Here is a 70,117-nt window from a genome sequence, read left to right as displayed (position 1 = left end):
CTGGGGAAAGGCAGGCAGAGAATTCCCTGCTAGCACCTTCTCTGTGCCTGGGAAGCAGAAGTGTTCACATTGCTTCGCAGAATCGCTTTTGTGCAGAAAACAGTAACACTTGTTCAGAACGAAAGAAAGCACAGGTCTCCAGATTTTACGTTGTCCTGGAGAGCTTGCAGAGCACTGGGGAAAGGCAGGCAGAGAATTCCCTGCTAGCACCTTCTCTGTGCCTGTTCACATTGCTTCGCAGAATCGCTTTTGTGCAGAAAACAGTCACACTTGTTCAGAACGAAAGAAAGCACAGAGCCCCAGATTTTATGTTCTCCTGGAGAGCTTGCAGAGCACTGGGGAAAGGCAGGCAGAGAATTCCCTGCTAGCACCTTCTCTGTGCCTGGGAAGCAGAAGTGTTCACATTGCTTCGCAGAATCGCTTTTGTGCAGAAAACAGTAACACTTGTTCAGAACGAAAGAAAGCACAGAGCCCCAGATTTGCTGTTGTCCTGGAGAGCTTGCAGAGCACTGGGGAAAGGCAGGCAGAGAATTCCCTGCTAGCACCTTCTCTGTGCCTGGGAAGCAGAAGTGTTCACATTGCTTCGCAGAATCGCTTTTGTGCAGAAAACAGTAACACTTGTTCAGAACGAAAGAAAGCACAGAGCCCCAGATTTTATGTTGTCCTGGAGAGCTTGCAGAGCACTGGGGAAAAGCAGGCAGAGAATTCCCTGCTAGCACCTTCTCTGTGCCTGGGAAGCAGAAGTGTTCACATTGCTTCGCAGAATCGCTTTTGTGCAGAAAACAGTAACACTTGTTCAGAACGAAAGAAAGCACAGAGCCCCAGATTTTATGTTGTCCTGGAGAGCTTGCAGAGCACTGGGGAAAGGCAGGCAGAGAATTCCCTGCTAGCACCTTCTCTGTGCCTGTTCACATTGCTTCGTAAAATCGCTTTTTTGCAGAAAACAGTAACACTTGTTCAGAATGAAAGAAAGCACAGAGCCCCAGATTCTATGTTGTCCTGGAGAGCTTGCAGAGCACTGGGGAAAGGCAGGCAGAGAATTCCCTGCTAGCACCTTCTCTGTGCCTGGGAAGCAGAAGTGTTCACATTGCTTCGCAGAATCGCTTTTGTGCAGAAAACATTAACACTTGCTCAGAACGAAAGAAAGCACAGAGCCCCAGATTTTATGCTGTCCTGGAGAGCTTGCAGAGCACTGGGGAAAGCCAGGCAGAGAATTCCCTGCTAGCACCTTCTCTATGCCTGGGAAGCAGAAGTGTTCACATTGCTTCGCAGAATCGCTTTTGTGCAGAAAACAGTAACACTTGTTCAGAACGAAAGAAAGCACAGAGCCCCAGATTTTATGTTGTCCTGGAGAGCTTGCAGAGCACTGGGGAAAGGCAGGCAGAGAATTCCCTGCTAGCACCTTCTCTGTGCCTGGGAAGCAGAAGTCTTCACATTGCTTCGCAGAATCGCTTTTGTGCAGACAACACTAACACTTGTTCAGAAGGAAAGAAAGCACAGAGCCCCAGATTTTATGTTGTCCTGGAGAGCTTGCAGAGCACTGGGGAAAGGCAGGCAGAGAATTCCCTGCTAGCACCTTCTCTGTGCCTGTTCACATTATTTCGCAAAATCGCTTTTGTGCAGAAAACAGTAACACTTGTTCAGAATGAAAGAAAGCACAGAGCCCCAGATTTTATGTTGTCCTGGAGAGCTTGCAGAGCACTGGGGAAAGGCAGGGAGAGAATTCCCTGCTAGCACCTTCTCTGTGCCTGGGAAGCAGAAGTGTTCACATTGCTTCGCAGAATTGCTTTTGTGCAGAAAACAATAACACTTGTTCAGAAAAAAAGAAAGCGCAGAGCCCCAGATTCTATGTTGTCCTGGAGAGCTTGCAGAGCACTGGGGAAAGGCAGGCAGAGAATTCCCTGCTAGCACCTTCTCTGTGCCTGTTCACATTGCTTCGCCGAATCGCTTTTGTGCAGAAAACAGTAACACTTGTTCAGAACGAAAGAAAGCACAGAGCCCCAGATTTTATGTTGTCCTGCAGAGCGTGCAGAGCACTGGGGAAAGGCAGGCAGAGAATTCCCTGCTAGCACCTTCTCTGTGCCTGTTCACATTGCTTCGCAGAATCGCTTCTGTGCAGAAAACACTAACATTGTTCAGAACGAAAGAAAGCACAGAGCCCCAGATTTTATGCTGTCCTGGAGAGCTTGCAGAGCACTGGGGAAAGGCAGGCAGAGAATTCCCTGCTAGCACCTTCTCTGTGCCTGTTCACATTACTTCGCAGAATCGCTTTTGTGCAGAAAACAGTAACACTTGTTCAGAACGAAAGAAAGCACAGAGCCCCAGATTTTATGTTCTCCTGGAGAGCTTGCAGAGCACTGGGGAAAAGCAGGCAGAGAATTCCCTGCTAGCACCTTCTCTGTGCCTGGGAAACAGAAGTGTTCACATTGCTTCGCAGAATCGCTTTTGTGCAGAAAACAGTAACACTTGTTCAGAACGAAAGAAAGCACAGAGCCCCAGATATTATGTTGTCCTGGAGAGCTTGCAGAGCACTGGGGAAAGGCAGGCAGAGAATTCCCTGCTAGCACCTTCTCTGTGCCTGTTCACATTGCTTCGCAGAATCGCTTTTGTGCAGAAAACAGTAACACTTGTTCAGAACGAAAGAAAGCACAGAGCCCCAGATTTTATGTTGTCCTGGAGAGCTTGCAGAGCACTGGGGAAAAGCAGGCAGAGAATTCCCTGCTAGCACCTTCTCTGTGCCTGGGAAGCAGAAGTGTTCACATTGCTTGGCAGAATCGCTTTTGTGCAGAAAACAGTAACACTTGTTCAGAACGAAAGAAAGCACAGAGCCCCAGATTTTATGTTGTCCTGGAGAGCTTGCAGAGCACTGGGGAAAGGCAGGCAGAGAATTCCCTGCTAGCACCTTCTCTGTGCCTGGGAAGCAGAAGTGTTCCCATTGCTTCGCAGAATCGCTTTTGTGCAGAAAATATTAACACTTGTTCAGAACAAAAGAAAGCACAGAGCCCCAGATTTGCTGTTGTCCTGGAGAGCTTGCAGAGCACTGGGGAAAGGCAGGAAGAGAATTCCCTGCTAGCACCTTCTCTGTGCCTGTTCACATTGCTTTGCAGAATCGCTTTTGTGCAGAAAACAGTAACACTTGTTCAGAACGAAAGAAAGCACAGAGCCCCAGATTTTATGTTGTCCTGGAGAGCTTGCAGAGCACTGGGGAAAGGCAGGCAGAGAATTCCCTGCTAGCACCTTCTCTGTGCCTGGGAAGCAGAAGTGTTCACATTGCTTCGCAGAATCGCTTTTGTGCAGAAAACAGTAACACTTGTTCAGAACGAAAGAAAGCACAGAGCCCCAGATTTTATGTTGTCCTGGAGAGCTTGCAGAGCACTGGGGAAAGGCAGGCAGAGAATTCCCTGCTAGCACCTTCTCTGTGCCTGTTCACATTGCTTCGCAGAATCGCTTTTGTGCAGAAAACAGTAACACTTGTTCAGAACGAAAGAAAGCACAGAGCCCCAGATTTTATGTTGTCCTGGAGAGCTTGCAGAGCACTGGGGAAAGGCAGGCAGAGAATTCCCTGCTAGCACCTTCTCTGTGCCTGGGAAGCAGAAGTGTTCACATTGATTCTCAGAATCGCTTTTGTGCAGAAAACAGTAACACTTGTTCAGAACAAAAGAAAGCACAGAGCCCCAGATTTTATGCTGTCCTGGAGAGCTTGCAGAGCACTGGGGAAAGGCAGGCAGAGAATTCCCTGCTAGCACCTTCTCTGTGCCTGTTCACATTACTTCGCAGAATCGCTTTTCTGCAGAAAACAGTAACACTTGTTCAGAACGAAAGAAAGCACAGAGCCCCAGATTTTATGTTGTCCTGGAGAGCTTGCAGAGCACTGGGGAAAGGCAGGTAGAGAATTCCCTGCTAGCACCTTCTCTGTGCCTGGGAAGCAGAAGAGTTCACATTGCTTCGCAGAATCGCTTTTGTGCAGAAAACAGTAACACTTGTTCAGAACGAAAGAAAGCACAGAGCCCCAGATTTGCTGTTGTCCTGGAGAGCTTGCAGAGCACTGGGGAAAGGCAGGCAGAGAATTCCCTGCTAGCACCTTCTCTGTGCCTGGGAAGCAGAAGTGTTCACATTGCTTCGCAGAATCGCTTTTGTGCAGAAAACACTAACACTTGTTCAGAACGAAAGTAAACACAGAGCCCCAGATTTTATGTTGTCCTGGAGAGCTTGCAGAGCACTGGGGAAAAGCAGGCAGAGAATTCCCTGCTAGCACCTTCTCTGTGCCTGGGAAGCAGAAGTGTTCACATTGCTTCGCAGAATCGCTTTTGTGCAGAAAACAGTAACACTTGTTCAGAACGAAAGAAAGCACAGAGCCCCAGATTTTATGTTGTCCTGGAGAGCTTGCAGAGCACTGGGGAAAGGCAGGCAGAGAATTCCCTGCTAGCACCTTCTCTGTGCCTGGGAAGCAGAAGTGTTCACATTGATTCTCAGAATCGCTTTTGTGCAGAAAACAGTAACACTTGTTCAGAACAAAAGAAAGCACAGAGCCCCAGATTTTATGCTGTCCTGGAGAGCTTGCAGAGCACTGGGGAAAGGCAGGCAGAGAATTCCCTGCTAGCACCTTCTCTGTGCCTGTTCACATTACTTCGCAGAATCGCTTTTCTGCAGAAAACAGTAACACTTGTTCAGAACGAAAGAAAGCACAGAGCCCCAGATTTTATGTTGTCCTGGAGAGCTTGCAGAGCACTGGGGAAAGGCAGGTAGAGAATTCCCTGCTAGCACCTTCTCTGTGCCTGGGAAGCAGAAGAGTTCACATTGCTTCGCAGAATCGCTTTTGTGCAGAAAACAGTAACACTTGTTCAGAACGAAAGAAAGCACAGAGCCCCAGATTTGCTGTTGTCCTGGAGAGCTTGCAGAGCACTGGGGAAAGGCAGGCAGAGAATTCCCTGCTAGCACCTTCTCTGTGCCTGGGAAGCAGAAGTGTTCACATTGCTTCGCAGAATCGCTTTTGTGCAGAAAACACTAACACTTGTTCAGAACGAAAGTAAACACAGAGCCCCAGATTTTATGTTGTCCTGGAGAGCTTGCAGAGCACTGGGGAAAAGCAGGCAGAGAATTCCCTGCTAGCACCTTCTCTGTGCCTGGGAAGCAGAAGTGTTCACATTGCTTCGCAGAATCGCTTTTGTGCAGAAAACAGTAACACTTGTTCAGAACGAAAGAAAGCACAGAGCCCCAGATTTTATGTTGTCCTGGAGAGCTTGCAGAGCACTGGGGAAAGGCAGGCAGAGAATTCCCTGCTAGCACCTTCTCTGTGCCTGGGAAGCAGAAGTGTTCACATTGCTTCGCAGAATCGCTTTTGTGCAGAAAACAGTAACACCTGTTCAGAACGAAAGAAAGCGCAGAGCCCCAGATTTTATGTTGTCCTGGAGAGCTTGCAGAGCACTGGGGAAAGGCAGGCAGAGAATTCCCTGCTAGCACCTTCTCTGTGCCTGTTCACATTGCTTCGCAGAATCGCTTTTGTGCAGAAAACACTAACATTGTTCAGAACGAAAGAAAGCACAGAGCCCCAGATTTTATGTTGTCGTGCAAAGCTTGCAGAGCACTGGGGAAAGGCAGGCAGAGAATTCCCTGCTAGCACCTTCTCTGTGCCTGTTCACATTGCTTCGCAGAACCGCTTCTGTGCAGAAAACACTAACATTGTTCAGAACGAAAGAAAGCACAGAGCCCCAGATTTTATGTTGTCCTGGAGAGCTTGCAGAGCACTGGGGAAAGGCAGGCAGAGAATTCCCTGCTAGCACCTTCTCTGTGCCTGTTCACATTGCTTCGCAGAATCGCTTCTGTGCAGAAAACACTAACATTGTTCAGAACGAAAGAAAGCACAGAGCCCCAGATTTTATGTTGTCCTGGAGAGCTTGCAGAGCACTGGGGAAAGGCAGGCAGAGAATTCCCTGCTAGCACCTTCTCTGTGCCTGTTCACATTGCTTCGCAGAATCGCTTCTGTGCAGAAAACACTAACATTGTTCAGAACGAAAGAAAGCACAGAGCCCCAGATTTTATGTTGTCCTGGAGAGCTTGCAGAGCACTGGGGAAAGGCAGGCAGAGAATTCCCTGCTAGCACCTTCTCTGTGCCTGGGAAGCAGAAGTCTTCACATTGCTTCGCAGAATCGCTTTTGTGCAGAAAACAGTAACACTTGTTCAGAATGAAAGAAAGCACAGAGCCCCAGATTTTATGTTGTCCTGGAGAGCTTGCAGAGCACTGGGGAAAGGCAGGCAGAGAATTCCCTGCTAGCACCTTCTCTGTGCCTGGGAAGCAGAAGTGTTCACATTGCTTCGCAGAATCGCTTTTGTGCATAAAACAGTAACACTTGTTCAGAACGAAAGAAAGCACAGAGCCCCAGATTTTATGCTGTCCTGGAGAGCTTGCAGAGCACTGGGGAAAGGCAGGCAGAGAATTCCCTGCTAGCACCTTCTCTGTGCCTGTTCACATTACTTCGCAGAATCGCTTTTCTGCAGAAAACAGTAACACTTGTTCAGAACGAAAGAAAGCACAGAGCCCCAGATTCTATGTTGTCCTGGAGAGCTTGCAGAGCACTGGGGAAAGGCAGGCAGAGAATTCCCTGCTAGCACCTTCTCTGTGCCTGTTCACATTGCTTCGCCGAATCGCTTTTGTGCAGAAAACAGTAACACCTGTTCAGAACGAAAGAAAGCGCAGAGCCCCAGATTTTATGTTGTCCTGGAGAGCTTGCAGAGCACTGGGGAAAGGCAGGCAGAGAATTCCCTGCTAGCACCTTCTCTGTGCCTGTTCACATTGCTTCGCCGAATCGCTTTTGTGCAGAAAACAGTAACACCTGTTCAGAACGAAAGAAAGCACAGAGCCCCAGATTTTATGTTGTCCTGGAGAGCTTGCAGAGCACTGGGGAAAGGCAGGCAGAGAATTCCCTGCTAGCACCTTCTCTGTGCCTGTTCACATTGCTTCGCAGAATCGCTTCTGTGAGGAAAACACTAACATTGTTCAGAACGAAAGAAAGCACAGAGCCCCAGATTTTATGTTGTCCTGGAGAGCTTGCAGAGCACTGGGGAAAGGCAGGCAGAGAATTCCCTGCTAGCACCTTCTCTGTGCCTGGGAAGCAGAAGTGTTCACATTGCTTCGCAGAATCGCTTTTGTGCAGAAAACAATAACACTTGTTCAGAAAAAAAGAAAGCGCAGAGCCCCAGATTCTATGTTGTCCTGGAGAGCTTGCAGAGCACTGGGGAAAGGCAGGCAGAGAATTCCCTGCTAGCACCTTCTCTGTGCCTGTTCACATTGCTTCGCAGAATCGCTTTTGTGCAGAAAACAGTAACACCTGTTCAGAACGAAAGAAAGCACAGAGCCCCAGATTTTATGTTGTCCTGGAGAGCTTGCAGAGCACTGGGGAAAGGCAGGCAGAGAATTCCCTGCTAGCACCTTCTCTGTGCCTGGGAAGCAGAAGTGTTCACATTCCTTCGCAGAATCGATTTTGTGCAGAAAACAGTAACACTTGTTCAGAACGAAAGAAAGCACAGAGCCCCAGATTCTATGTTGTCCTGGAGAGCTTGCAGAGCACTGGGGAAAGGCAGGCAGAGAATTCCCTGCTAGCACCTTCTCTGTGCCTGGGAAGCATAAGTGTTCACATTGGTTCGCAGAATCGCTTTTGTGCAGAAAACAATAACACTTGTTCAGAACAAAAGAAAGCACAGAGCCCCAGATTCTATGTTGTCCTGGAGAGCTTGCAGAGCACTGGGGAAAGGCAGGCAGAGAATTCCCTGCTAGCACCTTCTCTGTGCCTGTTCACATTTCTTCGCAGAATCGCTTTTGTGCAGAAAAGAATAACACTTGTTCAGAACAAAAGAAAGCACAGAGCCCCAGATTCTATGTTGTCCTGGAGAGCTTGCAGAGCACTGGGGAAAGGCAGGCAGAGAATTCCCTGCTAGCACCTTCTCTGTGCCTGTTCACATTTCTTCGCAGAATCGCTTTTGTGCAGAAAACACTAACACTTGTTCAGAACGAAAGAAAGCACAGAGCCCCAGATTTTATGTTGTCCTGGAGAGCTTGCAGAGCACTGGGGAAAGGCAGGCAGAGAATTCCCTGCTAGCACCTTCTCTGTGCCTGGGAAGCAGAACTGTTCACATTGCTTGGCAGAATCGCTTTTGTGCAGAAAACAGTAACACTTGTTCAGAACGAAAGAAAGCACAGAGCCCCAGATTTTATGTTGTCCTGGAGAGCTTGCAGAGCACTGGGGAAAAGCAGGCAGAGAATTCCCTGCTAGCACCTTCTCTGTGCCTGTTCACATTGCTTGGCAGAATCGCTTTTGTGCAGAAAACAGTAACACTTGTTCAGAACGAAAGAAAGCACAGAGCCCCAGATTTTATGTTGTCCTGGAGAGCTTGCAGAGCACTGGGGAAAGGCAGGCAGAGAATTCCCTGCTAGCACCTTCTCTGTGCCTGGGAGGCAGAAGTGTTCACATTGCTTGGCAGAATCGCTTCTGTGCAGAAAACAGTAACACTTGTTCAGAACGAAAGAAAGCACAGAGCCCCAGATTTTATTTTGTCCTGGAGAGCTTGCAGTGCACTGGAGAAAAACAGGCAGGGAATTCCCTGCTAGCACCTTCTCTGTGCCTGTTCACATTGCTTCGCAGAATCGCTTTTGTGCAGAAAACAGTAACACTTGTTCAGAACGAAAGAAAGCACAGAGCCCCAGATTCTATGTTGTCCTGGAGAGCTTGCAGAGCACTGCGGAAAAGCAGGCAGAGAATTCCCTGCTAGCACCTTCTCTGTGCCTGTTCACATTGCTTCGCAGAAGTGCTTTTGTGCAGAAAACAGTAACACTTGTTCAGACGAAAGAAAGCACAGAGCCCCAGATTTTATGTTGTCCTGGAGAGCTTGCAGTGCACTGGAGAAAAACAGGCAGGGAATTCCCTGCTAGCACCTTCTCTGTGCCTGTTCACATTGCTTCGCAGAATCGCTTTTGTGCAGAAAAGAGTAACACTTGTTCAGAACGAAAGAAAGCACAGAGCCCCAGATTTTATGTTGTCCTGGAGAGCTTGCAGAGCACTGGGGAAAGGCAGGCAGAGAATTCCCTGCTAGCACCTTCTCTGTGCCTGGGAAGCAGAAGTGTTCACATTGCTTCGCAGAATCGCTTTTGTGCAGAAAACACTAACACTTGTTCAGAAGGAAAGAAAGCACAGAGCCCCAGATTTTATGTTGTCCTGGAGAGCTTGCAGAGCACTGGGGAAAGGCAGGCAGAGAATTCCCTGCTAGCACCTTCTCTGCGCCTGGGAAGCAGAAGTGTTCACATTGCTTCGCAGAATCGCTTTTGTGCAGAAAACAGTAACACTTGTTCAGAACGAAAGAAAGCACAGAGCCCCAGATTTGCTGTTGTCCTGGAGAGCTTGCAGAGCACTGGGGAAAAGCAGGCAGAGAATTCCCTGCTAGCACCTTTTCTGTGCCTGTTCACATTGCATGGCAGAATCGCTTTTGTGCAGAAAACACTAGCACTTGTTCCGAACAAAAGAAAGCACAGAGCCCCAGATTCTATGTTGTCCTGGAGAGCTTGCAGAGCACTGGGGAAAAGCAGGCAGACAATTCCCTGCTAGCACCTTCTCTGTGCCTGTTAACATTGCTTCGCAGAATCGCTTTTGTTCAGAAAACAGTAACACTTGTTCAGAACGAAATAAAGCACAGAGCCCCAGATTTGCTGTTGTCCTGGAGAGCTTGCAGAGCACTGGGGAAAGGCAGGCAGAGAATTCCCTGCTAGCACCTTCTCTGTGCCTGGGAAGCAGAAGTGTTCACATTGCTTCGCAGAATCGCTTTTGTGCAGAAAACATTAACACTTGCTCAGAACGAAAGAAAGCACAGAGCCCCAGATTTTATGCTGTCCTGGAGAGCTTGCAGAGCACTGGGGAAAGCCAGGCAGAGAATTCCCTGCTAGCACCTTCTCTGTGCCTGGGAAGCAGAAGTGTTCACATTGCTTCGCAGAATCGCTTTTGTGCAGAAAACAGTAACACTTGTTCAGAACGAAAGAAAGCACAGAGCCCCAGATTTTATGTTGTCCTGGAGAGCTTGCAGAGCACTGGGGAAAGGCAGGCAGAGAATTCCCTGCTAGCACCTTCTCTGTGCCTGGGAAGCAGAAGTGTTCACATTGCTTCGCAGAATCGCTTTTGTGCAGAAAACAGTAACACTTGTTCAGAACGAAAGAAAGCACAGGTCTCCAGATTTTACGTTGTCCTGGAGAGCTTGCAGAGCACTGGGGAAAGGCAGGCAGAGAATTCCCTGCTAGCACCTTCTCTGTGCCTGTTCACATTGCTTCGCAGAATCGCTTTTGTGCAGAAAACAGTAACACTTGTTCAGAATGAAAGAAAGCACAGAGCCCCAGATTTTATGTTGTCCTGGAGAGCTTGCAGAGCACTGGGGAAAGGCAGGGAGAGAATTCCCTGCTAGCACCTTCTCTGTGCCTGGGAAGCAGAAGTGTTCACATTGCTTCGCAGAATCGCTTTTGTGCAGAAAACAGTAACACTTGTTCAGAACGAAAGAAAGCACAGAGCCCCAGATTTTATGTTGTCCTGGAGAGCTTGCAGAGCACTGGGGAAAGGCAGGCAGAGAATTCCCTGCTAGCACCTTCTCTGTGCCTGGGAAGCAGAAGTGTTCACATTGCTTCGCAGAATCGCTTTTGTGCAGAAAACAGTCACACTTGTTCAGAACGAAAGAAAGCACAGAGCCCCAGATTTTATGTTGTCCTGGAGAGCTTGCAGAGCACTGGGGAAAGGCAGGCAGAGAATTCCCTGCTAGCACCTTCTCTGTGCCTGTTCACATTGCTTCGCAAAATCGCTTTTGTGCAGAAAACAGTAACACTTGTTCAGAATGAAAGAAAGCACAGAGCCCCAGATTTTATGTTGTCCTGGAGAGCTTGCAGAGCACTGGGGAAAGGCAGGGAGAGAATTCCCTGCTAGCACCTTCTCTGTGCCTGGGAAGCAGAAGTGTTCACATTGCTTCGCAGAATCGCTTTTGTGCAGAAAACAGTAACACTTGTTCAGAACGAAAGAAAGCACAGAGCCCCAGATTTTATGCTGTCCTGGAGAGCTTGCAGAGCACTGGGGAAAGGCAGGCAGAGAATTCCCTGCTAGCACCTTCTCTGTGCCTGTTCACATTACTTCGCAGAATCGCTTTTCTGCAGAAAACAGTAACACTTGTTCAGAACGAAAGAAAGCACAGAGCCCCAGATTTTATGCTGTCCTGGAGAGCTTGCAGAGCACTGGGGAAAGGCAGGCAGAGAATTCCCTGCTAGCACCTTCTCTGTGCCTGTTCACATTGCTTCGCAGAATCGCTTCTGTGCAGAAAACACTAACATTGTTCAGAACGAAAGAAAGCACAGAGCCCCAGATTTTATGCTGTCCTGGAGAGCTTGCAGAGCACTGGGGAAAGGCAGGCAGAGAATTCCCTGCTAGCACCTTCTCTGTGCCTGTTCACATTACTTCGCAGAATCGCTTTTCTGCAGAAAACAGTAACACTTGTTCAGAACGAAACAAAGCACAGAGCCCCAGATTTTATGTTGTCCTGGAGAGCTTGCAGAGCACTGGGGAAAGGCAGGCAGAGAATTCCCTGCTAGCACCTTCTCTGTGCCTGGGAAGCAGAAGTGTTCACATTGCTTCGCAGAATCGCTTTTGTGCAGAAAACAGTAACACTTGTTCAGAACGAAAGAAAGCACAGAGCCCCAGATTTTATGTTGTCCTGGAGAGCTTGCAGAGCACTGGGGAAAGGCAGGCAGAGAATTCCCTGCTAGCACCTTCTCTGTGCCTGTTAACATTGCTTCGCAAAATCGCTTTTGTGCAGAAAACAGTAACACTTGTTCAGAACGAAAGAAAGCACAGAGCCCCAGATTTTATGCTGTCCTGGAGAGCTTGCAGAGCACTGGGGAAAGGCAGGCAGAGAATTCCCTGCTAGCACCTTCTCTGTGCCTGTTCACATTACTTCGCAGAATCGCTTTTCTGCAGAAAACAGTAACACTTGTTCAGAACGAAAGAAAGCACAGAGCCCCAGATTTTATGCTGTCCTGGAGAGCTTGCAGAGCACTGGGGAAAGGCAGGCAGAGAATTCCCTCCTAGCACCCTCTCTGTGCCTGGGAAGCAGAAGTGTTCACATTGCTTCGCAGAATTGCTTTTGTGCAGAAAACACTAACACTTGTTCAGAAGGAAAGAAAGCACAGAGCCCCAGATTTGCTGTTGTCCTGGAGAGCTTGCAGAGCACTGGGGAAAAGCAGGCAGAGAATTCCCTGCTAGCACCTTCTCTGTGCCTGTTCACATTGCTTCACCTAATCGCTTTAGTGCAGAAGACAGTAACACTTGTTCAGAACGAAAGAAAGCACAGAGCCCCAGATTTTATGTTGTCCTGGAGAGCTTGCAGAGCACTGGGGAAAGGCAGGCAGAGAATTCCCTGCTAGCACCTTCTCTGTGCCTGTTCACATTGCTTCGCAGAATCGCTTCTGTGCAGAAAACACTAACATTGTTCAGAACGAAAGAAAGCACAGAGCCCCAGATTTTATGTTGTCCTGGAGAGCTTGCAGAGCACTGGGGAAAGGCAGGCAGAGAATTCCCTGCTAGCACCTTCTCTGTGTCTGGGAAGCAGAAGTCTTCACATTGCTTCGCAGAATTGCTTTTGTGCAGAAAACAATAACACTTGTTCAGAAAAAAAGAAAGCGCAGAGCCCCAGATTCTATGTTGTCCTGGAGAGCTTGCAGAGCACTGGGGAAAGGCAGGCAGAGAATTCCCTGCTAGCACCTTCTCTGTGCCTGTTCACATTGCTTCGCCGAATCGCTTTTGTGCAGAAAACAGTAACACTTGTTCAGAACGAAAGAAAGCACAGAGCCCCAGATTTTATGTTGTCCTGCAGAGCGTGCAGAGCACTGGGGAAAGGCAGGCAGAGAATTCCCTGCTAGCACCTTCTCTGTGCCTGTTCACATTGATTCTCAGAATCGCTTCTGTGCAGAAAACACTAACATTGTTCAGAACGAAAGAAAGCACAGAGCCCCAGATTTTATGTTGTCCTGGAGAGCTTGCAGAGCACTGGGGAAAGGCAGGCAGAGAATTCCCTGCTAGCACCTTCTCTGTGCCTGTTCACATTACTTCGCAGAATCGCTTTTCTGCAGAAAACAGTAACACTTGTTCAGAACGAAAGAAAGCACAGAGCCCCAGATTTTATGTTGTCCTGGAGAGCTTGCAGAGCACTGGGGAAAAGCAGGCAGAGAATTCCCTGCTAGCACCTTCTCTGTGCCTGGGAAACAGAAGTGTTCACATTGCTTCGCAGAATCGCTTTTGTGCAGAAAACAGTAACACTTGTTCAGAACGAAAGAAAGCACAGAGCCCCAGATTTTATGTTGTCCTGGAGAGCTTGCAGAGCACTGGGGAAAGGCAGGCAGAGAATTCCCTGCTAGCACCTTCTCTGTGCCTGTTCACATTGCTTCGCAGAATCGCTTTTGTGCAGAAAACAGTAACACTTGTTCAGAACGAAAGAAAGCACAGAGCCCCAGATTTTATGTTGTCCTGGAGAGCTTGCAGAGCACTGGGGAAAAGCAGGCAGAGAATTCCCTCCTAGCACCTTCTCTGTGCCTGGGAAACAGAAGTGTTCACATTGCTTCGCAGAATCGCTTTTGTGCAGAAAACAGTAACACTTGTTCAGAACGAAAGAAAGCACAGAGCCCCAGATTTTATGTTGTCCTGGAGAGCTTGCAGAGCACTGGGGAAAGGCAGGCAGAGAATTCCCTGCTAGCACCTTCTCTGTGCCTGGGAAGCACAAGTGTTCCCATTGCTTCGCAGAATCGCTTTTGTGCAGAAAACAATAACACTTGTTCAGAAGGAAAGAAGGCACAGAGCCCCAGATTTTATGTTGTCCTGGAGAGCTTGCAGAGCACTGGGGAAAGGCAGGCAGAGAATTCCCTGCTAGCACCTTCTCTGTGCCTGTGAAGCAGAAGTCTTCACATTGCTTCGCAGAATCGCTTTTGTGCAGAAAACAATAACACTTGTTCAGAAAAAAAGAAAGCGCAGAGCCCCAGATTCTATGTTGTCCTGGAGAGCTTGCAGAGCACTGGGGAAAGGCAGGCAGAGAATTCCCTGCTAGCACCTTCTCTGTGCCTGTTCACATTGCTTCGCAGAATCGCTTTTGTGCAGAAAACACTAACACTTGTTCAGAACGAAAGAAAGCACAGAGCCCCAGATTTTATGTTGTCCTGGAGAGCTTGCAGAGCACTGGGGAAAGGCAGGCAGAGAATTCCCTGCTAGCACCTTCTCTGTGCCTGGGAAGCAGAAGTGTTCACATTGCTTCGCAGAATCGCTTTTGTGCAGAAAACAGTAACACTTGTTCAGAACGAAAGAAAGCACAGAGCCCCAGATTTTATGTTGTCCTGGAGAGCTTGCAGAGCACTGGGGAAAGGCAGGCAGAGAATTCCCTGCTAGCACCTTCTCTGTGCCTGTTCACATTGCTTCGCAGAATCGCTTTTGTGCAGAAAACAGTAACACTTGTTCAGAACGAAAAAAGCACAGAGCCCCAGATTTTATGTTGTCCTGGAGAGCTTGCAGAGCACTGGGGAAAAGCAGGCAGAGAATTCCCTGCTAGCACCTTCTCTGTGCCTGGGAAGCAGAAGTGTTCACATTGCTTCGCAGAATCGCTTTTGTGCAGAAAACAGTCACACTTGTTCAGAACGAAAGAAAGCACAGAGCCCCGGATTTGCTCATGTGCTGGAGAGCTTGCAGAGCACTGGGGAAAGGCAGGCAGAGAATTCCCTGCTAGCACCTTCTCTGTGCCTGTTCACATTGCTTCGCAGAATCGCTTTTGTGCAGAAAACAGTAACACTTGTTCAGAACGAAAGAAAGCACAGAGCCCCAGATTTTATGTTGTCCTGGAGAGCTTGCAGAGCACTGGGGAAAGGCAGGCAGAGAATTCCCTGCTAGCACCTTCTCTGTGCCTGGGAAGCAGAAGTGTTCACATTGCTTCGCAGAATCGCTTTTGTGCAGAAAACATTAACACTTGCTCAGAACGAAAGAAAGCACAGAGCCCCAGATTTTATGCTGTCCTGGAGAGCTTGCAGAGCACTGGGGAAAGCCAGGCAGAGAATTCCCTGCTAGCACCTTCTCTATGCCTGGGAAGCAGAAGTGTTCACATTGCTTCGCAGAATCGCTTTTGTGCAGAAAACAGTAACACTTGTTCAGAACGAAAGAAAGCACAGAGCCCCAGATTTTATGTTGTCCTGGAGAGCTTGCAGAGCACTGGGGAAAGGCAGGCAGAGAATTCCCTGCTAGCACCTTCTCTGTGCCTGGGAAGCAGAAGTGTTCACATTGCTTCGCAGAATCGCTTTTGTGCAGACAACACTAACACTTGTTCAGAAGGAAAGAAAGCACAGAGCCCCAGATTTTATGTTGTCCTGGAGAGCTTGCAGAGCACTGGGGAAAGGCAGGCAGAGAATTCCCTGCTAGCACCTTCTCTGTGCCTGTTCACATTATTTCGCAAAATCGCTTTTGTGCAGAAAACAGTAACACTTGTTCAGAATGAAAGAAAGCACAGAGCCCCAGATTTTATGTTGTCCTGGAGAGCTTGCAGAGCACTGGGGAAAGGCAGGGAGAGAATTCCCTGCTAGCACCTTCTCTGTGCCTGGGAAGCAGAAGTGTTCACATTGCTTCGCAGAATTGCTTTTGTGCAGAAAACAATAACACTTGTTCAGAAAAAAAGAAAGCGCAGAGCCCCAGATTCTATGTTGTCCTGGAGAGCTTGCAGAGCACTGGGGAAAGGCAGGCAGAGAATTCCCTGCTAGCACCTTCTCTGTGCCTGTTCACATTGCTTCGCCGAATCGCTTTTGTGCAGAAAACAGTAACACTTGTTCAGAACGAAAGAAAGCACAGAGCCCCAGATTTTATGTTGTCCTGCAGAGCGTGCAGAGCACTGGGGAAAGGCAGGCAGAGAATTCCCTGCTAGCACCTTCTCTGTGCCTGTTCACATTGCTTCACCTAATCGCTTTAGTGCAGAAGACAGTAACACTTGTTCAGAACGAAAGAAAGCACAGAGCCCCAGATTTTATGTTGTCCTGGAGAGCTTGCAGAGCACTGGGGAAAGGCAGGCAGAGAATTCCCTGCTAGCACCTTCTCTGTGCCTGTTCACATTGCTTCGCAGAATCGCTTCTGTGCAGAAAACACTAACATTGTACAGAACGAAAGAAAGCACAGAGCCCCAGATTTTATGCTGTCCTGGAGAGCTTGCAGAGCACTGGGGAAAGGCAGGCAGAGAATTCCCTGCTAGCACCTTCTCTGTGCCTGTTCACATTACTTCGCAGAATCGCTTTTCTGCAGAAAACAGTAACACTTGTTCAGAACGAAAGAAAGCACAGAGCCCCAGATTTTATATTCTCCTGGAGAGCTTGCAGAGCACTGGGGAAAAGCAGGCAGAGAATTCCCTGCTAGCACCTTCTCTGTGCCTGGGAAACAGAAGTGTTCACATTGCTTCGCAGAATCGCTTTTGTGCAGACAACACTAACACCTGTTCAGAACAAAAGAAAGCACAGAGCCCCAGATTTTATGTTGTCCTGGAGAGCTTGCAGAGCACTGGGGAAAGGCAGGCAGAGAATTCCCTGCTAGCACCTTCTCTGTGCCTGTTCACATTACTTCGCAGAATCGCTTTTCTGCAGAAAACAGTAACACTTGTTCAGAACGAAAGAAAGCACAGAGCCCCAGATTTTATGTTGTCCTGGAGAGCTTGCAGAGCACTGGGGAAAGGCAGGTAGAGAATTCCCTGCTAGCACCTTCTCTGTGCCTGGGAAGCAGAAGAGTTCACATTGCTTCGCAGAATCGCTTTTGTGCAGAAAACAGTAACACTTGTTCAGAACGAAAGAAAGCACAGAGCCCCAGATTTGCTGTTGTCCTGGAGAGCTTGCAGAGCACTGGGGAAAGGCAGGCAGAGAATTCCCTGCTAGCACCTTCTCTGTGCCTGGGAAACAGAAGTGTTCACATTGCTTCGCAGAATCGCTTTTGTGCAGAAAACAGTAACACTTGTTCAGAACGAAAGAAAGCACAGAGCCCCAGATATTATGTTGTCCTGGAGAGCTTGCAGAGCACTGGGGAAAGGCAGGCAGAGAATTCCCTGCTAGCACCTTCTCTGTGCCTGTTCACATTGCTTCGCAGAATCGCTTTTGTGCAGAAAACAGTAACACTTGTTCAGAACGAAAGAAAGCACAGAGCCCCAGATTTTATGTTGTCCTGGAGAGCTTGCAGAGCACTGGGGAAAAGCAGGCAGAGAATTCCCTCCTAGCACCTTCTCTGTGCCTGGGAAACAGAAGTGTTCACATTGCTTCGCAGAATCGCTTTTGTGCAGAAAACAGTAACACTTGTTCAGAACGAAAGAAAGCACAGAGCCCCAGATTTTATGTTGTCCTGGAGAGCTTGCAGAGCACTGGGGAAAGGCAGGCAGAGAATTCCCTGCTAGCACCTTCTCTGTGCCTGGGAAGCAGAAGTGTTCCCATTGCTTCGCAGAATCGCTTTTGTGCAGAAAACAATAACACTTGTTCAGAAGGAAAGAAAGCACAGAGCCCCAGATTTTATGTTGTCCTGGAGAGCTTGCAGAGCACTGGGGAAAGGCAGGCAGAGAATTCCCTGCTAGCACCTTCTCTGTGCCTGGGAAGCAGTGTTCACATTGCTTCGCAGAATCGCTTTTGTGCAGACAACACTAACACTTGTTCAGAACAAAAGAAAGCACAGAGCCCCAGATTTTATGTTGTCCTGGAGAGCTTGCAGAGCACTGGGGAAAGGCAGGCAGAGAATTCCCTGCTAGCACCTTCTCTGTGCCTGTTCACATTACTTCGCAGAATCGCTTTTCTGCAGAAAACAGTAACACTTGTTCAGAACGAAAGAAAGCACAGAGCCCCAGATTTTATGTTGTCCTGGAGAGCTTGCAGAGCACTGGGGAAAGGCAGGTAGAGAATTCCCTGCTAGCACCTTCTCTGTGCCTGGGAAGCAGAAGAGTTCACATTGCTTCGCAGAATCGCTTTTGTGCAGAAAACAGTAACACTTGTTCAGAACGAAAGAAAGCACAGAGCCCCAGATTTGCTGTTGTCCTGGAGAGCTTGCAGAGCACTGGGGAAAGGCAGGGAGAGAATTCCCTGCTAGCACCTTCTCTGTGCCTGGGAAGCAGAAGTGTTCACATTGCTTCGCAGAATCGCTTTTGTGCAGAAAACACTAACACTTGTTCAGAATGAAAGTAAGCACTGAGCCCCAGATTTTATGTTGTCCTGGAGAGCTTGCAGAGCACTGGGGAAAGGCAGGCAGAGAATTCCCTGCTAGCACCTTCTCTGTGCCTGGGAAGCAGAAGTGTTCACATTGCTTCGCAGAATCGCTTTTGTGCAGAAAACAATAACACTTGTTCAGAAAAAAAGAAAGCGCAGAGCCCCAGATTCTATGTTGTCCTGGAGAGCTTGCAGAGCACTGGGGAAAGGCAGGCAGAGAATTCCCTGCTAGCACCTTCTCTGTGCCTGTTCACATTGCTTCGCAGAATCGCTTCTGTGCAGAAAACACTAACATTGTTCAGAACGAAAGAAAGCACAGAGCCCCAGATTTTATGTTGTCCTGGAGAGCTTGCAGAGCACTGGGGAAAGGCAGGCAGAGAATTCCCTGCTAGCACCTTCTCTGTGCCTGTTCACATTGCTTCGCAGAATCGCTTCTGTGCAGAAAACACTAACATTGTTCAGAACGAAAGAAAGCACAGAGCCCCAGATTTTATGTTGTCCTGGAGAGCTTGCAGAGCACTGGGGAAAGGCAGGGAGAGAATTCCCTGCTAGCACCTTTTCTGTGCCTGGGAAGCAGAAGTGTTCACATTGCTTCGCAGAATCGCTTTTGTGCAGAAAACAGTAACACTTGTTCAGAACGAAAGAAAGCACAGAGCCCCAGATTTTATGCTGTCCTGGAGAGCTTGCAGAGCACTGGGGAAAGGCAGGCAGAGAATTCCCTGCTAGCACCTTCTCTGTGCCTGTTCACATTACTTCGCAGAATCGCTTTTCTGCAGAAAACAGTAACACTTGTTCAGAACGAAAGAAAGCACAGAGCCCCAGATTTTATGCTGTCCTGGAGAGCTTGCAGAGCACTGGGGAAAGGCAGGCAGAGAATTCCCTGCTAGCACCTTCTCTGTGCCTGTTCACATTGCTTCGCAGAATCGCTTCTGTGCAGAAAACACTAACATTGTTCAGAATGAAAGAAAGCACAGAGCCCCAGATTTTATGCTGTCCTGGAGAGCTTGCAGAGCACTGGGGAAAGGCAGGCAGAGAATTCCCTGCTAGCACCTTCTCTGTGCCTGTTCACATTACTTCGCAGAATCGCTTTTCTGCAGAAAACAGTAACACTTGTTCAGAACGAAAGAAAGCACAGAGCCCCAGATTTTATGTTGTCCTGGAGAGCTTGCAGAGCACTGGGGAAAGGCAGGCAGAGAATTCCCTGCTAGCACCTTCTCTGTGCCTGGGAAGCAGAAGTGTTCACATTGCTTCGCAGAATCGCTTTTGTGCAGAAAACAGTAACACTTGTTCAGAACGAAAGAAAGCACAGAGCCCCAGATTTTATGTTGTCCTGGAGAGCTTGCAGAGCACTGGGGAAAGGCAGGCAGAGAATTCCCTGCTAGCACCTTCTCTGTGCCTGTTAACATTGCTTCGCAAAATCGCTTTTGTGCAGAAAACAGTAACACTTGTTCAGAACGAAAGAAAGCACAGAGCCCCAGATTTTATGCTGTCCTGGAGAGCTTGCAGAGCACTGGGGAAAGGCAGGCAGAGAATTCCCTGCTAGCACCTTCTCTGTGCCTGTTCACATTACTTCGCAGAATCGCTTTTCTGCAGAAAACAGTAACACTTGTTCAGAACGAAAGAAAGCACAGAGCCCCAGATTTTATGCTGTCCTGGAGAGCTTGCAGAGCACTGGGGAAAGGCAGGCAGAGAATTCCCTCCTAGCACCCTCTCTGTGCCTGGGAAGCAGAAGTGTTCACATTGCTTCGCAGAATTGCTTTTGTGCAGAAAACACTAACACTTGTTCAGAAGGAAAGAAAGCACAGAGCCCCAGATTTGCTGTTGTCCTGGAGAGCTTGCAGAGCACTGGGGAAAAGCAGGCAGAGAATTCCCTGCTAGCACCTTCTCTGTGCCTGTTCACATTGCTTCACCTAATCGCTTTAGTGCAGAAGACAGTAACACTTGTTCAGAACGAAAGAAAGCACAGAGCCCCAGATTTTATGTTGTCCTGGAGAGCTTGCAGAGCACTGGGGAAAGGCAGGCAGAGAATTCCCTGCTAGCACCTTCTCTGTGCCTGTTCACATTGCTTCGCAGAATCGCTTCTGTGCAGAAAACACTAACATTGTTCAGAACGAAAGAAAGCACAGAGCCCCAGATTTTATGTTGTCCTGGAGAGCTTGCAGAGCACTGGGGAAAGGCAGGCAGAGAATTCCCTGCTAGCACCTTCTCTGTGCCTGGGAAGCACAAGTGTTCACATTGATTCTCAGAATCGCTTTTGTGCAGAAAACAGTAACACTTGTTCAGAACAAAAGAAAGCACAGAGCCCCAGATTTTATGCTGTCCTGGAGAGCTTGCAGAGCACTGGGGAAAGCCAGGCAGAGAATTCCCTGCTAGCACCTTCTCTGTGCCTGTTCACATTACTTCGCAGAATCGCTTTTGTGCAGAAAACAGTAACACTTGTTCAGAACGAAAGAAAGCACAGAGCCCCAGATTTTATGTTGTCCTGGAGAGCTTGCAGAGCACTGGGGAAAGGCAGGTAGAGAATTCCCTGCTAGCACCTTCTCTGTGCCTGGGAAGCAGAAGTGTTCACATTGCTTCGCAGAATCGCTTTTGTGCAGAAAACAGTAACACTTGTTCAGAACGAAAGAAAGCACAGAGCCCCAGATTTGCTGTTGTCCTGGAGAGCTTGCAGAGCACTGGGGAAAGGCAGGCAGAGAATTCCCTGCTAGCACCTTCTCTGTGCCTGGGAAGCAGAAGTGTTCACATTGCTTCGCAGAATCGCTTTTGTGCAGAAAACAGTAACACTTGTTCAGAACGAAAGAAAGCACAGAGCCCCAGATTTTATGTTGTCCTGGAGAGCTTGCAGAGCACTGGGGAAAAGCAGGCAGAGAATTCCCTGCTAGCACCTTCTCTGTGCCTAGGAAGCAGAAGTGTTCACATTGCTTCGCAGAATCGCTTTTGTGCAGAAAACAGTAACACTTGTTCAGAACGAAAGAAAGCACAGAGCCCCAGATTTTATGTTGTCCTGGAGAGCTTGCAGAGCACTGGGGAAAGGCAGGCAGAGAATTCCCTGCTAGCACCTTCTCTGTGCCTGTTCACATTGCTTCGTAAAATCGCTTTTTTGCAGAAAACAGTAACACTTGTTCAGAATGAAAGAAAGCACAGAGCCCCAGATTCTATGTTGTCCTGGAGAGCTTGCAGAGCACTGGGGAAAGGCAGGCAGAGAATTCCCTGCTAGCACCTTCTCTGTGCCTGGGAAGCAGAAGTGTTCACATTGCTTCGCAGAATCGCTTTTGTGCAGAAAACATTAACACTTGCTCAGAACGAAAGAAAGCACAGAGCCCCAGATTTTATGCTGTCCTGGAGAGCTTGCAGAGCACTGGGGAAAGCCAGGCAGAGAATTCCCTGCTAGCACCTTCTCTATGCCTGGGAAGCAGAAGTGTTCACATTGCTTCGCAGAATCGCTTTTGTGCAGAAAACAGTAACACTTGTTCAGAACGAAAGAAAGCACAGAGCCCCAGATTTTATGTTGTCCTGGAGAGCTTGCAGAGCACTGGGGAAAGGCAGGCAGAGAATTCCCTGCTAGCACCTTCTCTGTGCCTGGGAAGCAGAAGTGTTCACATTGCTTCGCAGAATCGCTTTTGTGCAGACAACACTAACACTTGTTCAGAAGGAAAGAAAGCACAGAGCCCCAGATTTTATGTTGTCCTGGAGAGCTTGCAGAGCACTGGGGAAAGGCAGGCAGAGAATTCCCTGCTAGCACCTTCTCTGTGCCTGTTCACATTATTTCGCAAAATCGCTTTTGTGCAGAAAACAGTAACACTTGTTCAGAATGAAAGAAAGCACAGAGCCCCAGATTTTATGTTGTCCTGGAGAGCTTGCAGAGCACTGGGGAAAGGCAGGGAGAGAATTCCCTGCTAGCACCTTCTCTGTGCCTGGGAAGCAGAAGTGTTCACATTGCTTCGCAGAATTGCTTTTGTGCAGAAAACAATAACACTTGTTCAGAAAAAAAGAAAGCGCAGAGCCCCAGATTCTATGTTGTCCTGGAGAGCTTGCAGAGCACTGGGGAAAGGCAGGCAGAGAATTCCCTGCTAGCACCTTCTCTGTGCCTGTTCACATTGCTTCGCCGAATCGCTTTTGTGCAGAAAACAGTAACACTTGTTCAGAACGAAAGAAAGCACAGAGCCCCAGATTTTATGTTCTCCTGGAGAGCTTGCAGAGCACTGGGGAAAGGCAGGCAGAGAATTCCCTGCTAGCACCTTCTCTGTGCCTGTTCACATTGCTTCGCCGAATCGCTTTTGTGCAGAAAACAGTAACACCTGTTCAGAACGAAAGAAAGCGCAGAGCCCCAGATTTTATGTTGTCCTGGAGAGCTTGCAGAGCACTGGGGAAAGGCAGGCAGAGAATTCCCTGCTAGCACCTTCTCTGTGCCTGTTCACATTGCTTCGCCGAATCGCTTTTGTGCAGAAAACAGTAACACCTGTTCAGAACGAAAGAAAGCACAGAGCCCCAGATTTTATGTTCTCCTGGAGAGCTTGCAGAGCACTGGGGAAAAGCAGGCAGAGAATTCCCTGCTAGCACCTTCTCTGTGCCTGGGAAACAGAAGTGTTCACATTGCTTCGCAGAATCGCTTTTGTGCAGAAAACAGTAACACTTGTTCAGAACGAAAGAAAGCACAGAGCCCCAGATATTATGTTGTCCTGGAGAGCTTGCAGAGCACTGGGGAAAGGCAGGCAGAGAATTCCCTGCTAGCACCTTCTCTGTGCCTGTTCACATTGCTTCGCAGAATCGCTTTTGTGCAGAAAACAGTAACACTTGTTCAGAACGAAAGAAAGCACAGAGCCCCAGATTTTATGTTGTCCTGGAGAGCTTGCAGAGCACTGGGGAAAGGCAGGGAGAGAATTCCCTGCTAGCACCTTCTCTGTGCCTGGGAAGCAGAAGTGTTCCCATTGCTTCGCAGAATCGCTTTTGTGCAGAAAATATTAACACTTGTTCAGAACAAAAGAAAGCACAGAGCCCCAGATTTGCTGTTGTCCTGGAGAGCTTGCAGAGCACTGGGGAAAGGCAGGAAGAGAATTCCCTGCTAGCACCTTCTCTGTGCCTGTTCACATTGCTTCGCAGAATCGCTTTTGTGCAGAAAACAGTAACACTTGTTCAGAACGAAAGAAAGCACAGAGCCCCAGATTTTATGTTGTCCTGGAGAGCTTGCAGAGCACTGGGGAAAGGCAGGCAGAGAATTCCCTGCTAGCACCTTCTCTGTGCCTGGGAAGCAGAAGTGTTCACATTGCTTCGCAGAATCGCTTTTGTGCAGAAAACACTAACACTTGTTCAGAACGAAAGAAAGCACAGAGCCCCAGATTTTATGTTGTCCTGGAGAGCTTGCAGAGCACTGGGGAAAGGCAGGCAGAGAATTCCCTGCTAGCACCTTCTCTGTGCCTGTTCACATTGCTTCGCAGAATCGCTTTTGTGCAGAAAACAGTAACACTTGTTCAGAACGAAAGAAAGCACAGAGCCCCAGATTTTATGTTGTCCTGGAGAGCTTGCAGAGCACTGGGGAAAGGCAGGCAGAGAATTCCCTGCTAGCACCTTCTCTGTGCCTGGGAAGCAGAAGTGTTCACATTGATTCTCAGAATCGCTTTTGTGCAGAAAACAGTAACACTTGTTCAGAACAAAAGAAAGCACAGAGCCCCAGATTTTATGCTGTCCTGGAGAGCTTGCAGAGCACTGGGGAAAGGCAGGCAGAGAATTCCCTGCTAGCACCTTCTCTGTGCCTGGGAAGCAGAAGTGTTCACATTGCTTCGCAGAATCGCTTTTGTGCAGAAAACACTAACACTTGTTCAGAACGAAAGTAAACACAGAGCCCCAGATTTTATGTTGTCCTGGAGAGCTTGCAGAGCACTGGGGAAAAGCAGGCAGAGAATTCCCTGCTAGCACCTTCTCTGTGCCTGGGAAGCAGAAGTGTTCACATTGCTTCGCAGAATCGCTTTTGTGCAGAAAACAGTAACACTTGTTCAGAACGAAAGAAAGCACAGAGCCCCAGATTTTATGTTGTCCTGGAGAGCTTGCAGAGCACTGGGGAAAGGCAGGCAGAGAATTCCCTGCTAGCACCTTCTCTGTGCCTGGGAAGCAGAAGTGTTCACATTGCTTCGCAGAATCGCTTTTGTGCAGAAAACAGTAACACCTGTTCAGAACGAAAGAAAGCACAGAGCCCCAGATTTTATGTTGTCCTGGAGAGCTTGCAGAGCACTGGGGAAAGGCAGGCAGAGAATTCCCTGCTAGCACCTTCTCTGTGCCTGTTCACATTGCTTCGCAGAATCGCTTTTGTGCAGAAAACACTAACATTGTTCAGAACGAAAGAAAGCACAGAGCCCCAGATTTTATGTTGTCGTGCAGAGCTTGCAGAGCACTGGGGAAAGGCAGGCAGAGAATTCCCTGCTAGCACCTTCTCTGTGCCTGTTCACATTGCTTCGCAGAACCGCTTCTGTGCAGAAAACACTAACATTGTTCAGAACGAAAGAAAGCACAGAGCCCCAGATTTTATGTTGTCCTGGAGAGCTTGCAGAGCACTGGGGAAAGGCAGGCAGAGAATTCCCTGCTAGCACCTTCTCTGTGCCTGTTCACATTGCTTCGCAGAATCGCTTCTGTGCAGAAAACACTAACATTGTTCAGAACGAAAGAAAGCACAGAGCCCCAGATTTTATGTTGTCCTGGAGAGCTTGCAGAGCACTGGGGAAAGGCAGGCAGAGAATTCCCTGCTAGCACCTTCTCTGTGCCTGTTCACATTGCTTCGCAGAATCGCTTCTGTGCAGAAAACACTAACATTGTTCAGAACGAAAGAAAGCACAGAGCCCCAGATTTTATGTTGTCCTGGAGAGCTTGCAGAGCACTGGGGAAAGGCAGGCAGAGAATTCCCTGCTAGCACCTTCTCTGTGCCTGGGAAGCAGAAGTCTTCACATTGCTTCGCAGAATCGCTTTTGTGCAGAAAACAGTAACACTTGTTCAGAATGAAAGAAAGCACAGAGCCCCAGATTTTATGTTGTCCTGGAGAGCTTGCAGAGCACTGGGGAAAGGCAGGCAGAGAATTCCCTGCTAGCACCTTCTCTGTGCCTGGGAAGCAGAAGTGTTCACATTGCTTCGCAGAATCGCTTTTGTGCAGAAAACAGTAACACTTGTTCAGAACGAAAGAAAGCACAGAGCCCCAGATTTTATGCTGTCCTGGAGAGCTTGCAGAGCACTGGGGAAAGGCAGGCAGAGAATTCCCTGCTAGCACCTTCTCTGTGCCTGTTCACATTACTTCGCAGAATCGCTTTTCTGCAGAAAACAGTAACACTTGTTCAGAACGAAAGAAAGCACAGAGCCCCAGATTTTATGTTCTCCTGGAGAGCTTGCAGAGCACTGGGGAAAGGCAGGCAGAGAATTCCCTGCTAGCACCTTCTCTGTGCCTGTTCACATTGCTTCGCCGAATCGCTTTTGTGCAGAAAACAGTAACACCTGTTCAGAACGAAAGAAAGCGCAGAGCCCCAGATTTTATGTTGTCCTGGAGAGCTTGCAGAGCACTGGGGAAAGGCAGGCAGAGAATTCCCTGCTAGCACCTTCTCTGTGCCTGTTCACATTGCTTCGCCGAATCGCTTTTGTGCAGAAAACAGTAACACCTGTTCAGAACGAAAGAAAGCACAGAGCCCCAGATTTTATGTTGTCCTGGAGAGCTTGCAGAGCACTGGGGAAAGGCAGGCAGAGAATTCCCTGCTAGCACCTTCTCTGTGCCTGTTCACATTGCTTCGCAGAATCGCTTCTGTGAGGAAAACACTAACATTGTTCAGAACGAAAGAAAGCACAGAGCCCCAGATTTTATGTTGTCCTGGAGAGCTTGCAGAGCACTGGGGAAAGGCAGGCAGAGAATTCCCTGCTAGCACCTTCTCTGTGCCTGGGAAGCAGAAGTGTTCACATTGCTTCGCAGAATCGCTTTTGTGCAGAAAACAATAACACTTGTTCAGAAAAAAAGAAAGCGCAGAGCCCCAGATTCTATGTTGTCCTGGAGAGCTTGCAGAGCACTGGGGAAAGGCAGGCAGAGAATTCCCTGCTAGCACCTTCTCTGTGCCTGTTCACATTGCTTCGCAGAATCGCTTTTGTGCAGAAAACAGTAACACCTGTTCAGAACGAAAGAAAGCACAGAGCCCCAGATTTTATGTTGTCCTGGAGAGCTTGCAGAGCACTGGGGAAAGGCAGGCAGAGAATTCCCTGCTAGCACCTTCTCTGTGCCTGGGAAGCAGAAGTGTTCACATTCCTTCGCAGAATCGCTTTTGTGCAGAAAACAGTAACACTTGTTCAGAACGAAAGAAAGCACAGAGCCCCAGATTCTATGTTGTCCTGGAGAGCTTGCAGAGCACTGGGGAAAGGCAGGCAGAGAATTCCCTGCTAGCACCTTCTCTGTGCCTGGGAAGCATAAGTGTTCACATTGGTTCGCAGAATCGCTTTTGTGCAGAAAACAATAACACTTGTTCAGAACAAAAGAAAGCACAGAGCCCCAGATTCTATGTTGTCCTGGAGAGCTTGCAGAGCACTGGGGAAAGGCAGGCAGAGAATTCCCTGCTAGCACCTTCTCTGTGCCTGTTCACATTTCTTCGCAGAATCGCTTTTGTGCAGAAAACACTAACACTTGTTCAGAACGAAAGAAAGCACAGAGCCCCAGATTTTATGTTGTCCTGGAGAGCTTGCAGAGCACTGGGGAAAGGCAGGCAGAGAATTCCCTGCTAGCACCTTCTCTGTGCCTGGGAAGCAGAACTGTTCACATTGCTTGGCAGAATCGCTTTTGTGCAGAAAACAGTAACACTTGTTCAGAACGAAAGAAAGCACAGAGCCCCAGATTTTATGTTGTCCTGGAGAGCTTGCAGAGCACTGGGGAAAAGCAGGCAGAGAATTCCCTGCTAGCACCTTCTCTGTGCCTGTTCACATTGCTTGGCAGAATCGCTTTTGTGCAGAAAACAGTAACACTTGTTCAGAACGAAAGAAAGCACAGAGCCCCAGATTTTATGTTGTCCTGGAGAGCTTGCAGAGCACTGGGGAAAGGCAGGCAGAGAATTCCCTGCTAGCACCTTCTCTGTGCCTGGGAGGCAGAAGTGTTCACATTGCTTGGCAGAATCGCTTCTGTGCAGAAAACAGTAACACTTGTTCAGAACGAAAGAAAGCACAGAGCCCCAGATTTTATGTTGTCCTGGAGAGCTTGCAGAGCACTGCGGAAAAGCAGGCAGAGAATTCCCTGCTAGCACCTTCTCTGTGCCTGTTCACATTGCTTCGCAGAAGCGCTTTTGTGCAGAAAACAGTAACACTTGTTCAGAACGAAAGAAAGCACAGAGCCCCAGATTTTATGCTGTCCTGGAGAGCTTGCAGTGCACTGGAGAAAAACAGGCAGGGAATTCCCTGCTAGCACCTTCTCTGTGCCTGTTCACATTGCTTCGCAGAATCGCTTTTGTGCAGAAAACAGTAACACTTGTTCAGAACGAAAGAAAGCACAGAGCCCCAGATTCTATGTTGTCCTGGAGAGCTTGCAGAGCACTGCGGAAAAGCAGGCAGAGAATTCCCTGCTAGCACCTTCTCTGTGCCTGTTCACATTGCTTCGCAGAAGTGCTTTTGTGCAGAAAACAGTAACACTTGTTCAGACGAAAGAAAGCACAGAGCCCCAGATTTTATGTTGTCCTGGAGAGCTTGCAGTGCACTGGAGAAAAACAGGCAGGGAATTCCCTGCTAGCACCTTCTCTGTGCCTGTTCACATTGCTTCGCAGAATCGCTTTTGTGCAGAAAAGAGTAACACTTGTTCAGAACGAAAGAAAGCACAGAGCCCCAGATTTGCTGTTGTCCTGGAGAGCTTGCAGAGCACTGGGGAAAAGCAGGCAGAGAATTCCCTGCTAGCACCTTTTCTGTGCCTGTTCACATTGCATGGCAGAATCGCTTTTGTGCAGAAAACACTAGCACTTGTTCCGAACAAAAGAAAGCACAGAGCCCCAGATTCTATGTTGTCCTGGAGAGCTTGCAGAGCACTGGGGAAAGGCAGGCAGAGAATTCCCTGCTAGCACCTTCTCTGTGCCTGTTCACATTGCTTCGCAAAATCGCTTTTGTGCAGAAAACAGTAACACTTGTTCAGAATGAAAGAAAGCACAGAGCCCCAGATTTTATGTTGTCCTGGAGAGCTTGCAGAGCACTGGGGAAAGGCAGGGAGAGAATTCCCTGCTAGCACCTTCTCTGTGCCTGGGAAGCAGAAGTGTTCACATTGCTTCGCAGAATCGCTTTTGTGCAGAAAACAGTAACACTTGTTCAGAACGAAAGAAAGCACAGAGCCCCAGATTTTATGTTGTCCTGGAGAGCTTGCAGAGCACTGGGGAAAGGCAGGCAGAGAATTCCCTGCTAGCACCTTCTCTGTGCCTGGGAAGCAGAAGTGTTCACATTGCTTCGCAGAATCGCTTTTGTGCAGAAAACAGTAACACTTGTTCAGAACGAAAGAAAGCACAGAGCCCCAGATTTTATGTTGTCCTGGAGAGCTTGCAGAGCACTGGGGAAAGGCAGGCAGAGAATTCCCTGCTAGCACCTTCTCTGTGCCTGTTCACATTGCTTCGCAAAATCGCTTTTGTGCAGAAAACAGTAACACTTGTTCAGAATGAAAGAAAGCACAGAGCCCCAGATTTTATGTTGTCCTGGAGAGCTTGCAGAGCACTGGGGAAAGGCAGGGAGAGAATTCCCTGCTAGCACCTTCTCTGTGCCTGGGAAGCAGAAGTGTTCACATTGCTTCGCAGAATCGCTTTTGTGCAGAAAACAGTAACACTTGTTCAGAACGAAAGAAAGCACAGAGCCCCAGATTTTATGCTGTCCTGGAGAGCTTGCAGAGCACTGGGGAAAGGCAGGCAGAGAATTCCCTGCTAGCACCTTCTCTGTGCCTGTTCACATTACTTCGCAGAATCGCTTTTCTGCAGAAAACAGTAACACTTGTTCAGAACGAAAGAAAGCACAGAGCCCCAGATTTTATGCTGTCCTGGAGAGCTTGCAGAGCACTGGGGAAAGGCAGGCAGAGAATTCCCTGCTAGCACCTTCTCTGTGCCTGTTCACATTGCTTCGCAGAATCGCTTCTGTGCAGAAAACACTAACATTGTTCAGAACGAAAGAAAGCACAGAGCCCCAGATTTTATGCTGTCCTGGAGAGCTTGCAGAGCACTGGGGAAAGGCAGGCAGAGAATTCCCTGCTAGCACCTTCTCTGTGCCTGTTCACATTACTTCGCAGAATCGCTTTTCTGCAGAAAACAGTAACACTTGTTCAGAACGAAATAAAGCACAGAGCCCCAGATTTTATGTTGTCCTGGAGAGCTTGCAGAGCACTGGGGAAAGGCAGGCAGAGAATTCCCTGCTAGCACCTTCTCTGTGCCTGGGAAGCAGAAGTGTTCACATTGCTTCGCAGAATCGCTTTTGTGCAGAAAACAGTAACACTTGTTCAGAACGAAAGAAAGCACAGAGCCCCAGATTTTATGTTGTCCTGGAGAGCTTGCAGAGCACTGGGGAAAGGCAGGCAGAGAATTCCCTGCTAGCACCTTCTCTGTGCCTGTTAACATTGCTTCGCAAAATCGCTTTTGTGCAGAAAACAGTAACACTTGTTCAGAACGAAAGAAAGCACAGAGCCCCAGATTTTATGCTGTCCTGGAGAGCTTGCAGAGCACTGGGGAAAGGCAGGCAGAGAATTCCCTGCTAGCACCTTCTCTGTGCCTGTTCACATTACTTCGCAGAATCGCTTTTCTGCAGAAAACAGTAACACTTGTTCAGAACGAAAGAAAGCACAGAGCCCCAGATTTTATGCTGTCCTGGAGAGCTTGCAGAGCACTGGGGAAAGGCAGGCAGAGAATTCCCTCCTAGCACCCTCTCTGTGCCTGGGAAGCAGAAGTGTTCACATTGCTTCGCAGAATTGCTTTTGTGCAGAAAACACTAACACTTGTTCAGAAGGAAAGAAAGCACAGAGCCCCAGATTTGCTGTTGTCCTGGAGAGCTTGCAGAGCACTGGGGAAAAGCAGGCAGAGAATTCCCTGCTAGCACCTTCTCTGTGCCTGTTCACATTGCTTCACCTAATCGCTTTAGTGCAGAAGACAGTAACACTTGTTCAGAACGAAAGAAAGCACAGAGCCCCAGATTTTATGTTGTCCTGGAGAGCTTGCAGAGCACTGGGGAAAGGCAGGCAGAGAATTCCCTGCTAGCACCTTCTCTGTGCCTGTTCACATTGCTTCGCAGAATCGCTTCTGTGCAGAAAACACTAACATTGTTCAGAACGAAAGAAAGCACAGAGCCCCAGATTTTATGTTGTCCTGGAGAGCTTGCAGAGCACTGGGGAAAGGCAGGCAGAGAATTCCCTGCTAGCACCTTCTCTGTGTCTGGGAAGCAGAAGTCTTCACATTGCTTCGCAGAATTGCTTTTGTGCAGAAAACAATAACACTTGTTCAGAAAAAAAGAAAGCGCAGAGCCCCAGATTCTATGTTGTCCTGGAGAGCTTGCAGAGCACTGGGGAAAGGCAGGCAGAGAATTCCCTGCTAGCACCTTCTCTGTGCCTGTTCACATTGCTTCGCCGAATCGCTTTTGTGCAGAAAACAGTAACACTTGTTCAGAACGAAAGAAAGCACAGAGCCCCAGATTTTATGTTGTCCTGCAGAGCGTGCAGAGCACTGGGGAAAGGCAGGCAGAGAATTCCCTGCTAGCACCTTCTCTGTGCCTGTTCACATTGCTTCGCAGAATCGCTTCTGTGCAGAAAACACTAACATTGTTCAGAACGAAAGAAAGCACAGAGCCCCAGATTTTATGTTGTCCTGGAGAGCTTGCAGAGCACTGGGGAAAGGCAGGCAGAGAATTCCCTGCTAGCACCTTCTCTGTGCCTGTTCACATTACTTCGCAGAATCGCTTTTCTGCAGAAAACAGTAACACTTGTTCAGAACGAAAGAAAGCACAGAGCCCCAGATTTTATGTTCTCCTGGAGAGCTTGCAGAGCACTGGGGAAAAGCAGGCAGAGAATTCCCTGCTAGCACCTTCTCTGTGCCTGGGAAACAGAAGTGTTCACATTGCTTCGCAGAATCGCTTTTGTGCAGAAAACAGTAACACTTGTTCAGAACGAAAGAAAGCACAGAGCCCCAGATTTTATGTTGTCCTGGAGAGCTTGCAGAGCACTGGGGAAAGGCAGGCAGAGAATTCCCTGCTAGCACCTTCTCTGTGCCTGTTCACATTGCTTCGCAGAATCGCTTTTGTGCAGAAAACAGTAACACTTGTTCAGAACGAAAGAAAGCACAGAGCCCCAGATTTTATGTTGTCCTGGAGAGCTTGCAGAGCACTGGGGAAAGGCAGGGAGAGAATTCCCTGCTAGCACCTTCTCTGTGCCTGGGAAGCAGAAGTGTTCACATTGCTTCGCAGAATCGCTTTTGTGCAGAAAACAGTAACACTTGTTCAGAACGAAAGAAAGCACAGAGCCCCAGATTTTATGCTGTCCTGGAGAGCTTGCAGAGCACTGGGGAAAGGCAGGCAGAGAATTCCCTGCTAGCACCTTCTCTGTGCCTGTTCACATTACTTCGCAGAATCGCTTTTCTGCAGAAAACAGTAACACTTGTTCAGAACGAAAGAAAGCACAGAGCCCCAGATTTTATGCTGTCCTGGAGAGCTTGCAGAGCACTGGGGAAAGGCAGGCAGAGAATTCCCTGCTAGCACCTTCTCTGTGCCTGTTCACATTGCTTCGCAGAATCGCTTCTGTGCAGAAAACACTAACATTGTTCAGAACGAAAGAAAGCACAGAGCCCCAGATTTTATGCTGTCCTGGAGAGCTTGCAGAGCACTGGGGAAAGGCAGGCAGAGAATTCCCTGCTAGCACCTTCTCTGTGCCTGTTCACATTACTTCGCAGAATCGCTTTTCTGCAGAAAACAGTAACACTTGTTCAGAACGAAAGAAAGCACAGAGCCCCAGATTTTATGTTGTCCTGGAGAGCTTGCAGAGCACTGGGGAAAGGCAGGCAGAGAATTCCCTGCTAGCACCTTCTCTGTGCCTGGGAAGCAGAAGTGTTCACATTGCTTCGCAGAATCGCTTTTGTGCAGAAAACAGTAACACTTGTTCAGAACGAAAGAAAGCACAGAGCCCCAGATTTTATGTTGTCCTGGAGAGCTTGCAGAGCACTGGGGAAAGGCAGGCAGAGAATTCCCTGCTAGCACCTTCTCTGTGCCTGTTAACATTGCTTCGCAGAATCGCTTTTGTGCAGAAAACAGTAACACTTGTTCAGAACGAAAGAAAGCACAGAGCCCCAGATTTTATGCTGTCCTGGAGAGCTTGCAGAGCACTGGGGAAAGGCAGGCAGAGAATTCCCTGCTAGCACCTTCTCTGTGCCTGTTCACATTACTTCGCAGAATCGCTTTTCTGCAGAAAACAGTAACACTTGTTCAGAACGAAAGAAAGCACAGAGCCCCAGATTTTATGCTGTCCTGGAGAGCTTGCAGAGCACTGGGGAAAGGCAGGCAGAGAATTCCCTCCTAGCACCCTCTCTGTGCCTGGGAAGCAGAAGTGTTCACATTGCTTCGCAGAATTGCTTTTGTGCAGAAAACACTAACACTTGTTCAGAAGGAAAGAAAGCACAGAGCCCCAGATTTGCTGTTGTCCTGGAGAGCTTGCAGAGCACTGGGGAAAAGCAGGCAGAGAATTCCCTGCTAGCACCTTCTCTGTGCCTGTTCACATTGCTTCACCTAATCGCTTTAGTGCAGAAGACAGTAACACTTGTTCAGAACGAAAGAAAGCACAGAGCCCCAGATTTTATGTTGTCCTGGAGAGCTTGCAGAGCACTGGGGAAAGGCAGGCAGAGAATTCCCTGCTAGCACCTTCTCTGTGCCTGTTCACATTGCTTCGCAGAATCGCTTCTGTGCAGAAAACACTAACATTGTTCAGAACGAAAGAAAGCACAGAGCCCCAGATTTTATGTTGTCCTGGAGAGCTTGCAGAGCACTGGGGAAAGGCAGGCAGAGAATTCCCTGCTAGCACCTTCTCTGTGTCTGGGAAGCAGAAGTCTTCACATTGCTTCGCAGAATTGCTTTTGTGCAGAAAACAATAACACTTGTTCAGAAAAAAAGAAAGCGCAGAGCCCCAGATTCTATGTTGTCCTGGAGAGCTTGCAGAGCACTGGGGAAAGGCAGGCAGAGAATTCCCTGCTAGCACCTTCTCTGTGCCTGTTCACATTGCTTCGCCGAATCGCTTTTGTGCAGAAAACAGTAACACTTGTTCAGAACGAAAGAAAGCACAGAGCCCCAGATTTTATGTTGTCCTGCAGAGCGTGCAGAGCACTGGGGAAAGGCAGGCAGAGAATTCCCTGCTAGCACCTTCTCTGTGCCTGTTCACATTGATTCTCAGAATCGCTTCTGTGCAGAAAACACTAACATTGTTCAGAACGAAAGAAAGCACAGAGCCCCAGATTTTATGTTGTCCTGGAGAGCTTGCAGAGCACTGGGGAAAGGCAGGCAGAGAATTCCCTGCTAGCACCTTCTCTGTGCCTGTTCACATTACTTCGCAGAATCGCTTTTCTGCAGAAAACAGTAACACTTGTTCAGAACGAAAGAAAGCACAGAGCCCCAGATTTTATGTTCTCCTGGAGAGCTTGCAGAGCACTGGGGAAAAGCAGGCAGAGAATTCCCTGCTAGCACCTTCTCTGTGCCTGGGAAACAGAAGTGTTCACATTGCTTCGCAGAATCGCTTTTGTGCAGAAAACAGTAACACTTGTTCAGAACGAAAGAAAGCACAGAGCCCCAGATTTTATGTTGTCCTGGAGAGCTTGCAGAGCACTGGGGAAAGGCAGGCAGAGAATTCCCTGCTAGCACCTTCTCTGTGCCTGTTCACATTGCTTCGCAGAATCGCTTTTGTGCAGAAAACAGTAACACTTGTTCAGAACGAAAGAAAGCACAGAGCCCCAGATTTTATGTTGTCCTGGAGAGCTTGCAGAGCACTGGGGAAAAGCAGGCAGAGAATTCCCTCCTAGCACCTTCTCTGTGCCTGGGAAACAGAAGTGTTCACATTGCTTCGCAGAATCGCTTTTGTGCAGAAAACAGTAACACTTGTTCAGAACGAAAGAAAGCACAGAGCCCCAGATTTTATGTTGTCCTGGAGAGCTTGCAGAGCACTGGGGAAAGGCAGGCAGAGAATTCCCTGCTAGCACCTTCTCTGTGCCTGGGAAGCACAAGTGTTCCCATTGCTTCGCAGAATCGCTTTTGTGCAGAAAACAATAACACTTGTTCAGAAGGAAAGAAGGCACAGAGCCCCAGATTTTATGTTGTCCTGGAGAGCTTGCAGAGCACTGGGGAAAGGCAGGCAGAGAATTCCCTGCTAGCACCTTCTCTGTGCCTGTGAAGCAGAAGTCTTCACATTGCTTCGCAGAATCGCTTTTGTGCAGAAAACAATAACACTTGTTCAGAAAAAAAGAAAGCGCAGAGCCCCAGATTCTATGTTGTCCTGGAGAGCTTGCAGAGCACTGGGGAAAGGCAGGCAGAGAATTCCCTGCTAGCACCTTCTCTGTGCCTGTTCACATTGCTTCGCAGAATCGCTTTTGTGCAGAAAACAGTAACACTTGTTCAGAACGAAAGAAAGCACAGAGCCCCAGATTTTATGTTGTCCTGGAGAGCTTGCAGAGCACTGGGGAAAGGCAGGCAGAGAATTCCGTGCTAGCACCTTCTCTGTGCCTGGGAAGCAGAAGTGTTCACATTGCTTCGCAGAATCGCTTTTGTGCAGAAAACAGTAACACTTGTTCAGAACGAAAGAAAGCACAGAGCCCCAGATTTTATGTTGTCCTGGAGAGCTTGCAGAGCACTGGGGAAAGGCAGGCAGAGAATTCCCTGCTAGCACCTTCTCTGTGCCTGTTCACATTGCTTCGCAGAATCGCTTTTGTGCAGAAAACAGTAACACTTGTTCAGAACGAAAAAAGCACAGAGCCCCAGATTTTATGTTGTCCTGGAGAGCTTGCAGAGCACTGGGGAAAGGCAGGCAGAGAATTCCCTGCTAGCACCTTCTCTGTGCCTGGGAAGCAGAAGTGTTCACATTGATTCTCAGAATCGCTTTTGTGCAGAAAACAGTAACACTTGTTCAGAACAAAAGAAAGCACAGAGCCCCAGATTTTATGCTGTCCTGGAGAGCTTGCAGAGCACTGGGGAAAGGCAGGCAGAGAATTCCCTGCTAGCACCTTCTCTGTGCCTGTTCACATTGCTTCGCAGAATCGCTTTTCTGCAGAAAACAGTAACACTTGTTCAGAACGAAAGAAAGCACAGAGCCCCAGATTTTATGTTGTCCTGGAGAGCTTGCAGAGCACTGGGGAAAGGCAGGTAGAGAATTCCCTGCTAGCACCTTCTCTGTGCCTGGGAAGCAGAAGTGTTCACATTGCTTCGCAGAATCGCTTTTGTGCAGAAAACAGTAACACTTGTTCAGAACGAAAGAAAGCACAGAGCCCCAGATTTGCTGTTGTCCTGGAGAGCTTGCAGAACACTGGGGAAAGGCAGGCAGAGAATTCCCTGCTAGCACCTTCTCTGTGCCTGGGAAGCAGAAGTGTTCACATTGCTTCGCAGAATCGCTTTTGTGCAGAAAACAGTAACACTTGTTCAGAACGAAAGAAAGCACAGAGCCCCAGATTTTATGTTGTCCTGGAGAGCTTGCAGAGCACTGGGGAAAAGCAGGCAGAGAATTCCCTGCTAGCACCTTCTCTGTGCCTGGGAAGCAGAAGTGTTCACATTGCTTCGCAGAATCGCTTTTGTGCAGAAAACAGTAACACTTGTTCAGAACGAAAGAAAGCACAGAGCCCCGGATTTGCTCATGTCCTGGAGAGCTTGCAGAGCACTGGGGAAAGGCAGGCAGAGAATTCCCTGCTAGCACCTTCTCTGTGCCTGTTCACATTGCTTCGCAGAATCGCTTTTGTGCAGAAAACAGTAACACTTGTTCAGAACGAAAGAAAGCACAGAGCCCCAGATTTTATGTTGTCCTGGAGAGCTTGCAGAGCACTGGGGAAAGGCAGGCAGAGAATTCCCTGCTAGCACCTTCTCTGTGCCTGGGAAGCAGAAGTGTTCACATTGCTTCGCAGAATCGCTTTTGTGCAGAAAACATTAACACTTGCTCAGAACGAAAGAAAGCACAGAGCCCCAGATTTTATGCTGTCCTGGAGAGCTTGCAGAGCACTGGGGAAAGCCAGGCAGAGAATTCCCTGCTAGCACCTTCTCTATGCCTGGGAAGCAGAAGTGTTCACATTGCTTCGCAGAATCGCTTTTGTGCAGAAAACAGTAACACTTGTTCAGAACGAAAGAAAGCACAGAGCCCCAGATTTTATGTTGTCCTGGAGAGCTTGCAGAGCACTGGGGAAAGGCAGGCAGAGAATTCCCTGCTAGCACCTTCTCTGTGCCTGGGAAGCAGAAGTGTTCACATTGCTTCGCAGAATCGCTTTTGTGCAGACAACACTAACACTTGTTCAGAAGGAAAGAAAGCACAGAGCCCCAGATTTTATGTTGTCCTGGAGAGCTTGCAGAGCACTGGGGAAAGGCAGGCAGAGAATTCCCTGCTAGCACCTTCTCTGTGCCTGTTCACATTATTTCGCAAAATCGCTTTTGTGCAGAAAACAGTAACACTTGTTCAGAATGAAAGAAAGCACAGAGCCCCAGATTTTATGTTGTCCTGGAGAGCTTGCAGAGCACTGGGGAAAGGCAGGGAGAGAATTCCCTGCTAGCACCTTCTCTGTGCCTGGGAAGCAGAAGTGTTCACATTGCTTCGCAGAATTGCTTTTGTGCAGAAAACAATAACACTTGTTCAGAAAAAAAGAAAGCGCAGAGCCCCAGATTCTATGTTGTCCTGGAGAGCTTGCAGAGCACTGGGGAAAGGCAGGCAGAGAATTCCCTGCTAGCACCTTCTCTGTGCCTGTTCACATTGCTTCGCCGAATCGCTTTTGTGCAGAAAACAGTAACACTTGTTCAGAACGAAAGAAAGCACAGAGCCCCAGATTTTATGTTGTCCTGCAGAGCGTGCAGAGCACTGGGGAAAGGCAGGCAGAGAATTCCCTGCTAGCACCTTCTCTGTGCCTGTTCACATTGCTTCACCTAATCGCTTTAGTGCAGAAGACAGTAACACTTGTTCAGAACGAAAGAAAGCACAGAGCCCCAGATTTTATGTTGTCCTGGAGAGCTTGCAGAGCACTGGGGAAAGGCAGGCAGAGAATTCCCTGCTAGCACCTTCTCTGTGCCTGTTCACATTGCTTCGCAGAATCGCTTCTGTGCAGAAAACACTAACATTGTACAGAACGAAAGAAAGCACAGAGCCCCAGATTTTATGCTGTCCTGGAGAGCTTGCAGAGCACTGGGGAAAGGCAGGCAGAGAATTCCCTGCTAGCACCTTCTCTGTGCCTGTTCACATTACTTCGCAGAATCGCTTTTCTGCAGAAAACAGTAACACTTGTTCAGAACGAAAGAAAGCACAGAGCCCCAGATTTTATATTCTCCTGGAGAGCTTGCAGAGCACTGGGGAAAAGCAGGCAGAGAATTCCCTGCTAGCACCTTCTCTGTGCCTGGGAAACAGAAGTGTTCACATTGCTTCGCAGAATCGCTTTTGTGCAGAAAACAGTAACACTTGTTCAGAACGAAAGAAAGCACAGAGCCCCAGATATTATGTTGTCCTGGAGAGCTTGCAGAGCACTGGGGAAAGGCAGGCAGAGAATTCCCTGCTAGCACCTTCTCTGTGCCTGTTCACATTGCTTCGCAGAATCGCTTTTGTGCAGAAAACAGTAACACTTGTTCAGAACGAAAGAAAGCACAGAGCCCCAGATTTTATGTTGTCCTGGAGAGCTTGCAGAGCACTGGGGAAAAGCAGGCAGAGAATTCCCTCCTAGCACCTTCTCTGTGCCTGGGAAACAGAAGTGTTCACATTGCTTCGCAGAATCGCTTTTGTGCAGAAAACAGTAACACTTGTTCAGAACGAAAGAAAGCACAGAGCCCCAGATTTTATGTTGTCCTGGAGAGCTTGCAGAGCACTGGGGAAAGGCAGGGAGAGAATTCCCTGCTAGCACCTTCTCTGTGCCTGGGAAGCAGAAGTGTTCCCATTGCTTCGCAGAATCGCTTTTGTGCAGAAAACAATAACACTTGTTCAGAAGGAAAGAAAGCACAGAGCCCCAGATTTTATGTTGTCCTGGAGAGCTTGCAGAGCACTGGGGAAAGGCAGGCAGAGAATTCCCTGCTAGCACCTTCTCTGTGCCTGTGAAGCAGTGTTCACATTGCTTCGCAGAATCGCTTTTGTGCAGACAACACTAACACCTGTTCAGAACAAAAGAAAGCACAGAGCCCCAGATTTTATGTTGTCCTGGAGAGCTTGCAGAGCACTGGGGAAAGGCAGGCAGAGAATTCCCTGCTAGCACCTTCTCTGTGCCTGTTCACATTACTTCGCAGAATCGCTTTTCTGCAGAAAACAGTAACACTTGTTCAGAACGAAAGAAAGCACAGAGCCCCAGATTTTATGTTGTCCTGGAGAGCTTGCAGAGCACTGGGGAAAGGCAGGTAGAGAATTCCCTGCTAGCACCTTCTCTGTGCCTGGGAAGCAGAAGAGTTCACATTGCTTCGCAGAATCGCTTTTGTGCAGAAAACAGTAACACTTGTTCAGAACGAAAGAAAGCACAGAGCCCCAGATTTGCTGTTGTCCTGGAGAGCTTGCAGAGCACTGGGGAAAGGCAGGCAGAGAATTCCCTGCTAGCACCTTCTCTGTGCCTGGGAAACAGAAGTGTTCACATTGCTTCGCAGAATCGCTTTTGTGCAGAAAACAGTAACACTTGTTCAGAACGAAAGAAAGCACAGAGCCCCAGATATTATGTTGTCCTGGAGAGCTTGCAGAGCACTGGGGAAAGGCAGGCAGAGAATTCCCTGCTAGCACCTTCTCTGTGCCTGTTCACATTGCTTCGCAGAATCGCTTTTGTGCAGAAAACAGTAACACTTGTTCAGAACGAAAGAAAGCACAGAGCCCCAGATTTTATGTTGTCCTGGAGAGCTTGCAGAGCACTGGGGAAAAGCAGGCAGAGAATTCCCTCCTAGCACCTTCTCTGTGCCTGGGAAACAGAAGTGTTCACATTGCTTCGCAGAATCGCTTTTGTGCAGAAAACAGTAACACTTGTTCAGAACGAAAGAAAGCACAGAGCCCCAGATTTTATGTTGTCCTGGAGAGCTTGCAGAGCACTGGGGAAAGGCAGGGAGAGAATTCCCTGCTAGCACCTTCTCTGTGCCTGGGAAGCAGAAGTGTTCCCATTGCTTCGCAGAATCGCTTTTGTGCAGAAAACAATAACACTTGTTCAGAAGGAAAGAAAGCACAGAGCCCCAGATTTTATGTTGTCCTGGAGAGCTTGCAGAGCACTGGGGAAAGGCAGGCAGAGAATTCCCTGCTAGCACCTTCTCTGTGCCTGTGAAGCAGTGTTCACATTGCTTCGCAGAATCGCTTTTGTGCAGACAACACTAACACTTGTGTCAGAACAAAAGAAAGCACAGAGCCCCAGATTTTATGTTGTCCTGGAGAGCTTGCAGAGCACTGGGGAAAGGCAGGCAGAGAATTCCCTGCTAGCACCTTCTCTGTGCCTGTTCACATTACTTCGCAGAATCGCTTTTCTGCAGAAAACAGTAACACTTGTTCAGAACGAAAGAAAGCACAGAGCCCCAGATTTTATGTTGTCCTGGAGAGCTTGCAGAGCACTGGGGAAAGGCAGGTAGAGAATTCCCTGCTAGCACCTTCTCTGTGCCTGGGAAGCAGAAGAGTTCACATTGCTTCGCAGAATCGCTTTTGTGCAGAAAACAGTAACACTTGTTCAGAACGAAAGAAAGCACAGAGCCCCAGATTTGCTGTTGTCCTGGAGAGCTTGCAGAGCACTGGGGAAAGGCAGGGAGAGAATTCCCTGCTAGCACCTTCTCTGTGCCTGGGAAGCAGAAGTGTTCACATTGCTTCGCAGAATCGCTTTTGTGCAGAAAACACTAACACTTGTTCAGAATGAAAGTAAGCACTGAGCCCCAGATTTTATGTTGTCCTGGAGAGCTTGCAGAGCACTGGGGAAAGGCAGGCAGAGAATTCCCTGCTAGCACCTTCTCTGTGCCTGGGAAGCAGAAGTGTTCACATTGCTTCGCAGAATCGCTTTTGTGCAGAAAACAATAACACTTGTTCAGAAAAAAAGAAAGCGCAGAGCCCCAGATTCTATGTTGTCCTGGAGAGCTTGCAGAGCACTGGGGAAAGGCAGGCAGAGAATTCCCTGCTAGCACCTTCTCTGTGCCTGTTCACATTGCTTCGCAGAATCGCTTCTGTGCAGAAAACACTAACATTGTTCAGAACGAAAGAAAGCACAGAGCCCCAGATTTTATGTTGTCCTGGAGAGCTTGCAGAGCACTGGGGAAAGGCAGGCAGAGAATTCCCTGCTAGCACCTTCTCTGTGCCTGTTCACATTGCTTCGCAGAATCGCTTCTGTGCAGAAAACACTAACATTGTTCAGAACGAAAGAAAGCACAGAGCCCCAGATTTTATGTTGTCCTGGAGAGCTTGCAGAGCACTGGGGAAAGGCAGGGAGAGAATTCCCTGCTAGCACCTTTTCTGTGCCTGGGAAGCAGAAGTGTTCACATTGCTTCGCAGAATCGCTTTTGTGCAGAAAACAGTAACACTTGTTCAGAACGAAAGAAAGCACAGAGCCCCAGATTTTATGCTGTCCTGGAGAGCTTGCAGAGCACTGGGGAAAGGCAGGCAGAGAATTCCCTGCTAGCACCTTCTCTGTGCCTGTTCACATTACTTCGCAGAATCGCTTTTCTGCAGAAAACAGTAACACTTGTTCAGAACGAAAGAAAGCACAGAGCCCCAGATTTTATGCTGTCCTGGAGAGCTTGCAGAGCACTGGGGAAAGGCAGGCAGAGAATTCCCTGCTAGCACCTTCTCTGTGCCTGTTCACATTGCTTCGCACAATCGCTTCTGTGCAGAAAACACTAACATTGTTCAGAACGAAAGAAAGCACAGAGCCCCAGATTTTATGCTGTCCTGGAGAGCTTGCAGAGCACTGGGGAAAGGCAGGCAGAGAATTCCCTGCTAGCACCTTCTCTGTGCCTGTTCACATTACTTCGCAGAATCGCTTTTCTGCAGAAAACAGTAACACTTGTTCAGAACGAAAGAAAGCACAGAGCCCCAGATTTTATGTTGTCCTGGAGAGCTTGCAGAGCACTGGGGAAAGGCAGGCAGAGAATTCCCTGCTAGCACCTTCTCTGTGCCTGGGAAGCAGAAGTGTTCACATTGCTTCGCAGAATCGCTTTTGTGCAGAAAACAGTAACACTTGTTCAGAACGAAAGAAAGCACAGAGCCCCAGATTTTATGTTGTCCTGGAGAGCTTGCAGAGCACTGGGGAAAGGCAGGCAGAGAATTCCCTGCTAGCACCTTCTCTGTGCCTGTTAACATTGCTTCGCAAAATCGCTTTTGTGCAGAAAACAGTAACACTTGTTCAGAACGAAAGAAAGCACAGAGCCCCAGATTTTATGCTGTCCTGGAGAGCTTGCAGAGCACTGGGGAAAGGCAGGCAGAGAATTCCCTGCTAGCACCTTCTCTGTGCCTGTTCACATTACTTCGCAGAATCGCTTTTCTGCAGAAAACAGTAACACTTGTTCAGAACGAAAGAAAGCACAGAGCCCCAGATTTTATGCTGTCCTGGAGAGCTTGCAGAGCACTGGGGAAAGGCAGGCAGAGAATTCCCTCCTAGCACCCTCTCTGTGCCTGGGAAGCAGAAGTGTTCACATTGCTTCGCAGAATTGCTTTTGTGCAGAAAACACTAACACTTGTTCAGAAGGAAAGAAAGCACAGAGCCCCAGATTTGCTGTTGTCCTGGAGAGCTTGCAGAGCACTGGGGAAAAGCAGGCAGAGAATTCCCTGCTAGCACCTTCTCTGTGCCTGTTCACATTGCTTCACCTAATCGCTTTAGTGCAGAAGACAGTAACACTTGTTCAGAACGAAAGAAAGCACAGAGCCCCAGATTTTATGTTGTCCTGGAGAGCTTGCAGAGCACTGGGGAAAGGCAGGCAGAGAATTCCCTGCTAGCACCTTCTCTGTGCCTGTTCACATTGCTTCGCAGAATCGCTTCTGTGCAGAAAACACTAACATTGTTCAGAACGAAAGAAAGCACAGAGCCCCAGATTTTATGTTGTCCTGGAGAGCTTGCAGAGCACTGGGGAAAGGCAGGCAGAGAATTCCCTGCTAGCACCTTCTCTGTGCCTGGGAAGCACAAGTGTTCACATTGATTCTCAGAATCGCTTTTGTGCAGAAAACAGTAACACTTGTTCAGAACAAAAGAAAGCACAGAGCCCCAGATTTTATGCTGTCCTGGAGAGCTTGCAGAGCACTGGGGAAAGGCAGGCAGAGAATTCCCTGCTAGCACCTTCTCTGTGCCTGTTCACATTACTTCGCAGAATCGCTTTTGTGCAGAAAACAGTAACACTTGTTCAGAACGAAAGAAAGCACAGAGCCCCAGATTTTATGTTGTCCTGGAGAGCTTGCAGAGCACTGGGGAAAGGCAGGTAGAGAATTCCCTGCTAGCACCTTCTCTGTGCCTGGGAAGCAGAAGTGTTCACATTGCTTCGCAGAATCGCTTTTGTGCAGAAAACAGTAACACTTGTTCAGAACGAAAGAAAGCACAGAGCCCCAGATTTGCTGTTGTCCTGGAGAGCTTGCAGAGCACTGGGGAAAGGCAGGCAGAGAATTCCCTGCTAGCACCTTCTCTGTGCCTGGGAAGCAGAAGTGTTCACATTGCTTCGCAGAATCGCTTTTGTGCAGAAAACAGTAACACTTGTTCAGAACGAAAGAAAGCACAGAGCCCCAGATTTTATGTTGTCCTGGAGAGCTTGCAGAGCACTGGGGAAAAGCAGGCAGAGAATTCCCTGCTAGCACCTTCTCTGTGCCTGGGAAGCAGAAGTGTTCACATTGCTTCGCAGAATCGCTTTTGTGCAGAAAACAGTAACACTTGTTCAGAACGAAAGAAAGCACAGAGCCCCAGATTTTATGTTGTCCTGGAGAGCTTGCAGAGCACTGGGGAAAGGCAGGCAGAGAATTCCCTGCTAGCACCTTCTCTATGCCTGTTCACATTGCTTCGTAAAATCGCTTTTTTGCAGAAAACAGTAACACTTGTTCAGAAGGAAAGAAAGCACAGAGCCCCAGATTCTATGTTGTCCTGGAGAGCTTGCAGAGCACTGGGGAAAGGCAGGCAGAGAATTCCCTGCTAGCACCTTCTCTGTGCCTGGGAAGCAGAAGTGTTCACATTGCTTCGCAGAATCGCTTTTGTGCAGAAAACATTAACACTTGCTCAGAACGAAAGAAAGCACAGAGCCCCAGATTTTATGCTGTCCTGGAGAGCTTGCAGAGCACTGGGGAAAGCCAGGCAGAGAATTCCCTGCTAGCACCTTCTCTATGCCTGGGAAGCAGAAGTGTTCACATTGCTTCGCAGAATCGCTTTTGTGCAGAAAACAGTAACACTTGTTCAGAACGAAAGAAAGCACAGAGCCCCAGATTTTATGTTGTCCTGGAGAGCTTGCAGAGCACTGGGGAAAGGCAGGCAGAGAATTCCCTGCTAGCACCTTCTCTGTGCCTGGGAAGCAGAAGTGTTCACATTGCTTCGCAGAATCGCTTTTGTGCAGACAACACTAACACTTGTTCAGAAGGAAAGAAAGCACAGAGCCCCAGATTTTATGTTGTCCTGGAGAGCTTGCAGAGCACTGGGGAAAGGCAGGCAGAGAATTCCCTGCTAGCACCTTCTCTGTGCCTGTTCACATTATTTCGCAAAATCGCTTTTGTGCAGAAAACAGTAACACTTGTTCAGAATGAAAGAAAGCACAGAGCCCCAGATTTTATGTTGTCCTGGAGAGCTTGCAGAGCACTGGGGAAAGGCAGGGAGAGAATTCCCTGCTAGCACCTTCTCTGTGCCTGGGAAGCAGAAGTGTTCACATTGCTTCGCAGAATTGCTTTTGTGCAGAAAACAATAACACTTGTTCAGAAAAAAAGAAAGCGCAGAGCCCCAGATTCTATGTTGTCCTGGAGAGCTTGCAGAGCACTGGGGAAAGGCAGGCAGAGAATTCCCTGCTAGCACCTTCTCTGTGCCTGTTCACATTGCTTCGCCGAATCGCTTTTGTGCAGAAAACAGTAACACTTGTTCAGAACGAAAGAAAGCACAGAGCCCCAGATTTTATGTTGTCCTGCAGAGCGTGCAGAGCACTGGGGAAAGGCAGGCAGAGAATTCCCTGCTAGCACCTTCTCTGTGCCTGTTCACATTGCTTCGCAGAATCGCTTCTGTGCAGAAAACACTAACATTGTTCAGAACGAAAGAAAGCACAGAGCCCCAGATTTTATGCTGTCCTGGAGAGCTTGCAGAGCACTGGGGAAAGGCAGGCAGAGAATTCCCTGCTAGCACCTTCTCTGTGCCTGTTCACATTACTTCGCAGAATCGCTTTTGTGCAGAAAACAGTAACACTTGTTCAGAACGAAAGAAAGCACAGAGCCCCAGATTTTATGTTCTCCTGGAGAGCTTGCAGAGCACTGGGGAAAAGCAGGCAGAGAATTCCCTGCTAGCACCTTCTCTGTGCCTGGGAAACAGAAGTGTTCACATTGCTTCGCAGAATCGCTTTTGTGCAGAAAACAGTAACACTTGTTCAGAACGAAAGAAAGCACAGAGCCCCAGATATTATGTTGTCCTGGAGAGCTTGCAGAGCACTGGGGAAAGGCAGGCAGAGAATTCCCTGCTAGCACCTTCTCTGTGCCTGTTCACATTGCTTCGCAGAATCGCTTTTGTGCAGAAAACAGTAACACTTGTTCAGAACGAAAGAAAGCACAGAGCCCCAGATTTTATGTTGTCCTGGAGAGCTTGCAGAGCACTGGGGAAAAGCAGGCAGAGATTTCCCTGCTAGCACCTTCTCTGTGCCTGGGAAGCAGAAGTGTTCACATTGCTTCGCAGAATCGCTTTTGTGCAGAAAACAGTAACACTTGTTCAGAACGAAAGAAAGCACAGAGCCCCAGATTTTATGTTGTCCTGGAGAGCTTGCAGAGCACTGGGGAAAGGCAGGGAGAGAATTCCCTGCTAGCACCTTCTCTGTGCCTGGGAAGCAGAAGTGTTCCCATTGCTTCGCAGAATCGCTTTTGTGCAGAAAATATTAACACTTGTTCAGAACAAAAGAAAGCACAGAGCCCCAGATTTTATGTTGTCCTGGAGAGCTTGCAGAGCACTGGGGAAAGGCAGGAAGAGAATTCCCTGCTAGCACCTTCTCTGTGCCTGTTCACATTGCTTCGCAGAATCGCTTTTGTGCAGAAAACAGTAACACTTGTTCAGAACGAAAGAAAGCACAGAGCCCCAGATTTTATGTTGTCCTGGAGAGCTTGCAGAGCACTGGGGAAAGGCAGGCAGAGAATTCCCTGCTAGCACCTTCTCTGTGCCTGGGAAGCAGAAGTGTTCACATTGCTTCGCAGAATCGCTTTTGTGCAGAAAACACTAACACTTGTTCAGAACGAAAGAAAGCACAGAGCCCCAGATTTTATGTTGTCCTGGAGAGCTTGCAGAGCACTGGGGAAAGGCAGGCAGAGAATTCCCTGCTAGCACCTTCTCTGTGCCTGTTCACATTGCTTCGCAGAATCGCTTTTGTGCAGAAAACAGTAACACTTGTTCAGAACGAAAGAAAGCACAGAGCCCCAGATTTTATGTTGTCCTGGAGAGCTTGCAGAGCACTGGGGAAAGGCAGGCAGAGAATTCCCTGCTAGCACCTTCTCTGTGCCTGGGAAGCAGAAGTGTTCACATTGATTCTCAGAATCGCTTTTGTGCAGAAAACAGTAACACTTGTTCAGAACAAAAGAAAGCACAGAGCCCCAGATTTTATGCTGTCCTGGAGAGCTTGCAGAGCACTGGGGAAAGGCAGGCAGAGAATTCCCTGCTAGCACCTTCTCTGTGCCTGTTCACATTACTTCGCAGAATCGCTTTTCTGCAGAAAACAGTAACACTTGTTCAGAACGAAAGAAAGCACAGAGCCCCAGATTTTATGTTGTCCTGGAGAGCTTGCAGAGCACTGGGGAAAGGCAGGTAGAGAATTCCCTGCTAGCACCTTCTCTGTGCCTGGGAAGCAGAAGAGTTCACATTGCTTCGCAGAATCGCTTTTGTGCAGAAAACAGTAACACTTGTTCAGAACGAAAGAAAGCACAGAGCCCCAGATTTGCTGTTGTCCTGGAGAGCTTGCAGAGCACTGGGGAAAGGCAGGCAGAGAATTCCCTGCTAGCACCTTCTCTGTGCCTGGGAAGCAGAAGTGTTCACATTGCTTCGCAGAATCGCTTTTGTGCAGAAAACACTAACACTTGTTCAGAACGAAAGTAAACACAGAGCCCCAGATTTTATGTTGTCCTGGAGAGCTTGCAGAGCACTGGGGAAAAGCAGGCAGAGAATTCCCTGCTAGCACCTTCTCTGTGCCTGGGAAGCAGAAGTGTTCACATTGCTTCGCAGAATCGCTTTTGTGCAGAAAACAGTAACACTTGTTCAGAACGAAAGAAAGCACAGAGCCCCAGATTTTATGTTGTCCTGCAGAGCGTGCAGAGCACTGGGGAAAGGCAGGCAGAGAATTCCCTGCTAGCACCTTCTCTGTGCCTGTTCACATTGCTTCGCAGAATCGCTTCTGTGCAGAAAACACTAACATTGTTCAGAACGAAAGAAAGCACAGAGCCCCAGATTTTATGCTGTCCTGGAGAGCTTGCAGAGCACTGGGGAAAGGCAGGCAGAGAATTCCCTGCTAGCACCTTCTCTGTGCCTGTTCACATTACTTCGCAGAATCGCTTTTGTGCAGAAAACAGTAACACTTGTTCAGAACGAAAGAAAGCACAGAGCCCCAGATTTTATGTTCTCCTGGAGAGCTTGCAGAGCACTGGGGAAAAGCAGGCAGAGAATTCCCTGCTAGCACCTTCTCTGTGCCTGGGAAACAGAAGTGTTCACATTGCTTCGCAGAATCGCTTTTGTGCAGAAAACAGTAACACTTGTTCAGAACGAAAGAAAGCACAGAGCCCCAGATATTATGTTGTCCTGGAGAGCTTGCAGAGCACTGGGGAAAGGCAGGCAGAGAATTCCCTGCTAGCACCTTCTCTGTGCCTGTTCACATTGCTTCGCAGAATCGCTTTTGTGCAGAAAACAGTAACACTTGTTCAGAACGAAAGAAAGCACAGAGCCCCAGATTTTATGTTGTCCTGGAGAGCTTGCAGAGCACTGGGGAAAAGCAGGCAGAGAATTCCCTGCTAGCACCTTCTCTGTGCCTGGGAAGCAGAAGTGTTCACATTGCTTCGCAGAATCGCTTTTGTGCAGAAAACAGTAACACTTGTTCAGAACGAAAGAAAGCACAGAGCCCCAGATTTTATGTTGTCCTGGAGAGCTTGCAGAGCACTGGGGAAAGGCAGGGAGAGAATTCCCTGCTAGCACCTTCTCTGTGCCTGGGAAGCAGAAGTGTTCCCATTGCTTCGCAGAATCGCTTTTGTGCAGAAAATATTAACACTTGTTCAGAACAAAAGAAAGCACAGAGCCCCAGATTTGCTGTTGTCCTGGAGAGCTTGCAGAGCACTGGGGAAAGGCAGGAAGAGAATTCCCTGCTAGCACCTTCTCTGTGCCTGTTCACATTGCTTCGCAGAATCGCTTTTGTGCAGAAAACAGTAACACTTGTTCAGAACGAAAGAAAGCACAGAGCCCCAGATTTTATGTTGTCCTGGAGAGCTTGCAGAGCACTGGGGAAAGGCAGGCAGAGAATTCCCTGCTAGCACCTTCTCTGTGCCTGGGAGGCAGAAGTGTTCACATTGCTTCGCAGAATCGCTTTTGTGCAGAAAACAGTAACACTTGTTCAGAACAAAAGAAAGCACAGAGCCCCAGATTTTATGCTGTCCTGGAGAGCTTGCAGAGCACTGGGGAAAGGCAGGCAGAGAATTCCCTGCTAGCACCTTCTCTGTGCCTGTTCACATTGCTTCGCAGAATCGCTTTTGTGCAGAAAACAGTAACACTTGTTCAGAACGAAAGAAAGCACAGAGCCCCAGATTTTATGTTGTCCTGGAGAGCTTGCAGAGCACTGGGGAAAGGCAGGTAGAGAATTCCCTGCTAGCACCTTCTCTGTGCCTGGGAAGCAGAAGAGTTCACATTGCTTCGCAGAATCGCTTTTGTGCAGAAAACAGTAACACTTGTTCAGAACGAAAGAAAGCACAGAGCCCCAGATTTGCTGTTGTCCTGGAGAGCTTGCAGAGCACTGGGGAAAGGCAGGCAGAGAATTCCCTGCTAGCACCTTCTCTGTGCCTGGGAAGCAGAAGTGTTCACATTGCTTCGCAGAATCGCTTTTGTGCAGAAAACACTAACACTTGTTCAGAACGAAAGTAAACACAGAGCCCCAGATTTTATGTTGTCCTGGAGAGCTTGCAGAGCACTGGGGAAAAGCAGGCAGAGAATTCCCTGCTAGCACCTTCTCTGTGCCTGGGAAGCAGAAGTGTTCACATTGCTTCGCAGAATCGCTTTTGTGCAGAAAACAGTAACACTTGTTCAGAACGAAAGAAAGCACAGAGCCCCAGATTTTATGTTGTCCTGGAGAGCTTGCAGAGCACTGGGGAAAGGCAGGCAGAGAATTCCCTGCTAGCACCTTCTCTGTGCCTGGGAAGCAGAAGTGTTCACATTGCTTCGCAGAATCGCTTTTGTGCAGAAAACAGTAACACCTGTTCAGAACGAAAGAAAGCGCAGAGCCCCAGATTTTATGTTGTCCTGGAGAGCTTGCAGAGCACTGGGGAAAGGCAGGCAGAGAATTCCCTGCTAGCACCTTCTCTGTGCCTGTTCACATTGCTTCGCAGAATCGCTTTTGTGCAGAAAACACTAACATTGTTCAGAACGAAAGAAAGCACAGAGCCCCAGATTTTATGTTGTCGTGCAGAGCTTGCAGAGCACTGGGGAAAGGCAGGCAGAGAATTCCCTGCTAGCACCTTCTCTGTGCCTGTTCACATTGCTTCGCAGAACCGCTTCTGTGCAGAAAACACTAACATTGTTCAGAACGAAAGAAAGCACAGAGCCCCAGATTTTATGTTGTCCTGGAGAGCTTGCAGAGCACTGGGGAAAGGCAGGCAGAGAATTCCCTGCTAGCACCTTCTCTGTGCCTGTTCACATTGCTTCGCAGAATCGCTTCTGTGCAGAAAACACTAACATTGTTCAGAACGAAAGAAAGCACAGAGCCCCAGATTTTATGTTGTCCTGGAGAGCTTGCAGAGCACTGGGGAAAGGCAGGCAGAGAATTCCCTGCTAGCACCTTCTCTGTGCCTGTTCACATTGCTTCGCAGAATCGCTTCTGTGCAGAAAACACTAACATTGTTCAGAACGAAAGAAAGCACAGAGCCCCAGATTTTATGTTGTCCTGGAGAGCTTGCAGAGCACTGGGGAAAGGCAGGCAGAGAATTCCCTGCTAGCACCTTCTCTGTGCCTGGGAAGCAGAAGTCTTCACATTGCTTCGCAGAATCGCTTTTGTGCAGAAAACAGTAACACTTGTTCAGAATGAAAGAAAGCACAGAGCCCCAGATTTTATGTTGTCCTGGAGAGCTTGCAGAGCACTGGGGAAAGGCAGGCAGAGAATTCCCTGCTAGCACCTTCTCTGTGCCTGGGAAGCAGAAGTCTTCACATTGCTTCGCAGAATCGCTTTTGTGCAGAAAACAGTAACACTTGTTCAGAATGAAAGAAAGCACAGAGCCCCAGATTTTATGCTGTCCTGGAGAGCTTGCAGAGCACTGGGGAAAGGCAGGCAGAGAATTCCCTGCTAGCACCTTCTCTGTGCCTGTTCACATTGCTTCGCAGAATCGCTTTTCTGCAGAAAACAGTAACACTTGTTCAGAACGAAAGAAAGCACAGAGCCCCAGATTTTATGTTCTCCTGGAGAGCTTGCAGAGCACTGGGGAAAGGCAGGCAGAGAATTCCCTGCTAGCACCTTCTCTGTGCCTGTTCACATTGCTTCGCCGAATCGCTTTTGTGCAGAAAACAGTAACACCTGTTCAGAACGAAAGAAAGCGCAGAGCCCCAGATTTTATGTTGTCCTGGAGAGCTTGCAGAGCACTGGGGAAAGGCAGGCAGAGAATTCCCTGCTAGCACCTTCTCTGTGCCTGTTCACATTGCTTCGCCGAATCGCTTTTGTGCAGAAAACAGTAACACCTGTTCAGAACGAAAGAAAGCACAGAGCCCCAGATTTTATGTTGTCCTGGAGAGCTTGCAGAGCACTGGGGAAAGGCAGGCAGAGAATTCCCTGCTAGCACCTTCTCTGTGCCTGTTCACATTGCTTCGCAGAATCGCTTCTGTGAGGAAAACACTAACATTGTTCAGAACGAAAGAAAGCACAGAGCCCCAGATTTTATGTTGTCCTGGAGAGCTTGCAGAGCACTGGGGAAAGGCAGGCAGAGAATTCCCTGCTAGCACCTTCTCTGTGCCTGGGAAGCAGAAGTGTTCACATTGCTTCGCAGAATCGCTTTTGTGCAGAAAACAATAACACTTGTTCAGAAAAAAAGAAAGCGCAGAGCCCCAGATTCTATGTTGTCCTGGAGAGCTTGCAGAGCACTGGGGAAAGGCAGGCAGAGAATTCCCTGCTAGCACCTTCTCTGTGCCTGTTCACATTGCTTCGCAGAATCGCTTTTGTGCAGAAAACAGTAACACCTGTTCAGAACGAAAGAAAGCACAGAGCCCCAGATTTTATGTTGTCCTGGAGAGCTTGCAGAGCACTGGGGAAAGGCAGGCAGAGAATTCCCTGCTAGCACCTTCTCTGTGCCTGGGAAGCAGAAGTGTTCACATTCCTTCGCAGAATCGCTTTTGTGCAGAAAACAGTAACACTTGTTCAGAACGAAAGAAAGCACAGAGCCCCAGATTCTATGTTGTCCTGGAGAGCTTGCAGAGCACTGGGGAAAGGCAGGCAGAGAATTCCCTGCTAGCACCTTCTCTGTGCCTGGGAAGCATAAGTGTTCACATTGGTTCGCAGAATCGCTTTTGTGCAGAAAACAATAACACTTGTTCAGAACAAAAGAAAGCACAGAGCCCCAGATTCTATGTTGTCCTGGAGAGCTTGCAGAGCACTGGGGAAAGGCAGGCAGAGAATTCCCTGCTAGCACCTTCTCTGTGCCTGTTCACATTTCTTCGCAGAATCGCTTTTGTGCAGAAAAGAATAACACTTGTTCAGAACAAAAGAAAGCACAGAGCCCCAGATTCTATGTTGTCCTGGAGAGCTTGCAGAGCACTGGGGAAAGGCAGGCAGAGAATTCCCTGCTAGCACCTTCTCTGTGCCTGTTCACATTTCTTCGCAGAATCGCTTTTGTGCAGAAAACACTAACACTTGTTCAGAACGAAAGAAAGCACAGAGCCCCAGATTTTATGTTGTCCTGGAGAGCTTGCAGAGCACTGGGGAAAGGCAGGCAGAGAATTCCCTGCTAGCACCTTCTCTGTGCCTGGGAAGCAGAACTGTTCACATTGCTTGGCAGAATCGCTTTTGTGCAGAAAACAGTAACACTTGTTCAGAACGAAAGAAAGCACAGAGCCCCAGATTTTATGTTGTCCTGGAGAGCTTGCAGAGCACTGGGGAAAAGCAGGCAGAGAATTCCCTGCTAGCACCTTCTCTGTGCCTGTTCACATTGCTTGGCAGAATCGCTTTTGTGCAGAAAACAGTAACACTTGTTCAGAACGAAAGAAAGCACAGAGCCCCAGATTTTATGTTGTCCTGGAGAGCTTGCAGAGCACTGGGGAAAGGCAGGCAGAGAATTCCCTGCTAGCACCTTCTCTGTGCCTGGGAAGCAGAAGTGTTCACATTGCTTCGCAGAATCGCTTTTGTGCAGAAAACACTAACACTTGTTCAGAAGGAAAGAAAGCACAGAGCCCCAGATTTTATGTTGTCCTGGAGAGCTTGCAGAGCACTGGGGAAAGGCAGGCAGAGAATTCCCTGCTAGCACCTTCTCTGCGCCTGGGAAGCAGAAGTGTTCACATTGCTTCGCAGAATCGCTTTTGTGCAGAAAACAGTAACACTTGTTCAGAACGAAAGAAAGCACAGAGCCCCAGATTTGCTGTTGTCCTGGAGAGCTTGCAGAGCACTGGGGAAAAGCAGGCAGAGAATTCCCTGCTAGCACCTTTTCTGTGCCTGTTCACATTGCATGGCAGAATCGCTTTTGTGCAGAAAACACTAGCACTTGTTCCGAACAAAAGAAAGCACAGAGCCCCAGATTCTATGTTGTCCTGGAGAGCTTGCAGAGCACTGGGGAAAAGCAGGCAGACAATTCCCTGCTAGCACCTTCTCTGTGCCTGTTAACATTGCTTCGCAGAATCGCTTTTGTTCAGAAAACAGTAACACTTGTTCAGAACGAAATAAAGCACAGAGCCCCAGATTTGCTGTTGTCCTGGAGAGCTTGCAGAGCACTGGGGAAAGGCAGGCAGAGAATTCCCTGCTAGCACCTTCTCTGTGCCTGGGAAGCAGAAGTGTTCACATTGCTTCGCAGAATCGCTTTTGTGCAGAAAACAGTAACACTTGTTCAGAACGAAAGAAAGCACAGAGCCCCAGATTTTATGTTGTCCTGGAGAGCTTGCAGAGCACTGGGGAAAGGCAGGCAGAGAATTCCCTGCTAGCACCTTCTCTGTGCCTGGGAAGCAGAAGTGTTCACATTGCTTCGCAGAATCGCTTTTGTGCAGAAAACAGTAACACTTGTTCAGAACGAAAGAAAGCACAGGTCTCCAGATTTTACGTTGTCCTGGAGAGCTTGCAGAGCACTGGGGAAAGGCAGGCAGAGAATTCCCTGCTAGCACCTTCTCTGTGCCTGTTCACATTGCTTCGCAAAATCGCTTTTGTGCAGAAAACAGTAACACTTGTTCAGAATGAAAGAAAGCACAGAGCCCCAGATTTTATGTTGTCCTGGAGAGCTTGCAGAGCACTGGGGAAAGGCAGGGAGAGAATTCCCTGCTAGCACCTTCTCTGTGCCTGGGAAGCAGAAGTGTTCACATTGCTTCGCAGAATCGCTTTTGTGCAGAAAACAGTAACACTTGTTCAGAACGAAAGAAAGCACAGAGCCCCAGATTTTATGTTGTCCTGGAGAGCTTGCAGAGCACTGGGGAAAGGCAGGCAGAGAATTCCCTGCTAGCACCTTCTCTGTGCCTGGGAAGCAGAAGTGTTCACATTGCTTCGCAGAATCGCTTTTGTGCAGAAAACAGTAACACTTGTTCAGAACGAAAGAAAGCACAGAGCCCCAGATTTTATGTTGTCCTGGAGAGCTTGCAGAGCACTGGGGAAAGGCAGGCAGAGAATTCCCTGCTAGCACCTTCTCTGTGCCTGTTCACATTGCTTCGCAAAATCGCTTTTGTGCAGAAAACAGTAACACTTGTTCAGAATGAAAGAAAGCACAGAGCCCCAGATTTTATGTTGTCCTGGAGAGCTTGCAGAGCACTGGGGAAAGGCAGGCAGAGAATTCCCTGCTAGCACCTTCTCTGTGCCTGGGAAGCAGAAGTGTTCACATTGCTTCGCAGAATCGCTTTTGTGCAGAAAACAGTAACACTTGTTCAGAACGAAAGAAAGCACAGAGCCCCAGATTTTATGCTGTCCTGGAGAGCTTGCAGAGCACTGGGGAAAGGCAGGCAGAGAATTCCCTGCTAGCACCTTCTCTGTGCCTGTTCACATTACTTCGCAGAATCGCTTTTCTGCAGAAAACAGTAACACTTGTTCAGAACGAAAGAAAGCACAGAGCCCCAGATTTTATGCTGTCCTGGAGAGCTTGCAGAGCACTGGGGAAAGGCAGGCAGAGAATTCCCTGCTAGCACCTTCTCTGTGCCTGTTCACATTGCTTCGCAGAATCGCTTCTGTGCAGAAAACACTAACATTGTTCAGAACGAAAGAAAGCACAGAGCCCCAGATTTTATGCTGTCCTGGAGAGCTTGCAGAGCACTGGGGAAAGGCAGGCAGAGAATTCCCTGCTAGCACCTTCTCTGTGCCTGTTCACATTACTTCGCAGAATCGCTTTTCTGCAGAAAACAGTAACACTTGTTCAGAACGAAATAAAGCACAGAGCCCCAGATTTTATGTTGTCCTGGAGAGCTTGCAGAGCACTGGGGAAAGGCAGGCAGAGAATTCCCTGCTAGCACCTTCTCTGTGCCTGGGAAGCAGAAGTGTTCACATTGCTTCGCAGAATCGCTTTTGTGCAGAAAACAGTAACACTTGTTCAGAACGAAAGAAAGCACAGAGCCCCAGATTTTATGTTGTCCTGGAGAGCTTGCAGAGCACTGGGGAAAGGCAGGCAGAGAATTCCCTGCTAGCACCTTCTCTGTTCCTGTTCACATTGCTTCGCAAAATCGCTTTTGTGCAGAAAACAGTAACACTTGTTCAGAACGAAAGAAAGCACAGAGCCCCAGATTTTATGCTGTCCTGGAGAGCTTGCAGAGCACTGGGGAAAGGCAGGCAGAGAATTCCCTGCTAGCACCTTCTCTGTGCCTGTTCACATTACTTCGCAGAATCGCTTTTCTGCAGAAAACAGTAACACTTGTTCAGAACGAAAGAAAGCACAGAGCCCCAGATTTTATGCTGTCCTGGAGAGCTTGCAGAGCACTGGGGAAAGGCAGGCAGAGAATTCCCTCCTAGCACCCTCTCTGTGCCTGGGAAGCAGAAGTGTTCACATTGCTTCGCAGAATTGCTTTTGTGCAGAAAACACTAACACTTGTTCAGAAGGAAAGAAAGCACAGAGCCCCAGATTTGCTGTTTTCCTGGAGAGCTTGCAGAGCACTGGGGAAAAGCAGGCAGAGAATTCCCTGCTAGCACCTTCTCTGTGCCTGTTCACATTGCTTCACCTAATCGCTTTAGTGCAGAAGACAGTAACACTTGTTCAGAACGAAAGAAAGCACAGAGCCCCAGATTTTATGTTGTCCTGGAGAGCTTGCAGAGCACTGGGGAAAGGCAGGCAGAGAATTCCCTGCTAGCACCTTCTCTGTGCCTGTTCACATTGCTTCGCAGAATCGCTTCTGTGCAGAAAACACTAACATTGTTCAGAACGAAAGAAAGCACAGAGCCCCAGATTTTATGTTGTCCTGGAGAGCTTGCAGAGCACTGGGGAAAGGCAGGCAGAGAATTCCCTGCTAGCACCTTCTCTGTGTCTGGGAAGCAGAAGTCTTCACATTGCTTCGCAGAATTGCTTTTGTGCAGAAAACAATAACACTTGTTCAGAAAAAAAGAAAGCGCAGAGCCCCAGATTCTATGTTGTCCTGGAGAGCTTGCAGAGCACTGGGGAAAGGCAGGCAGAGAATTCCCTGCTAGCACCTTCTCTGTGCCTGTTCACATTGCTTCGCCGAATCGCTTTTGTGCAGAAAACAGTAACACTTGTTCAGAACGAAAGAAAGCACAGAGCCCCAGATTTTATGTTGTCCTGCAGAGCGTGCAGAGCACTGGGGAAAGGCAGGCAGAGAATTCCCTGCTAGCACCTTCTCTGTGCCTGTTCACATTGCTTCGCAGAATCGCTTCTGTGCAGAAAACACTAACATTGTTCAGAACGAAAGAAAGCACAGAGCCCCAGATTTTATGTTGTCCTGGAGAGCTTGCAGAGCACTGGGGAAAGGCAGGCAGAGAATTCCCTGCTAGCACCTTCTCTGTGCCTGTTCACATTACTTCGCAGAATCGCTTTTCTGCAGAAAACAGTAACACTTGTTCAGAACGAAAGAAAGCACAGAGCCCCAGATTTTATGTTCTCCTGGAGAGCTTGCAGAGCACTGGGGAAAAGCAGGCAGAGAATTCCCTGCTAGCACCTTCTCTGTGCCTGGGAAACAGAAGTGTTCACATTGCTTCGCAGAATCGCTTTTGTGCAGAAAACAGTAACACTTGTTCAGAACGAAAGAAAGCACAGAGCCCCAGATTTTATGTTGTCCTGGAGAGCTTGCAGAGCACTGGGGAAAGGCAGGCAGAGAATTCCCTGCTAGCACCTTCTCTGTGCCTGTTCACATTGCTTCGCAGAATCGCTTTTGTGCAGAAAACAGTAACACTTGTTCAGAACGAAAGAAAGCACAGAGCCCCAGATTTTATGTTGTCCTGGAGAGCTTGCAGAGCACTGGGGAAAAGCAGGCAGAGAATTCCCTCCTAGCACCTTCTCTGTGCCTGGGAAACAGAAGTGTTCACATTGCTTCGCAGAATCGCTTTTGTGCAGAAAACAGTAACACTTGTTCAGAACGAAAGAAAGCACAGAGCCCCAGATTTTATGTTGTCCTGGAGAGCTTGCAGAGCACTGGGGAAAGGCAGGCAGAGAATTCCCTGCTAGCACCTTCTCTGTGCCTGGGAAGCACAAGTGTTCCCATTGCTTCGCAGAATCGCTTTTGTGCAGAAAACAATAACACTTGTTCAGAAGGAAAGAAGGCACAGAGCCCCAGATTTTATGTTGTCCTGGAGAGCTTGCAGAGCACTGGGGAAAGGCAGGCAGAGAATTCCCTGCTAGCACCTTCTCTGTGCCTGTGAAGCAGAAGTCTTCACATTGCTTCGCAGAATCGCTTTTGTGCAGAAAACAATAACACTTGTTCAGAAAAAAAGAAAGCACAGAGCCCCAGATTCTATGTTGTCCTGGAGAGCTTGCAGAGCACTGGGGAAAGGCAGGCAGAGAATTCCCTGCTAGCACCTTCTCTGTGCCTGTTCACATTGCTTCGCAGAATCGCTTTTGTGCAGAAAACACTAACACTTGTTCAGAACGAAAGAAAGCACAGAGCCCCAGATTTTATGTTGTCCTGGAGAGCTTGCAGAGCACTGGGGAAAGGCAGGCAGAGAATTCCGTGCTAGCACCTTCTCTGTGCCTGGGAAGCAGAAGTGTTCACATTGCTTCGCAGAATCGCTTTTGTGCAGAAAACAGTAACACTTGTTCAGAACGAAAGAAAGCACAGAGCCCCAGATTTTATGTTGTCCTGGAGAGCTTGCAGAGCACTGGGGAAAGGCAGGCAGAGAATTCCCTGCTAGCACCTTCTCTGTGCCTGTTCACATTGCTTCGCAGAATCGCTTTTGTGCAGAAAACAGTAACACTTGTTCAGAACGAAAAAAGCACAGAGCCCCAGATTTTATGTTGTCCTGGAGAGCTTGCAGAGCACTGGGGAAAGGCAGGCAGAGAATTCCCTGCTAGCACCTTCTCTGTGCCTGGGAAGCAGAAGTGTTCACATTGATTCTCAGAATCGCTTTTGTGCAGAAAACAGTAACACTTGTTCAGAACAAAAGAAAGCACAGAGCCCCAGATTTTATGCTGTCCTGGAGAGCTTGCAGAGCACTGGGGAAAGGCAGGCAGAGAATTCCCTGCTAGCACCTTCTCTGTGCCTGTTCACATTGCTTCGCAGAATCGCTTTTCTGCAGAAAACAGTAACACTTGTTCAGAACGAAAGAAAGCACAGAGCCCCAGATTTTATGTTGTCCTGGAGAGCTTGCAGAGCACTGGGGAAAGGCAGGTAGAGAATTCCCTGCTAGCACCTTCTCTGTGCCTGGGAAGCAGAAGTGTTCACATTGCTTCGCAGAATCGCTTTTGTGCAGAAAACAGTAACACTTGTTCAGAACGAAAGAAAGCACAGAGCCCCAGATTTGCTGTTGTCCTGGAGAGCTTGCAGAACACTGGGGAAAGGCAGGCAGAGAATTCCCTGCTAGCACCTTCTCTGTGCCTGGGAAGCAGAAGTGTTCACATTGCTTCGCAGAATCGCTTTTGTGCAGAAAACAGTAACACTTGTTCAGAACGAAAGAAAGCACAGAGCCCCAGATTTTATGTTGTCCTGGAGAGCTTGCAGAGCACTGGGGAAAAGCAGGCAGAGAATTCCCTGCTAGCACCTTCTCTGTGCCTGGGAAGCAGAAGTGTTCACATTGCTTCGCAGAATCGCTTTTGTGCAGAAAACAGTCACACTTGTTCAGAACGAAAGAAAGCACAGAGCCCCGGATTTGCTCATGTCCTGGAGAGCTTGCAGAGCACTGGGGAAAGGCAGGCAGAGAATTCCCTGCTAGCACCTTCTCTGTGCCTGTTCACATTGCTTCGCAGAATCGCTTTTGTGCAGAAAACAGTAACACTTGTTCAGAACGAAAGAAAGCACAGAGCCCCAGATTTTATGTTGTCCTGGAGAGCTTGCAGAGCACTGGGGAAAGGCAGGCAGAGAATTCCCTGCTAGCACCTTCTCTGTGCCTGGGAAGCAGAAGTGTTCACATTGCTTCGCAGAATCGCTTTTGTGCAGAAAACATTAACACTTGCTCAGAACGAAAGAAAGCACAGAGCCCCAGATTTTATGCTGTCCTGGAGAGCTTGCAGAGCACTGGGGAAAGCCAGGCAGAGAATTCCCTGCTAGCACCTTCTCTATGCCTGGGAAGCAGAAGTGTTCACATTGCTTCGCAGAATCGCTTTTGTGCAGAAAACAGTAACACTTGTTCAGAACGAAAGAAAGCACAGAGCCCCAGATTTTATGTTGTCCTGGAGAGCTTGCAGAGCACTGGGGAAAGGCAGGCAGAGAATTCCCTGCTAGCACCTTCTCTGTGCCTGGGAAGCAGAAGTGTTCACATTGCTTCGCAGAATCGCTTTTGTGCAGACAACACTAACACTTGTTCAGAAGGAAAGAAAGCACAGAGCCCCAGATTTTATGTTGTCCTGGAGAGCTTGCAGAGCACTGGGGAAAGGCAGGCAGAGAATTCCCTGCTAGCACCTTCTCTGTGCCTGTTCACATTATTTCGCAAAATCGCTTTTGTGCAGAAAACAGTAACACTTGTTCAGAATGAAAGAAAGCACAGAGCCCCAGATTTTATGTTGTCCTGGAGAGCTTGCAGAGCACTGGGGAAAGGCAGGGAGAGAATTCCCTGCTAGCACCTTCTCTGTGCCTGGGAAGCAGAAGTGTTCACATTGCTTCGCAGAATTGCTTTTGTGCAGAAAACAATAACACTTGTTCAGAAAAAAAGAAAGCGCAGAGCCCCAGATTCTATGTTGTCCTGGAGAGCTTGCAGAGCACTGGGGAAAGGCAGGCAGAGAATTCCCTGCTAGCACCTTCTCTGTGCCTGTTCACATTGCTTCGCCGAATCGCTTTTGTGCAGAAAACAGTAACACTTGTTCAGAACGAAAGAAAGCACAGAGCCCCAGATTTTATGTTGTCCTGCAGAGCGTGCAGAGCACTGGGGAAAGGCAGGCAGAGAATTCCCTGCTAGCACCTTCTCTGTGCCTGTTCACATTGCTTCACCTAATCGCTTTAGTGCAGAAGACAGTAACACTTGTTCAGAACGAAAGAAAGCACAGAGCCCCAGATTTTATGTTGTCCTGGAGAGCTTGCAGAGCACTGGGGAAAGGCAGGCAGAGAATTCCCTGCTAGCACCTTCTCTGTGCCTGTTCACATTGCTTCGCAGAATCGCTTCTGTGCAGAAAACACTAACATTGTACAGAACGAAAGAAAGCACAGAGCCCCAGATTTTATGCTGTCCTGGAGAGCTTGCAGAGCACTGGGGAAAGGCAGGCAGAGAATTCCCTGCTAGCACCTTCTCTGTGCCTGTTCACATTACTTCGCAGAATCGCTTTTCTGCAGAAAACAGTAACACTTGTTCAGAACGAAAGAAAGCACAGAGCCCCAGATTTTATATTCTCCTGGAGAGCTTGCAGAGCACTGGGGAAAAGCAGGCAGAGAATTCCCTGCTAGCACCTTCTCTGTGCCTGGGAAACAGAAGTGTTCACATTGCTTCGCAGAATCGCTTTTGTGCAGAAAACAGTAACACTTGTTCAGAACGAAAGAAAGCACAGAGCCCCAGATATTATGTTGTCCTGGAGAGCTTGCAGAGCACTGGGGAAAGGCAGGCAGAGAATTCCCTGCTAGCACCTTCTCTGTGCCTGTTCACATTGCTTCGCAGAATCGCTTTTGTGCAGAAAACAGTAACACTTGTTCAGAACGAAAGAAAGCACAGAGCCCCAGATTTTATGTTGTCCTGGAGAGCTTGCAGAGCACTGGGGAAAAGCAGGCAGAGAATTCCCTCCTAGCACCTTCTCTGTGCCTGGGAAGCAGAAGTGTTCACATTGCTTCGCAGAATCGCTTTTGTGCAGAAAACAGTAACACTTGTTCAGAACGAAAGAAAGCACAGAGCCCCAGATTTTATGTTGTCCTGGAGAGCTTGCAGAGCACTGGGGAAAGGCAGGGAGAGAATTCCCTGCTAGCACCTTCTCTGTGCCTGGGAAGCAGAAGTGTTCCCATTGCTTCGCAGAATCGCTTTTGTGCAGACAACACTAACACCTGTTCAGAACAAAAGAAAGCACAGAGCCCCAGATTTTATGTTGTCCTGGAGAGCTTGCAGAGCACTGGGGAAAGGCAGGCAGAGAATTCCCTGCTAGCACCTTCTCTGTGCCTGTTCACATTACTTCGCAGAATCGCTTTTCTGCAGAAAACAGTAACACTTGTTCAGAACGAAAGAAAGCACAGAGCCCCAGATTTTATGTTGTCCTGGAGAGCTTGCAGAGCACTGGGGAAAGGCAGGTAGAGAATTCCCTGCTAGCACCTTCTCTGTGCCTGGGAAGCAGAAGAGTTCACATTGCTTCGCAGAATCGCTTTTGTGCAGAAAACAGTAACACTTGTTCAGAACGAAAGAAAGCACAGAGCCCCAGATTTGCTGTTGTCCTGGAGAGCTTGCAGAGCACTGGGGAAAGGCAGGCAGAGAATTCCCTGCTAGCACCTTCTCTGTGCCTGGGAAACAGAAGTGTTCACATTGCTTCGCAGAATCGCTTTTGTGCAGAAAACAGTAACACTTGTTCAGAACGAAAGAAAGCACAGAGCCCCAGATATTATGTTGTCCTGGAGAGCTTGCAGAGCACTGGGGAAAGGCAGGCAGAGAATTCCCTGCTAGCACCTTCTCTGTGCCTGTTCACATTGCTTCGCAGAATCGCTTTTGTGCAGAAAACCGTAACACTTGTTCAGAATGAAAGAAAGCACAGAGCCCCAGATTTTATGTTGTCCTGGAGAGCTTGCAGAGCACTGGGGAAAAGCAGGCAGAGAATTCCCTCCTAGCACCTTCTCTGTGCCTGGGAAACAGAAGTGTTCACATTGCTTCGCAGAATCGCTTTTGTGCAGAAAACAGTAACACTTGTTCAGAACGAAAGAAAGCACAGAGCCCCAGATTTTATGTTGTCCTGGAGAGCTTGCAGAGCACTGGGGAAAGGCAGGGAGAGAATTCCCTGCTAGCACCTTCTCTGTGCCTGGGAAGCAGAAGTGTTCCCATTGCTTCGCAGAATCGCTTTTGTGCAGAAAACAATAACACTTGTTCAGAAGGAAAGAAAGCACAGAGCCCCAGATTTTATGTTGTCCTGGAGAGCTTGCAGAGCACTGGGGAAAGGCAGGCAGAGAATTCCCTGCTAGCACCTTCTCTGTGCCTGTGAAGCAGTGTTCACATTGCTTCGCAGAATCGCTTTTGTGCAGACAACACTAACACTTGTTCAGAACAAAAGAAAGCACAGAGCCCCAGATTTTATGTTGTCCTGGAGAGCTTGCAGAGCACTGGGGAAAGGCAGGCAGAGAATTCCCTGCTAGCACCTTCTCTGTGCCTGTTCACATTACTTCGCAGAATCGCTTTTCTGCAGAAAACAGTAACACTTGTTCAGAACGAAAGAAAGCACAGAGCCCCAGATTTTATGTTGTCCTGGAGAGCTTGCAGAGCACTGGGGAAAGGCAGGTAGAGAATTCCCTGCTAGCACCTTCTCTGTGCCTGGGAAGCAGAAGAGTTCACATTGCTTCGCAGAATCGCTTTTGTGCAGAAAACAGTAACACTTGTTCAGAACGAAAGAAAGCACAGAGCCCCAGATTTGCTGTTGTCCTGGAGAGCTTGCAGAGCACTGGGGAAAGGCAGGGAGAGAATTCCCTGCTAGCACCTTCTCTGTGCCTGGGAAGCAGAAGTGTTCACATTGCTTCGCAGAATCGCTTTTGTGCAGAAAACACTAACACTTGTTCAGAATGAAAGAAAGCACAGAGCCCCAGATTTTATGTTGTCCTGGAGAGCTTGCAGAGCACTGGGGAAAGGCAGGCAGAGAATTCCCTGCTAGCACCTTCTCTGTGCCTGGGAAGCAGAAGTGTTCACATTGCTTCGCAGAATCGCTTTTGTGCAGAAAACAATAACACTTGTTCAGAAAAAAAGAAAGCGCAGAGCCCCAGATTCTATGTTGTCCTGGAGAGCTTGCAGAGCACTGGGGAAAGGCAGGCAGAGAATTCCCTGCTAGCACCTTCTCTGTGCCTGTTCACATTGCTTCGCAGAATCGCTTCTGTGCAGAAAACACTAACATTGTTCAGAACGAAAGAAAGCACAGAGCCCCAGATTTTATGTTGTCCTGGAGAGCTTGCAGAGCACTGGGGAAAGGCAGGCAGAGAATTCCCTGCTAGCACCTTCTCTGTGCCTGTTCACATTGCTTCGCAGAATCGCTTCTGTGCAGAAAACACTAACATTGTTCAGAACGAAAGAAAGCACAGAGCCCCAGATTTTATGCTGTCCTGGAGAGCTTGCAGAGCACTGGGGAAAGGCAGGCAGAGAATTCCCTGCTAGCACCTTCTCTGTGCCTGTTCACATTACTTCGCAGAATCGCTTTTCTGCAGAAAACAGTAACACTTGTTCAGAACGAAAGAAAGCACAGAGCCCCAGATTTTATGTTCTCCTGGAGAGCTTGCAGAGCACTGGGGAAAAGCAGGCAGAGAATTCCCTGCTAGCACCTTCTCTGTGCCTGGGAAACAGAAGTGTTCACATTGCTTCGCAGAATCGCTTTTGTGCAGAAAACAGTAACACTTGTTCAGAACGAAAGAAAGCACAGAGCCCCAGATTTTATGTTGTCCTGGAGAGCTTGCAGAGCACTGGGGAAAGGCAGGCAGAGATATCCCTGCTAGCACCTTCTCTGTGCCTGGGAAGCAGAAGTGTTCCCATTGCTTCGCAGAATCGCTTTTGTGCAGAAAACAATAACACTTGTTCAGAAGGAAAGAAAGCACAGAGCCCCAGATTTTATGTTGTCCTGGAGAGCTTGCAGAGCACTGGGGAAAGGCAGGCAGAGAATTCCCTGCTAGCACCTTCTCTGTGCCTGTGAAGCAGAAGTGTTCACATTGCTTCGCAGAATCGCTTTTGTGCAGACAACACTAACACTTGTTCAGAACAAAAGAAAGCACAGAGCCCCAGATTTTATGTTGTCCTGGAGAGCTTGCAGAGCACTGGGGAAAGGCAGGCAGAGAATTCCCTGCTAGCACCTTCTCTGTGCCTGGGAAGCAGAAGTGTTCACATTGCTTCGCAGAATCGCTTTTGTGCAGAAAACAGTAACACTTGTTCAGAAAAAAAGAAAGCGCAGAGCCCCAGATTCTATGTTGTCCTGGAGAGCTTGCAGAGCACTGGGGAAAGGCAGGCAGAGAATTCCCTGCTAGCACCTTCTCTGTGCCTGTTCACATTGCTTCGCAGAATCGCTTTTGTGCAGAAAACACTAACACTTGTTCAGAACGAAAGAAAGCACAGAGCCCCAGATTTTATGTTGTCTTGGAGAGCTTGCAGAGCACTGGGGAAAGGCAGGCAGAGAATTCCGTGCTAGCACCTTCTCTGTGCCTGGGAAGCAGAAGTGTTCACATTGCTTCGCAGAAACACTTTTGTGCAGAAAATATTAACACTTGTTCAGAACGAAAGAAAGCACAGAGCCCCAGATTTGCTGTTGTCCTGGAGAGCTTGCAGAGCACTGGGGAAGGCAGGAAGAGAATTCCCTGCTAGCACCTTCTCTGTGCCTGTTCACATTGCTTCGCAGAATCGCTTTTGTGCAGAAAACAGTAACACTTGTTCAGAACGAAAGAAAGCACAGAGCCCCAGATTTTATGTTGTCCTGGAGAGCTTGCAGAGCACTGGGGAAAGGCAGGCAGAGAATTCCCTGCTAGCACCTTCTCTGTGCCTGGGAAGCAGAAGTGTTCACATTGCTTCGCAGAATCGCTTTTGTGCAGAAAACAGTAACACTTGTTCAGAACGAAAGAAAGCACAGAGCCCCAGATTTTATGTTGTCCTGGAGAGCTTGCAGAGCACTGGGGAAAGGCAGGCAGAGAATTCCCTGCTAGCACCTTCTCTGTGCCTGTTCACATTGCTTCGCAGAATCGCTTTTGTGCAGAAAACAGTAACACTTGTTCAGAACGAAAGAAAGCACAGAGCCCCAGATTTTATGTTGTCCTGGAGAGCTTGCAGAGCACTGGGGAAAGGCAGGCAGAGAATTCCCTGCTAGCACCTTCTCTGTGCCTGTTCACATTGCTTCGCAGAATCGCTTTTGTGCAGAAAACAGTAACACTTGTTCAGAACGAAAGAAAGCACAGAGCCCCAGATTTTATGTTCTCCTGGAGAGCTTGCAGAGCACTGGGGAAAGGCAGGCAGAGAATTCCGTGCTAGCACCTTCTCTGTGCCTGGGAAGCAGAAGTGTTCACATTGCTTCGCAGAAACACTTTTGTGCAGAAAATATTAACACTTGTTCAGAACGAAAGAAAGCACAGAGCCCCAGATTTTATGTTGTCCTGGAGAGCTTGCAGAGCACTGGGGAAGGCAGGAAGAGAATTCCCTGCTAGCACCTTCTCTGTTCCTGTTCACATTGCTTCGCAGAATCGCTTTTGTGCAGAAAACAGTAACACTTGTTCAGAACGAAAGAAAGCACAGAGCCCCAGATTTTATGTTGTCCTGGAGAGCTTGCAGAGCACTGGGGAAAGGCAGGCAGAGAATTCCCTGCTAGCACCTTCTCTGTGCCTGTTCACATTACTTCGCAGAATCGCTTTTCTGCAGAAAACAGTAACACTTGTTCAGAACGAAAGAAAGCACAGAGCCCCAGATTTTATGTTGTCCTGGAGAGCTTGCAGAGCACTGGGGAAAGGCAGGCAGAGAATTCCCTGCTAGCACCTTCTCTGTGCCTGGGAAGCAGAAGTGTTCACATTGATTCTCAGAATCGCTTTTGTGCAGAAAACAGTAACACTTGTTCAGAACAAAAGAAAGCACAGAGCCCCAGATTTTATGCTGTCCTGGAGAGCTTGCAGAGCACTGGGGAAAGGCAGGCAGAGAATTCCCTGCTAGCACCTTCTCTGTGCCTGTTCACATTACTTCGCAGAATCGCTTTTCTGCAGAAAACAGTAACACTTGTTCAGAACGAAAGAAAGCACAGAGCCCCAGATTTTATGTTGTCCTGGAGAGCTTGCAGAGCACTGGGGAAAGGCAGGTAGAGAATTCCCTGCTAGCACCTTCTCTGTGCCTGGGAAGCAGAAGAGTTCACATTGCTTCGCAGAATCGCTTTTGTGCAGAAAACAGTAACACTTGTTCAGAACGAAAGAAAGCACAGAGCCCCAGATTTGCTGTTGTCCTGGAGAGCTTGCAGAGCACTGGGGAAAGGCAGGGAGAGAATTCCCTGCTAGCACCTTCTCTGTGCCTGGGAAGCAGAAGTGTTCACATTGCTTCGCAGAATCGCTTTTGTGCAGAAAACACTAACACTTGTTCAGAACGAAAGTAAGCACAGAGCCCCAGATTTTATGTTGTCCTGGAGAGCTTGCAGAGCACTGGGGAAAAGCAGGCAGAGAATTCCCTGCTAGCACCTTCTCTGTGCCTGGGAAGCAGAAGTGTTCACATTGCTTCGCAGAATCGCTTTTGTGCAGAAAACAGTAACACTTGTTCAGAACGAAAGAAAGCACAGAGCCCCAGATTTTATGTTGTCCTGGAGAGCTTGCAGAGCACTGGGGAAAGGCAGGCAGAGAATTCCCTGCTAGCACCTTCTCTGTGCCTGGGAAGCAGAAGTGTTCACATTGCTTTGCAGAATCGCTTTTGTGCAGACAACACTAACACTTGTTCAGAAGGAAAGAAAGCACAGAGCCCCAGATTTTATGTTGTCCTGGAGAGCTTGCAGAGCACTGGGGAAAGGCAGGCAGAGAATTCCCTGCTAGCACCTTCTCTGTGCCTGTTCACATTATTTCGCAAAATCGCTTTTGTGCAGAAAACAGTAACACTTGTTCAGAACGAAAGAAAGCACAGAGCCCCAGATTTTATGTTGTCCTGGAGAGCTTGCAGAGCACTGGGGAAAGGCAGGCAGAGAATTCCCTGCTAGCACCTTCTCTGTGCCTGTTCACATTGCTTCGCAGAATCGCTTCTGTGCAGAAAACACTAACATTGTTCAGAACGAAAGAAAGCACAGAGCCCCAGATTTTATGTTGTCCTGGAGAGCTTGCAGAGCACTGGGGAAAGGCAGGCAGAGAATTCCCTGCTAGCACCTTCTCTGTGCCTGGGAAGCAGAAGTCTTCACATTGCTTCGCAGAATCGCTTTTGTGCAGAAAACAGTAACACTTGTTCAGAACGAAAGAAAGCACAGGTCTCCAGATTTTACGTTGTCCTGGAGAGCTTGCAGAGCACTGGGGAAAAGCAGGCAGAGAATTCCCTGCTAGCACCTTCTCTGTGCCTGTTCACATTACTTCGCAGAATCGCTTTTCTGCAGAAAACAGTAACACTTGTTCAGAACGAAAGAAAGCACATAGCCCCAGATTTTATGTTGTCCTGGAGAGCTTGCAGAGCACTGGGGAAAGGCAGGCAGAGAATTCCCTGCTAGCACCTTCTCTGTGCCTGTTCACATTGCTTCGCAGAATCGCTTTTGTGCAGAAAACAGTAACACCTGTTCAGAACGAAAGAAAGCGCAGAGCCCCAGATTTTATGTTGTCCTGGAGAGCTTGCAGAGCACTGGGGAAAGGCAGGCAGAGAATTCCCTGCTAGCACCTTCTCTGTGCCTGTTCACATTGCTTCGCAGAATCGCTTCTGTGCAGAAAACACTAACATTGTTCAGAACGAAAGAAAGCACAGAGCCCCAGATTTTATGTTGTCCCGGAGAGCTTGCAGAGCACTGGGGAAAGGCAGGCAGAGAATTCCCTGCTAGCACCTTCTCTGTGCCTGGGAAGCAGAAGTCTTCACATTGCTTCGCAGAATCGCTTTTGTGCAGAAAACAGTAACACTTGTTCAGAATGAAAGAAAGCACAGAGCCCCAGATTTTATGTTGTCCTGGAGAGCTTGCAGAGCACTGGGGAAAGGCAGGCAGAGAATTCCCTGCTAGCACCTTCTCTGTGCCTGGGAAGCAGAAGTGTTCACATTGCTTCGCAGAATCGCTTTTGTGCAGAAAACATTAACACTTGCTCAGAACGAAAGAAAGCACAGAGCCCCAGATTTTATGCTGTCCTGGAGAGCTTGCAGAGCACTGGGGAAAGGCAGGCAGAGAATTCCCTGCTAGCACCTTCTCTATGCCTGGGAAGCAGAAGTGTTCACATTGCTTCGCAGAATCGCTTTTGTGCAGAAAACAGTAACACTTGTTCAGAACGAAAGGAAGCACAGAGCCCCAGATTTTATGTTGTCCTGGAGAGCTTGCAGAGCACTGGGGAAAGGCAGGCAGAGAATTCCCTGCTAGCACCTTCTCTGTGCCTGTTCACATTGCTTCGCAGAATCGCTTCTGTGCAGAAAACAGTAACACTTGTTCAGAACGAAAGAAAGCACAGAGCCCCAGATTTTATGTTGTCCTGGAGAGCTTGCAGAGCACTGGGGAAAGGCAGGCAGAGAATTCCCTGCTAGCACCTTCTCTGTGCCTGTTCACATTGCTTCGCAGAATCGCTTTTGTGCAGAAAACAGTAACACTTGTTCAGAACGAAAGAAAGCACAGAGCCCCAGATTTTATGTTGTCCTGGAGAGCTTGCAGAGCACTGGGGAAAGGCAGGCAGAGAATTCCCTGCTAGCACCTTCTCTGTGCCTGGGAAGCAGAAGTCTTCACATTGCTTCGCAGAATCGCTTTTGTGCAGAAAACAGTAACACTTGTTCAGAATGAAAGAAAGCACAGAGCCCCAGATTTTATGTTGTCCTGGAGAGCTTGCAGAGCACTGGGGAAAGGCAGGGAGAGAATTCCCTGCTAGCACCTTCTCTGTGCCTGGGAAGCAGAAGTGTTCACATTGCTTCGCAGAATCGCTTTTGTGCAGAAAACAGTAACACTTGTTCAGAACGAAAGAAAGCACAGAGCCCCAGATTTTATGCTGTCCTGGAGAGCTTGCAGAGCACTGGGGAAAGGCAGGCAGAGAATTCCCTGCTAGCACCTTCTCTATGCCTGGGAAGCAGAAGTGTTCACATTGCTTCGCAGAATCGCTTTTGTGCAGAAAACAGTAACACTTGTTCAGAACGAAAGGAAGCACAGAGCCCCAGATTTTATGTTGTCCTGGAGAGCTTGCAGAGCACTGGGGAAAGGCAGGCAGAGAATTCCCTGCTAGCACCTTCTCTGTGCCTGTTCACATTGCTTCGCAGAATCGCTTCTGTGCAGAAAACAGTAACACTTGTTCAGAACGAAAGAAAGCACAGAGCCCCAGATTTTATGTTGTCCTGGAGAGCTTGCAGAGCACTGGGGAAAGGCAGGCAGAGAATTCCCTGCTAGCACCTTCTCTGTGCCTGTTCACATTGCTTCGCAGAATCGCTTTTGTGCAGAAAACAGTAACACTTGTTCAGAACGAAAGAAAGCACAGAGCCCCAGATTTTATGTTGTCCTGGAGAGCTTGCAGAGCACTGGGGAAAGGCAGGCAGAGAATTCCCTGCTAGCACCTTCTCTGTGCCTGGGAAGCAGAAGTCTTCACATTGCTTCGCAGAATCGCTTTTGTGCAGAAAACAGTAACACTTGTTCAGAATGAAAGAAAGCACAGAGCCCCAGATTTTATGTTGTCCTGGAGAGCTTGCAGAGCACTGGGGAAAGGCAGGGAGAGAATTCCCTGCTAGCACCTTCTCTGTGCCTGGGAAGCAGAAGTGTTCACATTGCTTCGCAGAATCGCTTTTGTGCAGAAAACAGTAACACTTGTTCAGAACGAAAGAAAGCACAGAGCCCCAGATTTTATGCTGTCCTGGAGAGCTTGCAGAGCACTGGGGAAAGGCAGGCAGAGAATTCCCTGCTAGCACCTTCTCTGTGCCTGGGAAGCAGAAGTGTTCACATTGCTTCGCAGAATCGCTTTTGTGCAGAAAATATTAACACTTGTTCAGAACGAAAGAAAGCACCGAGGCCCAGATTTTATGCTGTCCTGGAGAGCTTGCAGAGCACTGGGGAAAGGCAGGCAGAGAATTCCCTGCTAGCACCTTCTCTGTGCCTGGGAAGCAGAAGTCTTCACATTGCTTCGCAGAATCGCTTTTGTGCAGAAAACAGTAACACTTGTTCAGAATGAAAGAAAGCACAGAGCCCCAGATTTTATGTTGTCCTGGAGAGCTTGCAGAGCACTGGGGAAAGGCAGGGAGAGAATTCCCTGCTAGCACCTTCTCTGTGCCTGGGAAGCAGAAGTGTTCACATTGCTTCGCAGAATCGCTTTTGTGCAGAAAACAGTAACACTTGTTCAGAACGAAAGAAAGCACAGAGCCCCAGATTTTATGCTGTCCTGGAGAGCTTGCAGAGCACTGGGGAAAGGCAGGCAGAGAATTCCCTGCTAGCACCTTCTCTATGCCTGGGAAGCAGAAGTGTTCACATTGCTTCGCAGAATCGCTTTTGTGCAGAAAACAGTAACACTTGTTCAGAACGAAAGGAAGCACAGAGCCCCAGATTTTATGTTGTCCTGGAGAGCTTGCAGAGCACTGGGGAAAGGCAGGCAGAGAATTCCCTGCTAGCACCTTCTCTGTGCCTGTTCACATTGCTTCGCAGAATCGCTTCTGTGCAGAAAACAGTAACACTTGTTCAGAACGAAAGAAAGCACAGAGCCCCAGATTTTATGTTGTCCTGGAGAGCTTGCAGAGCACTGGGGAAAGGCAGGCAGAGAATTCCCTGCTAGCACCTTCTCTGTGCCTGTTCACATTGCTTCGCAGAATCGCTTCTGTGCAGAAAACAGTAACACTTGTTCAGAACGAAAGAAAGCACAGAGCCCCAGATTTTATGTT

Source organism: Strix uralensis, chromosome 23 (assembly GCF_047716275.1).
Source record: "Strix uralensis isolate ZFMK-TIS-50842 chromosome 23, bStrUra1, whole genome shotgun sequence".
NCBI classification, from domain to species: Eukaryota; Metazoa; Chordata; class Aves; order Strigiformes; family Strigidae; genus Strix; species Strix uralensis.
This window is presented reverse-complemented; position numbering follows the sequence as displayed.